We start from the raw sequence: 72,089 nt of genomic DNA, 5'->3' as shown, positions 1-72,089 counted from the left end.
AAATATTTAGGTGCTAACATTTGTTCACTCACTAGGGACAGAAAATAAGACAATATGATATCAACCATTTAAAATAGCAATTTTGTATTGCTTTCATATTTTCTTTTTATCACCAATTATTACAAAACTTGTATCCACTCATATTCAGCTTTGCCAAAGTCATGATATAGTTAATTAATTGTTACTAATAGTATCCTTCTTCCTAGAACTGGGAATGTAATATTTTTGGTATCTTATTATCAAGATTTATTTCTGTGCAGAAAAGATCATTCTGTTTTATTTTATTTAAAAATTACTATATAATTTATTTAAGTTGTACATGCAAAAACTTCTTTAAAGTTTTTATTTCTGGTTACTAATCTTGCTATTATACTTACACATTAGCAAATTCCAACACTTGTAAGAGGCCATTGATTAAATTTGCTCCCATTTAGAAGCTTAATTAATTATATGCCATTAACAATTAAATCTCATTTATAAATGTAATATATTCACTTTAGTTTTAAAGTACTTCAATAGTCTGAGTGATAAAACTACCCAAGTACTTAAGTCATTCTTTTAGTTCTATGAAATTAAACTTATAAGTATGGAGAACCAATGATTAAATGTTCAACCATGTATTTCAACTTAATAAGATTTTTACTTAAATTCACAAATCCAGATCAATTATTTTCTAACAACTTTAAATTGGAATCACAAGGCTCCCCTTAACTCTAGCAAGCTGAAGTGTCTTAAATAATACAAGTAAATAAAATATCAAATAAGCACTTAGTTTTATATTTAAATATGCATTAACAACATGGATTTAGTTCTAAATATTGCTATACTGAATTATAAATCTTCCTGAGGTCGAGGGATCTTAAATCTCTAGGAGGGCAATTTCTTCTCACTTAATAGGGGTTACTTAATAAGCAGAATTTTTGATGAGCACTATGACTGAGGTGGCTTCCTTTAACTTAGTAGGGCAAATTAAGCTGCTGTTGCACTCTACTGCAGGAACTTCATAACTCACGAAAAAGGTTACTCTTGAGGATTCTGAAACACATAATCCAGGTCCCTGGTCTGGTCACGTACATTCACAAACTATTCAGGCTATTACTGTACTTCATCTTGTTGGAACTTCCTTGGCAATCAAAATATTTAAATATTTAATGATATATGAACTTGGTGTAATCCTGCATCTTTTCCATATTCTTCATGACTGATAGGCTAACACATCTCCTACAGATATTAAGTGACACCTCAACAGATTTTGAAAAAATCCCAAAGCTATGTGGATCTTAACTTTTATGGTTTTGTTTCTAGGCAAATTTTCTAGCTCTAGCAATTTAGTACTTCGATACAGTGTCAAGAGAGTCTAACGGCTTTCACCTAAGATGTAGGAAGTTGTAAAGACTATCACATCCAATATAAAAACAAGGATAAGCCAGATAATTTAGACGTTACGGAAAAAACCCAAATGAACTTTTTGGCCAACCCAATATTTAAAGTCAAACTGTGATTAATTAAAGATGTATATCATAAATCATACAAAGGACCATGAATGGATTTGGGGGTGTAACAGAACTCTTCTCCATCTTGATTGGAGTGATGATTTTACATTTGTAAAATTGATATAATGGTATATACTAAAGAAAGTATATTTTACTGTATGTAAATAATATCTCAGTAAACCTAAAAAAAGTAAAATTGGGAGAGAGACTCCTGATTCTTACTCTTACAGAAATATTGTGGGGTTCAATATCACTTGAAGGCACAGAACTACCTTGATAAGATTTAAGGTTCTTATCTATGAAAGCTTTCAGAGAATAGAACCTACAACCTGGAATTTTGAGGCCAATATCCCAGGGTCCTTGTCAGATAAGCTTAAAATGAAGAGGTAGTTGATGGGGGTGGGGGAGGGCTTGGAGGAGTTGGGGAACCTTACAGGACACAGGCCAAATGTGTTTTTAAGCTCAGGAAAAAAAATGTTTATTTACATAACTTTAATAACTTTATGGGCCTGCAGAGGCACGATGATATTATCCTTTTTGTTTTTCCATACTGTTTCTCCCAACTCAGTTTAAGACACTGCCAGAAGCCTACTCTCAAAGAAGCTTACAGGAATATGGAAAATGTGAAAGGCATGGGGGTGAGTAGAATAAAAGAAGTTAATGAAAAGAGATGGTTCTTAGTTGTACTTTGACTTCTCTCACAAGCAACATGTCTTATTGGAGAGCTGCTGTAGGGACTCTGGCGTTTAATTTCCTGACATTTCTGAGAATCAAATCTAACGGGTATGGTTCGATTAACATAGTTTAGTAAGGATGTTGGTTTTTTGGTCTCCTCTGACATGTAAGAAAGGCCAATCTAACACGAAAGTCAAAGCAGGTCTTTTGTTAAAACAAATATTCTAAGCTGATCTTCCTGTCTAGGGAACAAATCCCAGTACAGATCACTACTTAGACTTCCTTCTGCTTTCTTTGGTCGGATGTCTGGGCTCGCCTTGGCTAGGGGCTGAGCTGGTCTAAGGGGAGGGATGACTTTTTTTTTTGGACTATTGTTTCCCTAGTAACTAACAGTGTCTGGCACAAAATATACATTGACTATATTTTCATAAATGAGTGAATGAATAAACAGAAGTATGGCCCAAAGCTCCTCTCAATCAGCATACATGAGATTAATATTTAGAGATGGGTGCAAAGGATGTGGTCATCTTCACCACATCCCTCATGTTTGGCTGTAAGTCTTTGGTGGACTCAGTGAAACACCTGCAGAAGGCAGGTGGCAGTTCTAAATGGTTTACTAGAACTCAGTCCACAATCAGCCCCCTGTGAATGTATGTCTCTAGTTTCTAACAATGACATGGTAACTGCCACAAATTGTTTTGAATAACATGCTTATCCCTGCACGGAAGTGTCTACACATTTCTTGAATCTCTTCGAGGGACAGAGGGACGGAGATCTTGGCTTTTGAAGTGGCCAGACCTAAATTCCAATCCTTCTGTTCCTTCCCAACCCAGCCTCTCTGTTCCTTAGTCTGACTCACCTATAAAATGGACCTGATAAAATCTACAACGTGATTAAAAAGATAAGATATAAAGGATTTAGAGTACTTCGAATCTAGCTAATTTAGAATTGAAACATGCCATATACATCTTAATCTTTCAAGCAGTTAGTTCAGGGTCTGGGCTCCAAATATACCCCTTGAGTGTAAAGAGTAAACCTATGGGTCTCCCTTAATGCTTTGTACTCTGAAGCTGAGAATTGTCATGAACTGATGATTCTATTCGGGTATAGAAAAATATGTAATAACTCTGGCCAACATTCTTGGCTCCCTCTGTAGGCAATCAGTTTGCCACTGTAAGCCTAGGATCTTAAGTGGCCATATAATTATTGAATTTTTTTAAAAGTCTTTTCAGTGAAAGTAATCTCAAGGGTTTAAAACCTTAATGACTCTTGAGGTGTTTCTTTTGTCATAGTTTTCTCTTTCTTGTCTTCAAAACATGTATCCAGGAGAAGAACGGATGAATTCTTAAATGTCCTTTCATTATGTGTTCATCATGCTTATTCTATCTATACCAGTCCCCAACCTTTTTGGGAACCAGGGACCAGTTTCATGGAAGACAATTTTTCCACGGATGGGGGAGGACAGTAATGATTCAGGCGGTAATGCAAGCGATGGGGAGCGATGGGGAGCGGCAGATGAAGCTTTGCTTGCTTGCCCGCTGCTCACCTCCTGCTGTGAAGCCCGGTTCCTAACAGGCCACAGGTGGGTACCAGTCTGCAGCCCGAGGGTTGGGGACCCCTGATCTACACAACATATGTATGGGTGACATTTTAATATATATTTTTTCAAAAGCAGCTAAACATAAATAATAATTAATCTGATTTTTTCTTTACTTTTTTGGGATAAGAATCAACTTCTCTAATAAATATTTGTAATTTGTTTAATAATTTAAGAGTAAACCCATACTTTTTGTACTTTTTTTTGATAACATATGATGGAGATAGCAGATAGTATGAAAGATGATGGAAAATGATTTCTGCCATCCCTTGAACACTTTCCTGTTGGTCTGAGTCAATGAAGTGTATTCCAGCATGTCTTGAGTTGACAGTCCCATCTGGTTTCAAGTCAATTAATTTAAATCCAGATCAGCCTCACAATATAGATGGTGATCTAGACAAACTGTCCAACAGAACTTTTTGTGATGATGGAAAGATTCTATATCTGTGCTCTCCAATATGGTACCCCCCAGCCACACATGACTACAGACCACTTGAAATGTGGCTAGTGTGGCTGAGAAACTTTTTAAAATTTCAATTAATTAAAATTTAAACAGTCATGAGTGGCTAGTTGTTTCATATTAGACAGCACAGTACTAGATTAACATTTATTTCGATATTTATTTCAATCTCGTATGAAACCAAATAAGCATCCCAAGAGATGTCTTCCACTGAGCTTTACTATTCACTCAAGTACAGAAAACTGGAGAAGGGATAACAATTAAGATAACAGGGCAGGGATTTCCCTGGCGGTCCAGTGGTTAAGACCCTGCACTTCCACTGCAGGGGGACGGGTTCGATCCCTGGTTGGGGAACTAAGATCCCACATGCTGTGTGGCCAAAAAAAAAGAAAACAATGCAGTTCCTTTGATACTACTGAGAAAAGAAACCCACTATTAGTAAAAACATACATGAAATGAACATTTATTCTTTACCCACTTTGTGTCTGATACTGTGCAAAAAACTTTGGAAACAAACATTAATATAAGGCATAAGCCCTGCCTAAGAACCATACAGACAAGTGAAGAAACAGGCAAATAAACAACTATAATGCAGAATAATAAGTACTGTAGCAAAACCACATGCTCATGACTATGGGAATGTAGAAATGAAATTAGAAGTTAATTTTGCCTAAAATTGGTATAAAAGAGTATTAGGTGGGAAAAGCTTACAAGAAGAACATTTAGGACAGCATAAAATGCCTATGTTTTCATCCATAGCTGGCTATATCATGCTCTAAATTTTTCATTGAGCTTTGGCCATTCAACAACTACATGTACACTTTGTGAATGAAGGAAGTTAGTACGATTTCGGGTAAAATTTTTCAATTTAGGTTTATGTATTAGTGTTACTTGTACCCACCAGGAAGAAAATGTTTTATCATAGAAAACAAACATACAGTTACCAAAGGGAAAAGGGGGAGGGGGAGGGATAAATTAGGAGTTTGGGATTAACATACACAAATGACTCTACATAAAATAAACAACAAGGTCCTACTGTACAGCACAGGGAACTATGTTCAGTATCCTATAATAAACCATAATAGAAAAGAATGTATATATATGTATAACTGAATCACTTTGCTGTACAGCAGAAATTAACACAACATTGTAAACCAACTATCCTTCAATAAAAAAAGAAAATATCTTAACAAATACACAAGGAATATTTTTAAACAATTTGGAAAGATAAGCATTTAAATACACACAATTTTAACAAAGTGAAGAAATCTGCAACCATGCAAATACATGTATATGTATTTTACATATTGAGGTACACTATACATACCATAAACTTCTACCATTGCCAGGCTACAATGCAATGTTTCTTAGTAAATGTATAGAATTAAGAAACCATTACCATACACACATTTAGAACTTTTCAATGAGCACAAACACTTCCCTTGAACCTCTGTACAGTCCATCCCTACCCCCACTACCCCAAACTAGCAATCACTAATCTGGCCTCTATAAATTTGGAGCATTTGGTCTCTTTTGGGAGCATTTTATATAATGGAACTTTAGGACTGTTTTGGAACTATACCTTCCTACCTTACTAATAACTCTGCTTTAGTTGATTCAGAAAAATTTGAAATCGCTAACATCCTTATGAGGCCATGGGAGAAATGCAGTGACTTGAGGAAAGAATCTTGAATTGGGCTCAGAGTTGCTGCATCTTGCCCTTCCTGCTTGAGGGAGGGCAGTAAACTCAACTTTAAAGCTTGTCTTTTATAACTGTGAGTGATGACTAATTGCTGCAGATAGAAGGCTCCTAGTCGGTGCCTGCTAACCTGAGTCTCAAACAAATGCCTATGTATTTGAGATGCAGTCCTCCTCTTCTCTGTTGGAAGACTTAGCAATCGCATGATGCTGGAGTAGTAAATTGAACCAGGAGAAAAAGGTGGGAAACAGTAGTTTCCCAGAGGTTGTGCAGTTTCCTCAGAATGTACTTACTTTATGCTAGAGACCACTTTCTTTGATAGAGTCTTTTTAAAAGCATTGATTACTCACACTCCCATACACGCACACACAGACATAAAAGTCAACTGCCACTTATGTAAGAATAGGGGCTTGAAGTTCACTTGGGATTAAATTTTCTTCTTTTCTTCCCTTCACTGCTAAATAAAAGCATGTGAGATATGTCAAACAAGTGTGTCCTACTGTGAGTTTCTTTGCATTCTTTTTTAAAATCTTTTTGGGAATGAGGAGAAAGTCATGATTAGTGATTTGTGATTTACTTCCATTCTGATTAACGTGGATTTAAGCTGCAATCTCTGCCATTATGAATTGATGTCACAGTTCATTAGACTAGAGCCAATTCAGTCCATTCCAAGTTTATATTCATGTTTCCGATATTAAGTCCTTTCCTCAGGATTTATTAACTTGGCATCAAGATGCCCCAAGTGTATCTTTTTTCAATTAAAGAAGAAAATATCAGAGCATAACTTTTTCAGTTACATTAATGTTCAAGAGACAGGTGTGAGCTAGAAAAGCAAAATGATCTCAGTCTAATTCTAATGATTTTAGAAATAAGTTGAAATATAAGATGTTAATATATAAATATAAATGTAAGATGTTAAGATGTTATATAAAAATATAATTTGCAGACATAAGCCAGCTTTTGCTTGGGCCTATGAATGTAGGACATGGAGACTAATTTTCTGCCCCCTCCAAACAGTTGCTAATTTTATGGGGCTCTCACATATCCCCAAATTAAAATGTAAATATAAGTCCTAAAAATCATTTTAAAATATTTGATAATATGGTTAGGTGATTACTTAAAATTGCATATTTTTTCATGTACTTTAAAAATTTTATGTATAGGAAGAAAACTTTCAACATTTTAATATGGCTGGCTCATATGAGGTGCTTAATATAGGTTAGTTGAATAAATTAGAAATTGTTAAGGATATAACAAAATTCAGACCTATAATTTGAAGCTATTTCTTAAAATTATGTAATTATTCTTCACATATTACAATTTATTATACTAAATTATCACAATAGATAATACATTACTAACTTAAAATGTGACTTTCAGACAAAATAGGAATCTGGGTGAATATATAGGAATATAAAATATTTAATGACCTGGAAAAAAAATAAAAATTAAATCATCTGATTTGGAGACATAATTAGTATATCCATAGAGATATTATTTAGGAAGAACTGATAAATGACTGATTCCTATAACTGTGCTCTTCTCTTAAAGAAAACTCCTCCAAAGAGTTTTTCTATATTTACTTTCTTCAACATTTCATCTCATTTTCTCTCTTAAACTCTTTTCAACCAGACTTTCACCTCAAACACTTTTATCTATCTCACCAAAGCCCTCACTCCTGGTAAATCCAATAGGCAATTCTCAATCCCCATCTTATTCATATGGTATTTCTTAAAATTTATCACTCCCTTGTACTTGAAACACTTTATTCAGTTGGTTTCTGGACAAAATTCTTATCTTTCTTCTAATTTTGTGGTGGTTTCTTTCACATGAACTTCATGCCAGTTTGTCCATCTATTTCTGATTTTTCCATACCTGCACTACACATCGTGGTCTACCCGATGGCTTCATTCTAAAACCCACCTCTGCCATATTTTATATCATTACCCAGGTAACTTATCAAGTTCCATTGACTCAAATGTAATCCACGTTAATGTTGTATATTATTATGGGTTGAATTTTATCCCTCTCAAGTTTATATTTTGAATATATCATTTCAGGTCAAATTTATGTTTGTTTCCTAGGGATGCCATATACTGGCTGGCTTAGACCACAGAAAAATCTTGTCTTACAATTCTGGAGGCCAGAATGTGACTTTATCTGGAAATAATTTTTGCACCCCCCCTCAAATGAGTTGCTAATGTTATGGAGATACATATTGTTTTTAAATGTGTTGCTTTAACTTTGTAGGGTCATTACAGGTATACTTAAGTTACAATGGGATCATACTGAAGTAGGCTGAGCCCTTAATCCAAATACTGGTGTCCTTATAAAAAGAGAAAATTTAGGTACAAACATGAACACAGGGAGAAAACCAGGTGAAGGTGAAAGCAAAGACTCGGGGGTTGTTTCTTTAAGTCAAGGGAGACCAAAGATTGCCAGCAAACCACCAGAAGCTAGGGGGAGGCATGAAACAGATTCTTTTCCACAACGCTCAGAAGGAACCAATCCTGTCCAAACTTTGATTTTGGACTTCTGTTTTCCAAAACTAGGAGACAATATATTTCTGTTGTTTAAGCCACTCAGCTGTAATACAGTTGACCCTTGAACAACACAGGTGTTAGGGGTGCCAACCCTCTCAGTAGAAAATTCACATGCTGCTATCTCTGCCTCAAAAATATAGGAATTGATAAATGACTCACCCAAGGGGTGGAAGCTAAAACAGTTTGAATAGAATCAGGACTCAAACCCTAGTTGTTTTGATTTCACATATCATACTGTGATCTCTTAAGTGAACACAAACTTTTCCCTACACTTAATTTAAATGAAAATATGGGTATTTTATTTATCGAAAAAAATTTGTGTATAAGTAGACTCATGCAGTTCAAACCTGTGTTGCTCAAGGGTCAACTGTCCTGCATCATGGCTGCCCTAGAAAACAAATACAGATTTGATCTGAAATGATATACTAAGATTTCATATCTCCAGCTCCATTATTCCCCTGAAATGTATATGCAGTTATCTTCTTAGGTTTCTCACTGGCATCTTAAACAGATTCTCTTGATTCCTCCATCCCTACCCCAATCTTGACCCTCCCCAGTCATTCACACCTTAGAAAATGATACTCAACTGTTTTGGTAAAAAACCTTGGAGTCATGCTTTCCGTCAGTACTCACAGGCAAAGACGTTAGAAGCCTTGCTGGCCGGAACTTCAAAAGACCTGCTCACCTCAACCGTTTCTCACTGTTGCACCGCTGCCATCACCTCAATGCCACTCGGCACCATCCTCATCCACATGCCATTTCGCCCACCTGGATTACCAAAGCAAAAAGCAAGTAAAACACTCTCTTAAATGTCATACTTGTTTCCACTGTTTACCCCCTATGATTAATTTCCCACACAGCAATTGGAGTCATCTTTTAAAAATTTAAATGAGATTTTTTTTTTTTCTTTCTGTGTACAAAACCCATCAATGGTTTCCCCTTAAACTCTATGACACAGATTATAACACACTAAAGCAGTGGTTCTCAACTTGGGGGGGGCAATTTTGATCCCCCCACCTCCCTCCTAGGGGTATTTCACGTCTGGAGACATCTCTGGTTGTCACAAATTGAGGATGGGGTGCTAAGGGCATCTAGTGTGTAGAGGCCAGGGATGTAGCTAAATATCCTACAATGCACAGGACAGCCCAAAATGTCCATTGTGTTGAAACTGGGAAATTCTGAGCTACAGAATCTGACTCTTCTCCTACTCACAGCCTATCACTCTGTCCATGGTCACCCACACTAGCCATGTTTCATTCACTGCATACTCACATTTTCAAACACACCAAACATATTGCTGCCATAGTGTTTTGCACTCAACTGTTTCTTCTGCTACAAGGCTCTTGTCCTAGATTTCACACAGCTCACCCTCTCACTTCATTCCATTTTCAGTTAAAAGTCACCTCTCTAGAAAGGCCTTCTGTGATGCCCCATCTAAAACAGCACCTCCCCAACAGTCTATTAATTACCCTCCTTTAGTTTTATGCCTATCATTATCTGATATTTTCTTTTTATTTGAGTGTTTAATTAATTTATCTCCACTATCACCACCACTACTACCCTAGCTAAAATGTAAGTTCCATAATTAATAGCAAGAATTTTTAAATTTTGCTTACTACTCTACCCTTAGCACATAGAACACTCAGAAAAACAAAACAAAAAGCAAACAACAACAACTTTTGTGAAATAAATAAATGATTTTGTTGGTCTGGCTAATATTCCATGGCTAGAATTCAATAGGGAACTGGTGTTTGGAATAGAAGAGCCTTATTGTCAATATGTAAACCCCCGCAGAAGTCGAACAGGAGAACCAGAGCTTTGTGTGCAACTGACAAGACCTCCCACCCTCCTTTTCCCTAAAAACACACAGCCTCAGACAACTATACACCAAGAGGCCATTCGAACTAATCTCAGCACAGTCACTCCAAGAAGCCACAGTCTTACAGAAGGTCTCTCATCACTGTACATTCAAAAACTATATTCAACCTATGTTGAAAATCTCGGTTTGTTACAGCAGGCAGGTAGCACCTTGCCTCCCCCGGAGCAGGTCCAACCCTTCTGCAGACCTCATCCTCCAAAGCTTCTGATACTCTTCCACTGCACCTTGTGGACCTCATGGCCAGTGGCCAGCAAAATGCAACCTGTCCTATCCTCTTTTCTGAAATCCATTCACTTTCTCAAGTACTTTGCTTGTCTAGAGTACTTTCTCACCATGAATATTTTCTTTTTGCAACACCCCTCTTACCTCAGACCTGGAGGGGACTGGATGTCCTCCTTCCTCCATTTTGCCTCTTATCCTGCCTTCCTCCTCCCAATAAATCCAGCTTTGAATTTTATGTCATCTAATTATATTACACACTGTGCCACCTTGTTGCAATGGTCTTCCAGGCTTTAGGGAATTTCCTCTCCTTTAAAGAACTTAGCTCTTAGTGCACTGTCACTCTCTTGAAAATTATTCCTTTCATAATTCTTTTTTTGTTGAGGTATAGTTGCTGTACAATATTATATAAATTACAGGCATGCAATATAGTGATTCACAATTTTTAAAGGTTATACTCCATTTATAGTTATTATAAAATATTGGTCATATTCCCTGTGTTGTACAATATATCCTTGTAGCTTATTTTATACATAGTAGTTAGTAGTTCTCACTCTCCTATCCTTATCTTGCCCCTTTCCTCTCCCCAGTGGTAACCACTAGTTTGTTCTCTGTATCTGTAAGTCTGCTTCTTTTTTGTTATATTCACTAGTTTGTCGTATTTTTTAGATTCCATATAAGTGATATCATACAGTATTTGTCTTTCTCTGACTTATTTCACTTAGCATAATGCCCTCCAAGTCAATCCATGATGTTGCAAGAGGCAAAATTTCATTCTTTTTATGGCTGAGTGATATTCCATTGTGTGTATATGTATGTATGTATGTATATGTGTGTGTGTGTGTGTATACCACATCTTTATCCATTCATCTGTTGATGGATAGTTAGGCTTCTTCCATATCTCGGCTATTGTAAATAACCTTTCATAATTTTTGATACTTTCTTAACGTAGATTTTCCTTCCAATAACCAAGTCCTTTAGCTCCTTAACTTACTTTCCCTCAATATAATATCATTCTCTATCCCAGCTAGGGCACTCACTGCTGAGGTCTAATGTAAACCCTATAATTGTGAAAATATGCAATTTTTTTGTAACCTCAATTTCAAGCATTCTACTCTCCGAACATCTATTTTTGTCTTCACTCCAACTAAATAATTCTGGCAATTGGCAAACAAACTTGGAGTTCATCTTGATTTTTTTTAACAATACCTTATAGTTACACTCAGGATCCAACTGCTATTCACCACCTTTTACTATAATCCACTGCTCACTTTTTAAATAGTTTTTATAAATACCACTGAAAATAAAATCATCATTTAATATGAATGGGTAATCCAATTTTTAATATTAATGAGGGGAAAATACTTCCCATGCCATTCTTTTAACAAGAAATAATGGATATATCCTTTTATATGATGCATATATAAAAGATATAGGAATTGGAACACATAAGGTGAATCTATGGAGTAGGTCCATGAGTCCATAATGAAATAAGTCTTGTTGGATAAACAGAGTATGCTGAGGTCAGTGCCAGAAGCTGAAAGGAGAAATATTTGTTGTGTTCAGAATTTGGGTTAGCTTTGAATGTAAGGGAAAGTGATAGGACTCATTTCTAAAGCAGGGGATCATTTATGAAGTTTACTTTTATTGTGTAACAGGACCTGACAGAGGTGTTATCAGAGTTTGTTCATTTTATATTAGTGTACTGAAAAACATTTCTTTATGGTTAATTTAACAGAAACCTGCTGACAGTCACAATCCTACATGACAAAGTTTTTCATTAACTAATGGATATAAATGATCACATGATACAAATAATCTTCTGAGAGTTTTGCTGGGGGACAACTAGTTATTTGCAAAAAAAAAAAAGATGCACATTATTGATTTCTCCTGGTCAATAGAGTAAAACAAATGGTGACCTTTTCTTCATTTAACAGCTGAAAATTATTGGTTGTACACTAAAAGAAACTGACTGGGAGTGTGGCTCTATATTAATCTTACTTATAGTCTCTATTTTAGAGTTTCAAAGCAATCATTAAAGGGTCAAAATATTTGAAAATCACTGGTAATTTTAAAATCAGATGAGATGCTTGGTATACCTTTCATTGCATCTATAAATTAATACTGGTGATTAATCTACATCTTTGGTCTTCTTTGTGTTGATGGAACATATCGCAATGATGAGGTATTAAAATGTAAGAATCTAATTAATACAATGACTTTACCTTCTGTGTCTGTGTAATCATTTTTTCTAGTTATTTTTAAATGCACAGCTCAACAAATTAGAAATAGAATCCCAGAAACCCCTTTCATACTTCTTCCCAATTACTTAATGTTCCCTGCCATTTAAAGATAACCACCATGTGAATCACTTCTTAAATCTTCTTTACAGTCTTAACCATGTCAACTTTCAGGCCAAAATACTATACTCTAGTTTTGCATGTTTAAAACTTCACAGAAATTGAATTATACAGAATGTAATCTATAATACGGCTTGATATTTTGTTTATGGAAATCATTGTTCTGTTCATTTTAATCACTGTGTACTATTCTAGTATATGATTATAACATAATTTAATTGTCTTTTTTACTGATGATACACATTTGGATTTGTGGCAACCAAGAGTGGCTGGATTATGACAAGGTGTCAAAATTCCCAAAATCTCAATGGTCTAAATCAACAAAGGATTATTTCTCACTCATGCTTCATGTCCACTACAGATTGACTGGTGACTCACAACCTGAGTTGTCATCCTTATTCCAAGATACAGTCTAACAGAGCAGCTACTATCTAGACTGCTGCCTAATGCAGTGGTGGAGAGGTGTGGGGTGGAAATTGGCAAAGCTCACACTAGCTCTTAAAGCTTCTGCACGGAAATGACACAGTCACTTCTAATGTCATTTCATTGACCAAGAAATGTTACATAGCCTTGTGTAACTTCCAAATGCAAGGAAAATGAAATCTTCCAGAGAAGAGTTGAATTGGATATTGGAGAAGAGTAATACAGTCTATGAGGTGCTGTCTTTGACTTCTGCAAATACTTGTTTTATTCAACCTCACATAATCAGAACACACTAACACTCACCTTAATGGAGATAATCCAAAGGTTCCAAACAGTCCCTACTTTGAACTCAAAGGTCAGGATCTCTGTATAATGTCAGCTAATTCCTATGTCAGGTCTGGATGTGGTTCTGCTTGACACAGATAACTAAAAAGAAGTGTGTCCATTGAATAGCAGCAAAATTCACTTTTTTTTCCAAGTGCACATGGAAAATACTCCAGGATAGATCACATGATAGGTCACAAAATAAGTCTTAACATATTTAAGAAGACAAATCATATCAAGTATTTCTTCCAACCACCATGGTATAAACTAGAAATGAATAACAGGAGGAAAACTGGAAAATTCACAAATATGTGGAAATTAAACAACACACTCCTGAACAACCAATGGGTCAAAGAAGAAATCAAAAGGGAAATTAAAAAAATGTCTTGAAACAAATGAAAATGAAAACACAACATACAGAAACCTACGGGATGCAGCAAGAGCAGTTCTAAGAGGGAAATGGACAGCAAAAAATGCCTACATTATAAAAAGAAAGGTCTCAAACAAACAACCTAACTTTGCACCTCAGGGAACTAGAAGAAGAACAAACTAAGCCCAAAGTTAGTATATGGAGGAAAAATGACAAAGATCAGAGCAGAAATAAACAAAATGGAGACCAGAAAACAATAGAAAAGATTTAAAAAAAAAACGCTAAGAGCCATTTTTTTGCAAAGAAAATGAAGTTGACAAACATTTAGCTATACTGAGAGAAAAAAAGACAAATAAAATGAAAAATGAAAATGAGACATTACACCTGGTACCACAGAAATACAAAGGATCATAAGAGATTACTATGAACAATTTAATGCCAGTAAATAGGAAAAACTAGAATAGAGGAATTCCTAGAAACATAATAAACCTAGCAAGACTGACACATGAAGAAATAGAAAATCTGAACAGATAAATAATGAAAAAGGAGACTGAATCATTAAAAAAAATCTCCCAAGAAACAAAAGTCCAGGACCAGAGGGTTTCCCTGGTGAATTCTACCAAACATTTAAAGAAAGATTAATGCCAACCCTTCCCAAACTAGACACCTGGTTTACAGCATACAGACACACACAAAAATCAATGGAGGGAACACCCTCAAGCTTATTTTATGAGATCCGCATTACCCTGATAACAAAGCTAGATAAAAACACTACTAGAGAATAAAATTACAGACCAATATCTTTGATGAATGTAGATGCAAAAATTGTCAACAAAATCTTAGCAAACTGAATTCAACAGCACATTAAAAGAATAATACACCATATCAAGTGGGACTTAACCCTGGGATGCAAGGATAGCTCAATATACAAGTCAATGAGTGTGATAAACCACATTAACAGAAGAGAAAAAATATCATATGATTATCTCAGTATGTGCAGAGGTATTGTTAAATAAAAATCATTTAACAAAATACAACATCCTTTGTAGAGGAGAAGAAAGAGGAAGAGGGAGAAGGAAGGGGAGGGGAGGGGGAGTAGGAGGAGGAGGAAGAAGAGGAGGAGAATTAACTCCATTTACCACCACCCTGTTCCTCACATTCTGACTTTATACATTTGAAGTCCTATATTTTAAATACCAAAAGAAATTAGTAGTATTTTCATTCGTATTCATTAAGATATATGCACATATTTACCATTTTTGTTGTTCTCTGTTCTTTCCTGCATTTCCTGAAATGCCATGTAGGTCCATTTATTCTATACTTAAAAACTCTTTTGCACTACCTTTACTGCATGTCTGTTGGCTATGAGTTCTCTAATTTTTGTCTTAAAATGTCTATTTCACCTTCATTCTTACAGAAATTAGTAATGAGAATTGTATTTTGTAAGTAATTTGTTTTATGTTTATTATTATGCCTTTCATTACCTCTGCAGAAACATCAACTGTTAACACAAATTGTTACTCATTTGAAAGTAATACATCTTTTTCTGGCTGTTTTAAGGTATTTTCCTTGTCTTTAGCTTTGGGAAATTTTACAATGATATGCTTAGTTGAAAAGTTTGATCTTCCTTCTTCCCCTTCTCTCTGTCCTTCTATCCTTCCTTCCTTCCTTCCTTCTGTAAAGTTCCTGATGATTATAGGAGATCTTAAATTCGTAACGTAGTGTCTTTTATCAGGTTTGGAAAGTTGATAGTCTTTGTCTTGGTAAATATTATTTTTATCCCATTTTTTCCTCATCTTTTTCTAGTTATTTTTAAAGTTTTACTTTTCCCCTGAAAAAATTTGTCATGTCTTTTATCCTTTTGACCATTATAACAATTTCAAGTCTAAGACTATAATTTCATTAGCTAGAACTCAGAAAGATCTATTTCTATTTTGTATTGTTTTTGCTATTTTTTGTTCATGTTGTTTTCTTGGATGCCTGGTTACATTATAAAAAAAAAAGTGTCACATATTATAGAACTGTACTTAGCAATAACTTGAAAACTAGGATGATTTTTATCTTACCCCAGAGAGTAAATAAATTGGGAAACTTCAGGTAGTTGGGAGCTAAAGAAATATAGGTAACTTCCATTGTAGCTTAGAGAATGAATGATTCACAGCAAAGCTAAACCTACTCCAACGTGTTACATTTTAAAATGTAAATTGTAATCAGGTTGATGCAGGTTCTTAAACCCTCCTGAGAGAGTTAGTGGTAGAGATTATCTGATAATTCACCCTCATCCCCAACAGAAGTAGGATTAATGACTACACATCCTAGTTCTTCACTCTGGTTTTAGTTTCTGTTGCTCTTAAAAGCATGGTTCTTTAAACAAAACATAACAAAGCAAAAAAACATTCACTGTGGGAGTCCAGCAGGGATGCCTCTACAAGATTGCATCCTCCCTGCCAGAAAGATATTTGCTGTTTCATTGGTTCCATGTGAGGTTCATTTAACACTGTGTAGCAAATCTCTTTATATCCAGAAAAAAGACATGCACAGTCTTAGGCATGTTCTTTCAATAGAAAGATTTATAATAGTTTAGGATTTGCAAGTTAATGGAGTAAAACTTCTCCCACAATACACTTAACTGAGAACCAAGTCTACATCAAAATGGTTTTCTTAAGGGGTTCTTCATATGTTAACAAGCTTCATTACTTCTGAAATTTGATTTAGGAAACTCAGAGAAGAAAACAAAAGACCACAAGCTACAGTTAGGACTCCACTACTCAGAAAAACGAGGAGCAATGCCTGACTGAGGAATGTCCTTGTGACCAAAGACCAATTCATTCATGAGTGTCTATTTCAGAGAATTATAAGCACTTCAGGACCCAGGAGAGCAATAGTCATTTCTATTTTGTCCCTTTGGTGTCTTCAGCAGCTGGCACATAGCAGATTCTCAACAAATTTCAGTGACTGGCAGAAATGCCTTATTACTATCTTCTATCCATCAGGCAGAAGAGTAGCCTTCCCAACTCAGGCAGAAGGGTGTCCATCTGATTTTTAAAGGCCTCCAGGAAAGGCATGTCATCGCCACCCTCAGAATGCTTTTCCATATCTCCCGGAGTCCAACTGGGCCCCTGAATGCAGTCTGTTCACCAGCTGCTACTGCTTCCCACTGATCTGGCCAGAAATACACTGGCTATTTTCCATTTCAGCAAGCTCACTCCTTAATCATTTCTACAACAGCAAAGGAGATGTTAGAAATATCCTAACTAAGCTCTGTTGCAATATTTAAATGTATCTAATCTGGAAGCATTGAAAAGGTTAAAAAAACAAACCATCCATAAAATGACCCTTAAATAAATTTCACCTGATGTATTTGGGCAAATCTTTTCACAATGAATATAAGGAGATGAAAACAAGATTCTCATTTAGTTTCTACCAGGACATCAGGTTTCACACTAGGATGAGCTTATTTCTGGCTTCAGATCTACTTACCATGATTATGTTCCTCAACATTTTCTTTATTCTATTAAGGCAAAAGAAGTTTGTGGCTTGCATTTTAGGATTGAATATATTTATTAAGTTGATCTAGGTTCCTAAAACTATGGTTTTGCTGTGGAAAATATGAGATCCTCTGTCTATGAAATTCTGAAAGACAACTCCAGGGATTTTCAGATAAATGAATAATGCATGTCACATCTCAAAGGGAGGAGTGTTAAAACTCTGGGTTACAGATTTTCACATTTGTGAAATTTTAGTTTTTACTGCTAATGTAACTTCTTTTTTTTTTTTTAACCCAAAAGGTGGTGAGAGATGAGAAAGTTTTACTGAGGAACAAAATGATTCATTTTAACATCTTTTTCAGCTTATTTTCCTTTTATTACTATATAGGCTCTATGAGCATAGGGTCTTTATTTTGTTCATTGATGTATCTAAAACTCCTAGGACAATGCTGGGCACACAGGCAGCACTTAATGTATATAGAATTCTGATTGTGTTTGTCCATTTATTTCTCAAAAAAAAGTGGTTAATTGATACAGAAGATGGTAACCAGCCTCAGGAAGCTAGGTTATTTCCCTACAAGAAGGATCTGAGGCATATATCTAAGTTTAGTTCCATATAGATCACAAACCTTAAAATGTTCTTAAACGTCATTCTACCAGTAGCACAAGGACTTTTTGCACGTGGGGATGCTGCTAAGCCCCATCGAGCATTGTGCTTTCAAAGGCAATGGGCCTTTGAATTGGTGGTTCATCCATCAATGAATGCCCTCTTGTCTTAGATAATAAACTCTTAATGGGAAAACATTATGTCTTTATAACTGGTATGTTGAGTGCATAACCTGTGGAATATGATGAACAAAATTTTATTACCTTTTTCTCCCACTACTCCTTTTACATAGACTGTGGCAACAACTTCTTTTGTCTTGGAATGCAAAAGTGGCCAAAATCCTTAGTTTTTCTGTTTACTATTAAATAGATATCATATGGTAATTTTGTGTCACAAAATATAACTTGATCTACTAAGTGGAATAAGATCAATCAAGGCATTAACAAACACTTCAATCTTCATTCAAAGTTAAGACTTCTTCCTCTCCTTTCCTAGTACCACCTTTCGATCCAGACAAGAGAGACCCCTGCCCTGTATCCCATGCTTTACTTTTCACAAAAAATATTAACTAAAACATTTATTAAAGAAAATATGAGTGCCTCTGTCGCTTGGAGTCTGGCACTCAGGGCTGGCAAAGCAGGATCCATAACCCTAAACACCCACTCTTCTGATTAATATCATCCAGGCCACAGTGAAACTCTTACTCAAATCTCTTGTCCCATGTTCTTCAAACAAAAGAACACCGTCTCTGAATGCCAAGATTTAAGGGCTGTGCCATTGCTGATGTCAAAGACAGACAGTGGGTGGGACTGCTGGAATATTTAAGCAGTAGAAATGCTTGAATAAATTAACTAATCATATAGATTAGGATCATCCTGCTGAAAGCATTGCATAGACAAGGGCTCCCCTACTAGCAAATACTACTAGTATTAGTTTGTTAACCACAAGTCTGTTATTGTCATGTTTACTGGAGATTTTATTTGGGTGATCTGCCTTCTCTACCTCTCAGCTCACCCCAGCTCTGAAAATGGGAGAGAAATAAATTGGTTAACCACCTAACCCTTTCCTTAGCAGTAAGAGAAAAAAAATCAATTTGTCAAATCCTTCTCAAGAAATCATTAGCTCAACAGAGTTTTATATAACGAGGTCTTACTTTCTCGTAGTGCTAAATGTGCATTTTCTTGCCTTTGTGTTCCAATTGATGGTTCTGGAAGTATTCATGAATTAAAGTGGCATTTGCAATGGTTAGTTATATATGGTGACTGAGAAATATTCTGCAATTATAAATAGTTCAGAATAATATAAAATAGAAAGATGGATATATATAGATACATGAATAAATTATAAATATAGATGCATTATCTTTCACAATATTATACATATCTAGATATTACTTTGAGAGAAAACTGATAATTTATATGCTATATTACATTATTTAAAATATTTTAATAATATTTTATTACATTAAGTTATATCATAATAATTTATTACATTAGATCTATCTCAATACTTGACCTTGACATGTATTATAATTTCATTCTTATATAAATATTGCTTTAATAACTTTATTACCTTAAGTTGCTACAATCAGCCAAGTCAAGTTGCCCTGAATGGAAGTAATAACTTAAAAACAAAATCTATCTACAATAGCTCAAGACAGGTTGTCTAACTTGGCATTATTATCAATAGATAACTTTGTGTGAAAAACATTAAATATGATAAAACAGTGATTTTACTGAAATAAATGCAATAAAAATATATTACATGGAAAAATGTATACTTTGTAGATCATTATTTTTTAATTACTCATCCTAACATTGCCAGCCTAGCATCTGAACACCCAGTCACAACACTGGCAGTTAATTATATGGTCTTTGATACTTGCCAACTCCCAGGAAAATAAAATCATGAATTTAAAACAAATTTGTTTTATACTGTCATTATCAGGGGTTTGTCAAGGTAAGACAAGAGAACATATTTTGCCTCACAGTTGACTTAGTATATAACTTTGAATACTTTGACCTGGAGCATATGGGCCTGCATCTGTACTCTTGCCTTGGTTCCACAAATGTTGGGGGTGTCCTCCCTCTCCAGGCGAAGGTGGTACTTGGTGGCTGCCTACCTTTGAGAAGGGGCATCTTGGGCTTTGGCTCCTTTTCTGAGACAGCCCCCTCCCCAATGAGAGAACTGCTCTATCAGCCTTTGTTTGGGGTCCAGGCAGGAAGAGAATGAGAGAAGGTGCTTTTTACTTGACCTAGTGGCTTCCTGTTCTCAGGGCCTGACATATTTTTCTCTCCTGGGGTGCTCTGACCTCTAATTCTCACACAGGAGCCAGACAGGCTAGTCTGCACTCACGTTCTCCAGAGATTCCTCCACACAGGGTCCTGCTGTTGAAATCCCTTTACTTTACAGACAGGGTTCTTAAGTGGCCTCTGCCTACACTATGGTCTATTCTTTGCTCTGACTTATTCTGGAATGCAAGCTGATTCAAGGCAGCAGAACTTGCTGATGTAGTCATCACAACACCTATTTCTCACCCTCACACCGCAGGGAATGGTGGCTCTGAGCAAGAGGTCTTGCTGAAGCCTATTCTTTCCCAGTTAAGGAGCTCAGCTCATTCATTCCCTGTGAGTGAGAGAAAAGGGAATATTGCATGTAAGGCTGCTTTCTCTTAAAAAAAAAAAGTCTGCACAAGCACTATTCAAAACAGCCAAGACATTGAAGCAACTTAAATGTCCATCGACAGATAAATGGATAAAAAAGATGTGGTATATATATATATATATATATATATATATATATATATATATATATACACACACACACACACACACACACACACACACACACAATGGAATATTACTCAGCCATAAAAAAGAATGAAATAATGCCATTTGCTGCAACATGGCTGGACCTAAAGATTATCATACTAAGTGAAGTCAGACAGAGGAAGACAAATATCATATGGTATCACTTATTTGTGGAATCTAAAATATGATACAAATGAACTTATTTACAAAACAGAAACAGACTCACAGACATAGAAAACAAACTTATGGTTACCAGGGGGGAAAGGAGGGGAGGGATAAATTAGGAGTTTGGGATTAACAGATACACACTACTATATATAAAATAGATAAACAACAAGGTCCTACTATATAGCCCAGGGAACTGTATTCAATATCTTGTAATAATCTAATATAGAAAAGAATATGAAAAAGAATATGAAAAAAATATATATATATAAACTGAATCACTTTGCTGTACGCCAGAATCTAACACAACATTGTAAATCAGCTATACTTCAATGAAAAAATTTGCACAAATTTTCCCACCTTTCCACACTCCACATCATCCCTTCTACATCTTTCATCTGGCTGAAGGGTCTATGCTACACTTGTTCTGGTAGCTGATATTTATCATATTAATGATAACATATTATTGAGACACAACTGGATTTTAAAATCCTCGTACATCTGTTAAAGTGAATTGTTATATTCACTTGCTACCTTCTTTATTATTCTAATGCTAATGTAAAATATATAGAATCATAAAATAATAATGACAGAAAAATCCTTTGAAAATAATTAGTTTTCTTAGCTACCAGTGTATATCAGCAGAACCCAGGACACTTTATAAAAATAAGTATGACTGGCCCCCACCACTAAAGACTCTGACCCTAAAGCTGAGGCTTCCTACTCACTTGTTTTCTGAAAGCTGCACAGCTGATTTTGATGCCATCCCAGTTTAGAATGGACAATCTAGTTTCATTTCACTTTACAAGTGAACAAACAGAAACTCAGAGAGACAGAGAGACTGAACTGATTCAGTAAGGAGACAAGTTGGGGCTAGAAACAGATTGCAACTCCTCATCCCATGTTCTTTCCACTTTACCAAATGGTGATTAGCTATTATCTAAGTCTTTTTGATGGTACTTTTTCTGTTCAGTGTAATCATTCCCCATCAGGAAGGGATTCCACAAATAGGAAAACACTCCCCAAAGAGTTTTAGAGGAAATCATGGGAGCAGGATAGAAATTTACTGCATTGTTTGAAGACAGAAAACCAGGCATGTCCCGAAGAAACACAGGTAATTCTTCCAGTCTACAAGGAAGTCATTTAGTACTATGCGCTGTCAGCATTTGCAGTATCACCAGGTGAGGAATGCTTCTAGCTCATGGCTCACAAAACAAATTAACTTGTTACATTCTACTAGTAAAATAGTACCTTAATGCTACTCTGGAGAATTTGACTTGGCAATTAGGTTGCATCATCCTTTTTTTTTTTTTTGCCTCATAATAGTAACATTACAGGTGAAGGCAAAGTTTTCAGGCTGATGAATTTGTACATGCCTCCTTTACTGCAAGGACTTAAAATGCAATCACTAACATCCTTCAAATAAATAGATCCTTAAAGTTGAAGTATGTTCTTTCTCTTCCTATGGCATTCCCTCAGTAAACTCATCAGTTTTTTTCAGAGAATTATCAGAACTATTCTTAATGTCTTACAGGGCAACCCAAATATTTGAGACCAATACTAGAAGGACTAACAGCTGTTTGACAGCCTAAAATCATAGAGATGAGTCTAGATTGTTTGGTAATGTTTGTTTTTTAAAGAAAGCTGACAGATTCTTTCATTAATGGTCTTAATAATAAAATTTATGAAATTTCACATTAGTCTATGCTTAAATATTAAAATTAACTTTCAGATTTTAGGAAATGAAAAACAATTAATATTAGTCATCCGGATATCTCTGGCCTTCATGAATTAACGTTTATTCAATCTGGTTAGGTAGGCACCTCTTCAATCATGGAACCACCATATTTGAGAGAACTCTAGGGTCCATCTCTTCAACCTCCTTCCCAGTGCTATAACTGATACGTGTGTTCCTCAAAGAATCCTGATGTTCTGCAAAAGCATGCTTTAAAATAGTATTAGGGGAAACTGGGTTAGAGGCAGACTGCTTGAACACTAAGAAAGGCCAAGTTTGCGGAGTTATGGAAACAAGGGGAAAATGTACAAAGCACTGTGCAGTGATCTCTTCAAGGGCCAAGCACAAAACCAAAGGTAGCAGAGGGGGAAATGGAGAGGAAACGGACAACTTTTCAACATTGTATTCTCCTGTGCTCTATGTGTTCACTGTCTCAGTTTACTTTGTTAACAGCAGAAACCATTCATTCTTAGAACAATCATAAGTGAACTAATGTAACTTCCATGTTACAATGACACCATTCCCCTCAACATAAGGGGGAATTTTGCATTTACCACCCTATTTTGCTTTACAGAAATGTGTTATACTGAAAGAGATTGCATAGACTCTTCTGTTATGCATTAAAAGTACTATTTGGCCTCTGTTTAAACATGTCATAACTTATTTAGTCAGCTCTTGCCAATGATGATCAGCTCTAGTTATTGGAATATTCTTTCTTTTTTGAGCCAAAGTGATCCCCATCTAAACGCTGGTTTGAAATACATCCTCTGTGGTACCATAAACTGCTTCTCCCTAGAGGAGGACTTTCAATTATTTAGTAGAGCTTGTTTCTCACATGTATTACCTTTTCCATGTGTTTGTAAGTGTGTGTAGTTTTTGAATGTGTTTAATAGCTTTAGGTTGGGTATAAAGCAGCATTAAATGAAATTATTACCTATCCTGTTGTAATTTATACAAATCTGCAATTAGTATAACTTCTTTTTTATAAATCTAGGCTAAAATTTGTCCCATACATCTCTCTTGAACAATGGAAAAAAACATCCTAAGTTAGAAGCTTAGGGCTTCTAACAGGAATTCTAAATGATTAAGGTATGTTATATACCACACTCCTTACCTGGGTACCCACCCCTTTCATGTTACTTTCCTGAGATGTTGTCTCTTCTTTGTTCCCATACAGACCTTCACTATACAGGAAACCTCTTGCTTCCTAAATTCCTGACCTCTGTCCAAAGCTATCAGCATTTAGTTCTTTCCACTTTCCTACATATGTCTAATCTTTCCTTCTTCAAAAACACCCACTTCCTTAGTTTCAACTAATGGAAATTGTCTGAGTCACTTATTTATTCAACAGATACTTATTAAGCACCTACTATGTCCCAGACACTGTTCAAGAGTAAACAGAAGGTTTATAGTACAGTTGAGTCCCCCAGAAGAAAGTGTTTTGCTATTTCTGTTTAAATTTTAAAGTTTTGAGGGACTGATAGCCTACATATCTATGAATAATATGCCTATATGTACTCTTTGAATCAGTTAGTGATTACACTTGAATACTAAGAATGAAACTACAAAATAACAGTAGCTTGAACAAATTAGGAGTGTGTATGTACTGTTATAGACTGAATTGTGCCCCCCCCCCCCTTCCAAATGTACTATTGATCCTAACTCTATCTCAGAATGTGACCATATTTGGAGACAGGGCCTTTAAAGAGGTGATTAAGTTAAATGAGGCTGTTAGGATAGGCCCTAATCCAATGTGGCCTGTGTCCTTATTAGAAGAGATTAGGAAACACAGAGAGACACCAGGAATGCATGCAGACAGAGCAAAGACCCCATGAAGAGGTAGCAAGAAGATGGTCATCTGCAAGCCAAGGAGACAGGCTTTGGGAGGAGAAAAATCTGCTGATACCATGACCTTGGTCATCCATCCTCCAAAACCATGAGAAAATAAATGTCTGTTGTTTAAGCCACCCACTCTGTGGTATTTTTATGGTAGCTATCTTAGTTTTTCTAGGCTACCAATATAAAAATACTAGAGACTGGGTGATTTAAGTAACAGACATTCATTTCTCACAGTTCTGGAGAGTGGAAGTCTATAGATCAAGGTGCTGACCAATTTGGTTCCTGGTGAGGACCCTCTACCTGGTTTGATGAACATCTTGTTGTTATATCCTCATGTGGCAGAGAGAGAGAGAGAGAGAGAGAGAGAGAGAAGTAAATCAAGTTCTCTGCAAGCTCTCTCATGTCTCTTCTTATAAGGGCACTAATCTCACCATAAGGGTACCACCCTCATGATCTAACCTCCTAATGCCATCACATTGGGAGTTAGGATTCAACATATGAATTTTGGTGGGACACAAACATTCAGTCCTTAGTAGCAGTTCTAGAACACTCATATACACACATACACACACACTCTCCCCCACCTCCCCAACTTGAAGTCTAGAAGCTGACAGGGTAGTTTGGGGCTGGTATGTTTGTTCTGAAACCAAACTCTTTCTGCTTTCCTGCTCAACCATCCACTATTGGCTCCACTTTCTTACTCAAGGTTGACTCAAGGTGGCTATCGGAACTGCAGCCAGCAAGCCACATCCCAGGCAGGAAAAAAAGAAGAAAGCTTAATAACTTGAAAGTTATTATAAAGCCTTCCTACCAATCTTTTTCTAGTTTGAAAGATAATTCTTCCTCTCATGTGCATCTACTCTGTTCATGTTACAGTATGAAACAATTTGGGAAGAGAAACAGTTTAGTATATTGTCATCTAGACACCCAATAAATATAAAATAATTATAATATTTAGTCCCATAACTTTAAAAATTATGGAATGTAGGTATACATTACAAAAAATAGGTGTAAGGGAAGTGTTTTCCTCTTTTCTTTCTTTTTTTTAAAATAAACTTATTTAGTTTTGGCTGTGTTGGGTCTTCATTGCTGCACACGGGCTTTCTCTAGTTGCGGTGAGTGGGGGCTACTCTTCGCTGTGGTGTGCGGGCTTCTCATTGCGGTGGCTTCTCTTGTTGCAGAGCATGGGCTCTAGGTGCGTGGGCTTCAGTAGTTGTGGCATTTGGGCTCAGTAGTTGTGGCTCACGGGCTCAGTTGCTCTGTGGCATGTGGGATCTTCCTGGCAGGGCTCGAACCCGTGTCCCCTGCATTGGCAGGCGGATTCTTAACCACTGCGCCACCAGGGAAGTCCAGGGGCAGTGTTTTCAATTTTAGAAATAAAGCCACTTGGCATTTCCTTCAAAACTGATGCTGCGAATACTCAAGACCTTTTGCAAGACTCTTTAAATAGATGTCTCTTCCTTTTTCAGACCTAACCAAAGCCCTTGCAGTGCCCGTAGTTCAATTATTCTCCTTCTCCTCTGTGGATCCTCAGATCCTTCACCAGGCCATTTTTCACCAGGACATCCAAGAGCTATTCTGGTACAAATATTTCAAAAAAGCTTGGGCTATTTCTAATCTTATTCATGAATTACGAAAGTCTAGTTGGCCAATGTTACTATGCTAGTCTCTTAGCAATACAGTTGCCTCCTATCATAATACCTGAAATGTTCCCTAAGGATAATAGTGAAATGAATGGATAAAGAGAAAAAAAAATCAAATATTTCCTGCAAAGAGATAGAAAATAGTACGTGTCTAATTTACTATGCACCACATGGGGAAGACTATTAAAACATATATTCCCTTAGCTTTCAGAAAATTGGTTTAAATATTCCATATCACAATAGAATTGCAAAATAACTTTAAAAAATAAATATCTTACTAAAAGTATTATACCATGTCTCAGTATTTTCTCCAAATGGCACTATATATTATTTAAATTCTAAGACAAACTCTTAGAAATACTAATTTTTTATTTCCAAGTAGTTTTAAACCACAGTGACAGAGATTGTCTGAGATTTTTTACTATTTAATGCTTACCATTCTGAAAGATATATTTCTTCCCTCTCTGTCTCTCTTTAAAGATTGAAAGAGGACAGTAGAAAGGAATGGTTTGAAACTTGCCCGGAGGGCATAAAACTAATGATCCAGTATCTTTTTAATTCTTTGGGATTTCTGTGTATATGATATTTCTCCATGAAAAATAATAACATTACTAACAGTTCTGTTTCTTGCCTCTTTTTATCTATGAAATGTGAAATGTGTTTGGTCTTTTTTGCTGCTAAAGAAAAGAACTTAATATTTCTAATATTTTAGATTATCACTCAAATATAAGACAAATTAAATTATTCACTAAATTTGAATTCAAACTTCAAGATACTGGCCAACAGGATAGCATGCATTATGAATGTGTATGTTCATATATATAAACTTCATGACAGTTCAGATAATGAAAACAATAAAACTAGTAATGATGCAATATAATTTGTACTCAAATGTTTGCTTGAAACATGAAAAAAACTGGACTATCTTTGAAACTGCATCTCCTTTATTAACTCCTAGACACATTCTTAACTTCTTTATCTAATAGGACATTAATACTTCTCCCAAAAGACAAATAAACAGATGTGGCTTAATAACCATGGTAGGATTTCTAGAATGATGGTACATCATTCTTATTTCTTATTGAGTAGACATCAGGTTTTTACATCCACATTATTCTCATAGCATCTCTAGAAAATTGACCATCTATGATAATTTTACCACTAAAAATATATGTATATTGGGCTTTCCTGGCGGCCCAGTGGTTAAGACTCTGAGCTTCCAATGCAGGGGGCGCAGTTTCGATCCTTGGTTGGGGAACTAAGATCCCACATGCTGTGCAGCACAGCCAAAAAAGGAAAAAAATGTATATTAACAATATACTTATCAAAAATAAACTATTCATTGAAAATATTACTTATTAGAATCTCAAAGAGAAAAATTGCTTTTCAAATTAGAAAATGCATGCACAAAAATAAAATAAACAAGGTCCACTTGGTACATGACAGGGAGCATCAATAACTGTTTCCTTGCCTCAGATGTAGAGATTTCCATCTGTGAGGTATGTCTGCTTTCACATTAGATGTATTCATAAGTTCATATATTCTTTTTTTAAAGGTTATTTATTTTTATTTATTTTTTTGGGTGTGTTGGGTCTTCGTTTCTGTGCGAGGGCTTTCTCTAGTTGCGGCGAGCGGGGGCCACTCTTCATCGCGGTGCGCCGGCCTCTCACTGTCGCGGCCTCTCTTGTTGCGGAGCACGGGCTCCAGACGCGCAGGCTCAGCAGTTGTGGAGCACGGGCCCAGTTGCTCCGCAGCATGTGGGATCTTCCCAGACCAGGGCTCGAACCCGTGTCCCCTGAACTGGCAGGCAGACTCCCAATCACTGCGCCACCAGGGAAGCCCTCATATATTCTTTTATTTAACAAATACCTGGTGTAAACCTATCACTTTGCAGCCATGGTGCTTGGTGCCAGGAACACAGTGATTAGCAGTGCTGCGATTTCATGGTGCTTACAATCTATTGCATGAGATAGATAGGAATCCAGTAATCAGAGATCGTATGTAGTATGTGAGTTATGTGACATGATGGAAGAAAATCTGATGCTTTGAGATTATACAACAAAAGAAACTAATCTAGACTAGGGATCAATCAAGAAAAGAAAAAAAAAATCAATCTGAGCTCTGAAGTATGAGTGATTGTTAAATAGAGAAAAAAGAGATCATATTTCAGATAGAAGTGCAACAAGAGTAAAGAGATTAGCTGAGGAGAGAACTTAGTGAATTTGAGAAAAGTCAGAAAGAAATCCATCATAGCTGGGCACAGAGAACCATGGGAAGAAAGGAGGCAGATTAAGGGAAGGTTGCAGAGCTCTGTAACCATTAGGAGGATTTTGTTCCATTCCTCAAGCAAAGAGAAGCCATTGAACAGTTTAAGTCAGATTTGGGCTTCAAAAATATCAGAATATAGTAAGCAAACTTTTGTTGTAGTCCAGTGAGAAATGATGATAGCTTTAGATATGGAGGTAGCTGGGAAGATGGCAAAGAGGGATAAATTTGAAATAGCAGAAGGAAACATTGGAAGGACTTGTTGATGGATTGTATGTAAGGATGTGATGAGGGAAAGGGAGAAGGTCAAGAGTGAATTCTACATCCATGCTTGCACAACTGACTGAGTGATGATGCCATTCCCTAAGATGAGAGCGCTGAAAGAGGGCCAGGCTTTTGAGGACAGATCATGCATTAGAAAGATTGGGACTGAAGGACTTTAAGTATCGTACCAGTTAAAGCCCATTCAGGAGACAGAAATCATACCAGTAGTTTTAACAGAGAGAATTTACTATAAAGAAGGTTAAACTAGGTATAAAATTATTAACTAATGAAAGCATAAAGAGAAAAAATTAAGATGTCACAGATGTGTAAACTTCAGGAACAACTATCATCCTTCTAGCTGAGAGAATAGAGGGAACACCAAGAAAAATGTAGGATCGTAGAGGAGAGTCTTGGCAAATCTGAAAGTCAGATCTTTGAGGAGGCACCTCAACTGGCCTGGAGTGAGTGTCTTGGAAAAGATGGGGCCCCCGTGGGTCCAGGACACACAGCTCTGAGAAGCAGGCACTGGCAGGTGGTTCTGGTATCTCTGAGTTAAAGCTTTCTGCAAGTGATGGAAAATACGCAAACTGGATTCAGTTGCTGTTTCAGGAAAGAACTGCTGCTGCAGGAGTGAAGAAGCCACAGCACTGAGAGAAACCTCAAGCAAGAAGTAAGTCACCCATCAGAAGGAAGCACGTGTGCACACATACACACAGACACCAAGAAAGATAAAAAGACGGAACTTCTTCCAGCCTTCAGTCTTCCCCTTATGCCCGTATTAGCAGAGGCTAAGAGGAATGCAGTTGCCCAGGAAGAAATGTAGTTTTCAGGCTCCTAGTCGTACCATCACAAAGTAGAACAAGAAAGAGTTTAGAGCTGAGAGGCAATAATATAATACTTGACAGAACAGCCAAGTGAAAATGACAATCAGGCCAGTGGATATATGATCCTGGGACTCAAGTGATGTATGATGTGTACAGTAGAGAGTCTTCAGCACATTGAAATGATGATGACTGCCTGGAGGGAGAAAAGAATGACTGGGGCAGGGTCTTGAGGAAATGGATGTCTGAACAGCTGAGGAAGACAGTCCAGTGAAAACCGGGAAAGAGAAACCATAGTGTGCAGAGAAAATAAGGCAGAAGAATTTGTATTAAAGTTTAAAATGATGGAAATGACATTTAAAAATATAGAGAGTGCTCAACATTTTAAAATGCTGCTGAAAAATCAAGTCACATGATGAGTGAAAAACAAAACAACAACCTTGAGGTGTTTTTTGTTTTGTTTTGTTTTGTTTAAACCTCCACTGGGCAGGGAGGAACTGGCCTGAGGGTGTGCGTGAGTGCCTTGGGTTTTCTGGTTTATGTATTTGTGAGTGAGTGGGTGTGTATGTGTATGTGTTTGCACGTCTTTCATGTCTTTTTTTTAATTCCTCGTAGTACTGCATGAAGTGCAATAATCTCAGTCTCTTGCTCGTTCTGGAGAACAGTGCTCAGCTTGGGAAGCCAAGGATGCCTTAGGACCAGCCATTCACTAAACTCTTTAGGATACCTTGGGTTTCTGGAGTAAGGGCCGTTGTTTTTTTTTTCCCTTGGGCTCAACTTGCCCAGGGAAGGCCATTTCATTCAATGGAACACTCACCCCAGTCTAGTTGTGGGACCGGCCACACCACCATGGTTCAGGGCATCAGTCCCTTGTTCTGGAAGGTTGGTGCGTGCCAATGAAATGTAGGAGCTCTGTGCACTGTCAAGACCAGATTCGGAAGCCTTTCTCTAGGGTATCCCTGTCAGCCCTACATCTGCGTGTCCGCAGGCAGTGTCAGAGGTGCAGTGCCCCGCTCCTTCAGCTATCCAAGGCCCTAGGCTTCTGAGGGGTCACGTCTGTGATTTGTGTGGACACAGAGGCAAGTGGTCTTCGAAGGGCACTATACTCATGTCTGCAGGAAGAGGAGGAGGATGGCTGCAGACCGGACGGGTGAAGACAGCCAAAGAAGATAGTACCTGGTGACATCAGGCCAGCTCCCACTCAGGCCCTCTGCAGGCACGACACACCTTACTTTCTAATTTCAGGATGGAACGGCCCATTGGGGATCGCTGGGACCTTGCCCCTTGGCAGACAAGCGATTGCGCAGCAGAAGCCGGACAACCGCGGCCTTCCGGGATCCTGGTGGGACGCAGTGCGGGGGCGGCACATGCGCACTTCACTCCCCCACTCCGGCTGGGGGCACAGCGTTTGGGGGAGAGAGACTCCCAGCACCTGCAGGAGCTCTGGGGCAAGGAGCCTCAACCCTGTGACTCTGATTAGGGCGACGAGGAGTCCATGAGCTCCGGGAACTGCAGGACAGGTGGTGTGAGCGAAACCCCTGAGGACGAGCCTGAAGGAGGAGCCTTTGCACCAGGGCACCCACCTGTTTCTCAGTCCCAGGACTCCCGTACTAGGGCCTGCATCTCCCGAGATCCCGCGACATCTGGCTTCCGGGGAAGTGTAGTCTCGGCCGTGGTGCCTGAGGTGATTCTGCTTTTCTCTGGGGGGTCTCTGGTGCTCTGCGCATCCCAGCCCATCCTCTCCCAGCCCATCACTGGCAACTTTAAAAAACTGTTTTGGTGGTGATGTGAAAAAAAGCTAACTGAAGTGGACAGAGAGGTGAGTAGAGTTGAGAAAGCGGGAAGAGACTAAACTTGTACTAACTCCAGTCTCCGTGAACGAAGTCTGAGAGGTAAGTGGTAGAAATATGGAATCAAGAGAGGTTTCTTGGTCTGATTTTAAAAAGGTGATAAACTTGACTAAGTTAATCCATTCCATGAAATTATCCAAATGAGAGGACGTTACATATAGAAAAGAAAGAAGAGATAATTGGTGGTGAAAGGCACCTGAGAAGGCAGGTGACCCTAGACGTGTAAGACATTAGGAAGGAGGGATTTTAAAAAATACCTATGCTGATCTATTATTAAACAATTGTTTTAAAATCAGTTTAGAGAAGAAAGATGAAGAAATATGTATCAGTACTGTATTTTGCAATCACATAATTACCTTTACCTGTGCTCTGTGTTTTTTCACCTAGATAAAAATTACCACCTGAGGTCACTTGCTTTCAGCCTAAGAACTGCCTTCAGAATTTTTTTAAAGGGGTATCTGCTAGCATCATTATTCTTTCAGTTTTGTTTATCTGGGAATGTCTTTATTTTGCCTTTATTTTTGAAATATAGCTTTGATGGATATAGGAGTCTTAGTTGACAGCTGTTTTCTCTGAGCACGTTTCTTTTTTCTTTTAACATCTTTATTGGAGTATAATTGCTTTACAATGTTGTGTTAGTTTCTGCTGTATAACAAAGTGAGTCAGCTATATGCATACGTATATCCCCATATCCCCTCCCTCTTGCGTCTCCCTCCTACCCTCCCTATCCCACCCCTCTAGGTGGTCACAAAGCACCGAGCTGATTTCCCTGTGCAATGCAGCTGCTTCCCACTAGCTATCTATTTTACGTTTGGTACTTTCTTACTTCGTCCCAGCTTACCCTTCCACCTCCCTGTGTCCTCAAGTCCATTCTCTACATCTGTGTCTTTATTCCTGTCCTGCCCCTAGGTTCATGAGAAACTTTTTTTTCTTTTTAGATTCCATATATATGTGTTAGCATATGGTATTTGTTTTTCTCTTTCTGACTCACTTCACTCTGTATGACAGACTGACAGACTCTAGGTCCATCCACCTCACTGCAAATAACTCAATTTCGTTTCTTTTTATGGCTGAGTAATATTCCATTGTATATATGTGCCACATCTTCTTTATCCATTCATCTGTCGATGGACACTTAGGTTTCTTCCATGTCCTGGCTATTGTAAATAGTGCTGCAGTGAACATTGTGGTACATGACCCCTTTTGAATTATGGTTTTCTCAGGGTATATGCCCAGTAGTGGGTTTGCTGGGTCATATGGTAGTTCTATTTTTAGTTTAAATATGCTTTTCAACTGCCTTCTAGGCTGTATGGTGTTTGATGAGAGAAGTCAGCTGTTGAAATCAAATATTTTGAACCTTATTAAAAGACTCCACACCAACTTTCATGTTAATTTTTAAATTGATGCTGAAAATACAAAGCACTGTTTTTCTTTTTACATTTTGTACAAACTGGAAGGCAAGCTACAGATTGAGCAAAAGAGTATTAATTGTTTAAAAACTATATATTTACTAAGACTTCTCCCATCAACCAGAAGATACAAATTCCTCTTTCTAGACCCTTCGCAAGTCATGATTTTCCTTGAGAAACAAACATAAAAAAGGTCCTCACAAAATTGAAAATACTGTATAAAATTGCTGAGAACAGTTCAGCAATATGGATCCATAAACATATGTCAGTACTGTATTTCCTAAAATTTGTTTCATGGAAGATTAGCCCTGTAAGAAGCACATGGAGAAAATTTCTGGTCAAATAAATTTGGGAAATTCTACTTCCTCAGTTTCTTTGAAGTGTTTCTATATTAAAGGTTTTTCAAAGTGTTACACTAATAATTCTATTTAACTTTGTCTATCCTAAAAATTTTTAAATGTATTTGGGCAAAGGACCCTTTATACATGGGTGTATTAACATCCTGTGAGCTAGTGTTCTGTAGACCACACTTTGGAAACTGTGACCTGAGGGAAGGGTCAGTTAACAAGCTATAGATTGGATAGCCTACCACCCACATCATCTGAAAAATAACTTAAGAGTCTTTCACTGTGCCTGATATCATGAATTTTTCTTCTAGGTTATATGCAAATTTTTATTTACATCACTCCTAAACTTAAAATGCAAATATGCTCAAAAATTTAAGTAGATTATTTGTTCTTTTAATGTGAGTGCCAGATATTAGACTTCTTGTCATCCACTCTCCTTTTTCTTCACACTCCTCATTTGCCTTCATGATTCCTGAGTAAAACAGGATAAATGAAGGCAATTCCATTAAAAAAATAAAACTACTGTCTTCTGTGTATTACCTTATCCTGTGTACTTATGTATTCCACAAGCAGTAATTATTCTTTCATGTAAAAGATCCTCCCTCTTCCTTGCAAATAAAGGCAGTAGATTTTACTTACACAAAGTCACAGGATCATCCTTCCCCTAACATCCTATAGTCCCAATGATCAGTGACAATTCTTTACCATCTTATTTGGTCCACTTGTACTAAAGCTTGTCATAGTGATTTGTTCTCTCTGTTTCTTTATGTTTAAGTTGTTGTCTTCTAAAGTCATCAATTAATAATAAAACTAATAACAAAAAAGTGGTATTTTCACCTTTATCTCAAATTGAAACATGCCATAGAGATGCATGAAATTTGCAGTATTTCAAATACAGTGTTGCCTTTTTATTAGCAAAATGGAGTTACACAACTAATTGGCTGTTACACTGAGTGTGATACAGTTTTGGCCCACACCTCTTCTCCTGCTGGCAGTGCAGGAGTTCTACTTTTTCACCCCTTTTCAATATGTTTTATTATTTAAGCCAAGAGAATGGTCACTCAGTGGATGTCCTTGGCAACTCCAAGACACAGAGGCTGGACTCTCACATTTATCTTTTTCCCAACAGGAGCAATATGGAAATAAGTGCCTAATTTCTTGGCTAGGAGCCAGTTAAGCTTTTTACTAGGCCTACTTGGCTAGATTTTGTGACAGCCACAAATTTACCTTTGTGCTAGTTACATGTTAAATGGCTGATTATCACTTCTGATTATTTTTGATGATGGGCTTCTTGCAGAGTGATTTTAATTTAAATGATTTATTTCATTGACTAATCCCAGCTCTTCATCGATTTTATACTCTAGCCTACAATTTATGGCACTTATGCCTCTAAATTTCTGCCACCCTTAAGAAGTAATAAATTAAATATAAATTAGAGAACTAAATTTAGAAAATTTTATGTGTAACATAATAAAACAGATATTTGTAATTAATTTATTCAAAGTTCATTGTTGTATCTAAACTTTCATATTCTTTTTGGTATAAAGATAAGACATGGTCTTTGACATTAAAGATCATCCAGGCCAATTTAAAAAAAAAAAAAAGGGAGATGCATGAGCAAATTATTACTGAAATATCAAATTGTCATAACTGATCCTAGTATTAGAATAAATACCTAAATAAAATCTGAAATAAACACTTAAGGAAAAAGCAACTAATTTGGAGGTTTTACCATTTGGGCTGTGAAAAAAGTATACCAGCTAGAGAAGATGGTGAAGATAGATTCACTGGGAGGAGGAATTGCAGTGGGGGAGTTTGAGATATTTTTATGATAGGCGACCCAGGTTTGAAAGGGGCTTGTATGGGATCCTGAGGAATTTGGACTTATGATGCTCTCGTAAACAGTGGAAGCCACTGACAGTTGTGGCAAGACAGTTCATGTATGTGTTTTAAAAGACTACTTTGGGAGTATGGGAGATAGCTTGGTTTCATGTGGATACAAGCCAGAGACACTCCATTGAGAAATAATCTCAGCAGTACAAGACAGAACTAATAAGGGTTTCAGTTAAGACAACAGTAGTGGAAGGGTGATAATTAGCAGGGTTTCCAAAAATATTTTAGGAGAAAAACTGTATTACTGGGGAAAGCACACTGAATGCATCTCATGACAGCTTTTCCCTCCCAACTCCATGCTAGAATAACATGAGGAGTAAAATAAACATAATGTTACACCCAGACATAAATCAGAGAATTTCTGAGGCCTTGAATTATCTAGAGAGAATAGGAAACATGGTTTTTTTTTTTGTCTAGGAAGCCTGTTAGAGAACAGGGAGGCTGCTTGAGAAGGCTGACACCAGTGTTCTCAGAGCAAGGATGCACTGACAGCCCCCTGAAAGAAGTGTGTCCTCACCCCCCACTTCCTACCCTCATCCCTACCCCATATACCCCAGGAAACCCTGAGATTGGGAGCCAAAACTGGAGGGGAGATTTCAATTTTGATAACATCTTTCAGCTGGCTTACTAAAACAAATCTTAAAGTAATATTAACCTTTGTGGCTTTAGTGTGGTCCCAAAAGCCACCAGCAGCTTCACCTCCTAAATAATTCTTATATCAAAATGAAAATTAAAATGAAACTATAAATCATTCAAAAGTTAACTAAAAACATAAACCATATTAAAATACATGGTAAAGAAGTAAAGCTGTGTTAAAAGGAACTTTAGAGACATACATTATTTTATTGTTAAAAATAAAGACTGACAATGATTTAAATATATAAAAGAACAATGTTATTATGTAAAGATAAATAAAAGAAGACAGGGAAAATTAGTAAAGTATTATCAGATGACATAAAGGAGGATAAGGAAAAAGTAGTAAAAGACTTAAAAAAAGCAAATTTTAGCTTTTTGAAGATACAATATGAAAACACTTAGAGAAACTAATAAAGCCAAAATAAGACACCAAAATAAACAGGTTGAGGAACATAAATTGATATATAATCACAGATACAGAAAGGGTTAAAAATACCATAAAATTGTAAAAATATAATAAAGAATATTATATGCAACTTGATGGTGGTAAGTTTGAAAATCTAGAGGAAATGCAATTTTTTCTGGTAAAATATAATTAACAAAATTAACCCAAGAGGAGTGAGAAAATCTGACAAATCAATTATAGTAAAAATTGGAAAGATTAATAAAAATCTAATAAAAATTGTATGGTCATTCAGATTTGTAAGCCGATTTCTATTTTAATTTTAACAAATATATCTATGTGTTTTAAACTGTTTGAAGACACAGAAATTATGATGGCTTTCCAACTCATTTTTTTACATTTGAAATATAGTTGATTTACAATGTTCTGTTAATTTCTGCTGTACAGCAAAGTGATTCAGTTATACATATATATACATTCTTTTTTTAATATTCTTTTCCATTATGGTTTATCATAGGATACTGAATATAGTTTTCTGCACTATACAGTAGGACCTTGTTGTTTGTCCATTCCTTATATAATAGCTTACATCTGCTAACCCCAACCTCCCACTCCATCCCCTCTCCTAACCCCCTCCCCCTTGGCAACCACCAGTTTGTTCTCTATGTCCGTAATTCTGTTTCTGTCTTGTAGATACGTTCATTTGTGTCATATTTTAGATTCCACATATAAGTGATAGCATATGGTATTTGTCTTTCTCTTTATGACTTACTTCACTTAGTATGATAATCTCTAGTTGCATCCATGTTGCTGCAGTTGGCATTATTTCATTCTTTTTTTATGGCTGAGTAATATTCCGTTGTATGTATGTACCACATCTTCTTTATCCATTCATCTGTCAATGGACATTCAGGTTGTTTCCATGTCTTGGCTATTGTAAATGGTGCTGCTATGAACGTAGGGGTGCATGTATCTTTTTGGATTAGAGTTTTGTCTGGATATATGCCTGTAATAAGGAAGAACTTTTTGTATTCTGCTACAAGTTAATCACTAAAGGGATATTGCCTATAAGCTTAAATTATACGTAATGGCCCATCTTTGGGAACCCTGCCTCCCAGGTAGTGAGCATTAAGCTAAAATACCTTTGTTTAGCTCACAAGAAACATCCTGACCAGGCTCACCTGTGAATGACTGCAGGGAGGAAGAAATTAACACCTCCCCTCAGGAGGCTGATAGGAACCAGGAAGTGTTCGACTTTACTTCCTCCCCTTTTAGTATAAAACGAGCCTGAATTCTAACTCAGGCTAGATGGTTCTCTGGGGCATGAGCCCACCATCTTCTCGGTTTGCTGGCTTTCCAAATAAAGTCGTTATTCCTTGCCCCAACAACTCATCTCTCAGTTATTGGCCTGTCATGCGGCAAGCATTACGAGCTTAGACTCAGTAACATGCCCAGGAGTGGGATTGAGTTATCATATGGGAATTCTATTTTTAGTTTTCTGAGGATCTTCCATAGTGTTTTGCATAGTGGCTGCACCAATTTACATTCCCACCAACAGTGTAGAAGGGTTCCTTTTTCTCCTCATTCTCTCCAGCATTTGTTATTTGTAGACTTTTTGATGATGGCCATTCTGACTGGTGTGAGGTGGTACCTCATTGTAGTTTTGATTTGCATTTCTCTAATAATTAGTGATGTTGAGCATCTTTTCATGTGCCTATTGGCCATTTGTATTTTTTTTGGAGAAATGTCTATTTAGGTCTTCTGCCCATTTTCAATTAGGTTGTTTGTTTTTTTGTTGTTAAGTTGGGTGAGCTGTTAGTATATTTTGGAAATTAAGCCCTTGTTGGTCACATCATTTGCAAATATTTTCCCCCATTCTGTAGGTTGTCTTTTTGGGTTTTTTTATGGTTTCCTTTGCTGTGCAAAAGCTTGTAGGTTTGATTAGGCCTCATTTGTTTATTTTTGTTTTTATTTCTATTGCCTTGTGAGACTGACCTAAGAAAACATTGGTATGATTTATGTCAGAGTATGTTTTGCCTATGATCTCTTCTAGGAGTTCTATAGTGTCATGTCTTATGTTTAAGTCTTTAAGCCATTTTGAGTTTATTTTTTGTGTATGGTGAGAGGGTGTGTTCTAACTGCATCAATTTACATGCAACTGTCCAGCTTTCCCAACACCACTTGCTGAAGAGACTTGTTTTTTCTCCGTTGTATGTTTTTGCCTCCTTTGTGGAAAACTAATTGACCGTTAAGTGTGTGGGTTTATTTCTGGGTTCTCTATTCTGTTCCATTGATACATATGTCTGTTTCTGTGCCAATACCACACTGTTTTGATTACTGTAGTTTTGTAGTATTATCTGAAGTTTGGGAGGGTTATGCCTCCTGCTTTGTTCCTTTTTCTACAGGATTGCTTTGTCAATTCTAGGTCTGTCATGGTTCCATATAAATTTTAGGATTATTTGTTCTAATTCTGTGAAAAATGTCATGGATTTCCCAACTCACTTTTAAACCCATACATCTCTAAATTCTAGCCAAGTTAAAGATACACAAAAATATTTAATTTCATTTGTAAATATAAAAATAAAACTTCAAAATAAAATTAGAACAAGTCAAGTTCAATAAATACAGCAGTATACCATGATCAAGTAGAATATTATAGAAATGGAAGATGTTTCAACATTAAGGAACATAGATTTTTTAGGTTTGTTAATGTAGTAAAATTTATTAAATTATTACACTAAGAAGTTAAAACATAAAACGTACAAGTTCAAAATACTTAGATATGTCCTAAAACTCAGCTATCATTCTTAATATGTTTTTCAAGTAAATTAGGAAGAGATGCCTAATTATAAGGATATGTTCTCAAAATGTCTGAAATACCATATAAATTTGCAAATATTCCACTGTTTCTGTTCAAATTTAATGAGAAAGAGAAGCCTACATATGATTATAGACACAGAAAACTCAAGGTACATAATTAAAAACTAACAGTCACTTTTTAGAATTAGTAAGACTTCGATAAAGCACCTACATATACATAATAAATATGTAAAAGTCTATAGACTTTCTATGTTAACAATAAACACTTTGAAATGGAAATGGGGGGATAAAATGAGACCTTAGCTCAATAACATCAAAACCAAAAAAAAAAAAAAACATAATAAATTTTAAAAAAAAGAAAGGTATGGGATATAATATGAAGATAATCATCAGACTTTATTGAAGAGTAAAATAGGGCTGAGTGATTAGAGACAAATATCTTTCTGGAAAGAACTAGTGTCACTAAAAATGCTAATCATACACAAATTAATTTCAGTCAGAATCCTAAATTGTGGTTTAACTGAATGCAATGACTTTAAAGTCCACATGGGAGAATATGACTAAGAATTTCACAGAATAATTTGGAAAAATGAATGATAGTAAATGGAGATTCTCCTTGAGAGATTATTAAATGTATTGATTTCAATCAGATTTTGTAGTTGCAGCCACAATAGCCACCTCTGGCAAATATAAGTGGGAAAATAATTCATTAATGATACTGGGGTAGCACATACAATCTTAGACAAGAGAATAGGTTTGGAGGCTATGCAACCAGGATCATCTCCCAAGACCATATAAATAGAGGTCCCATTGAAGAAACCACTGCTAACTGTAACAGGAACACACACCGTAGCCAAGAGAGAAATAGGGGAACAGAAATTTGAGTCCAGAACCTGCTGAGATCTGGACTGGGATACCAAAAGCCTATGTAATAAGAACAAAAATGATCCAGAAATAGACACACCCTCAAGAAATAATGAAGCCTTTGAATCATTTTAGTCCCTAAATTGAATGAAGTTGATACAGGATAGCCAATGTCCTCAAACGCCTGCTGGTGTTATAAATATGTATTTCTCTATCTTCCTAGGACCCAACATATTTTTTTCAGTTACTTGTGTGTTATGTCTAATCCCAATCAAAACTAATACTGTACATGAAAAGACAATATGGCTGAAATCCAAGAGAAACTAACAATAAGAACAGTTCCACAAGGGGATAATACTTTGAAATAACTATGTGATACATATTCAGGAAATTGAGGCACAAAATTAAACTTTTGGCAGGGAACTGAAAACTAGGAAAAAATAACAGAATGTAAATTTTGAAACATATGTGAAATCTTAAAAGATGAATATGTTCTGGGGGTCTACAATACAGCATGGAGATTATGGTTAATACTGTATTATATACTTAAAGTTGTTTAAAGTGTTGATCTTAAATGTTCTCACCACAAAAAGAAATGGTAATTATATGATGTGATGGGGGTATTAGCTATGAGTTAAGTATGTGTTAGCTAACTGTTAGTTACTATGGTAGTAATCATTTTGCAATATATATAAGTGTATCAAATCAACATTTTGTACACCTTAAACACAGTGTTATATGTCAGTTATATCACAATAAAGCTGGAAAAATACAATAACCAAAATCAACAATTTGAGTGGATTTAGTAGCATTTAGAAACAACTGAATAGAAAATTAATGAAAGAAAAGTAAGTCAGAATAAAATATCTAAAAACAAGTCACAGGGAAAGTTAGGGATTGAAAACAAAGAAATAAGGATCAAAGATATAGGGGCAGAGAATATTTAGCAACTGTGTACTTGGAATTCCCAGGAAAGAGGGAGAATGAGGCAAAAGCAGTTTATAAAGAAGTAAGGCTTTTGTTTTCTCCAAAATGACAAAAGATATCAATTCACAGATTCAAGAAATGCCTATGAATAGCAAATAGGATTTTAAAAATTCTATAGATGCTACTTGAACCACTGAAAATGAGATAAAGGGACAATCTTAGCACAGCCAGAAATATGAAGACATGTTATCTTCAAAGAGCAACATAAACACTGATGACTAATATTTCAAATTAGAAAGCAGAAGTCAAAAGGCAAAAGAACAGTAACCCTGAAAGAAAATAGCTGCCCAACAAGAATTATATGTAATTTTAAGATACCCAAAAATAAATTAAAATAAATACTTAGCCAAATCAAAACCAAATTTTCCACCAGCCAACCTACATTAAGGGAAATATAGAAGAGTGTTTTTCAAAGAGAAAGAAATGATTCCAGACAGAAGTTTGAAGATTTAAGAAGAAATAAAGAGCAACCCCACTACTGGGCATATACCCTGAGAAAACCATAATTCAAAAAGAGACATGTACCACAATGTTCATTGCAGCACCGTTTACAATAGCCAGAACATGGAAGTAACCTAAGTATCTGTCAACAGATGAATGGATAAAGAAGATGTGGCACATATATACAATGAAATATTACTCAGCCATAAAAAAGAACGAAATTGAGTTATTTGTAGTGAGGTGGATTGACCTAGAGTCTGTCACACAGAGTGAAGTAAGTCAGAAAGAGAAAAACAAATACCATATGCTAACGCAAATATATGGGATCTTAAGAAAAATGGTATCGATGAACCTAGTGGCAGGGCAGGAATAAAGATGTAGACGTAGAGAATGGACTTGAGGACATGGGGGAAAGGGGAAGCTGGGACGAAGTGAGAGAGTAGCATTGACATATATACACTGCCAAATGTAAAAGGGATGGCTAGTGGGAAGCTGCTGCATAACACAGGGAGATCAGCTTTGTGACAACTTAGAGGGGTGGGAGGGAGGCTCAAGACGGAGGAGATATGGGGATATATGTATGCATATAGGTGATTCACTTCGTTGTACAGCAGAAACTAACACAACATTGTAAAGCAATTATACTCCAATAAAGATATGGGGGGAAAAAAAAAGAAATAAAGAGCAGCAATAACAAAATGGATATGTAGGTTCATCTAAGTAAATATTGACTATGTAAAGCAATAATAGTAATGTTTTTGGAGTATACTATAATATGGAATTAAAATAGAAAAACATTAATAGCACATAATTTGTTAGGGTTGGAATGTGTAGTTATTGTGTTCTATTTGTGCATTACTTGACAAGAGACAAAATAACTAGTTTATATCAGACTTTGATAAGCCAATGATGAATGATTATTCCTTTACTTTAACCACTAAAAGAAAAGTAAAATATAAACCTACCAACCAAAAAACCGGGGTAAAAAAATCAAAATATATCATGTGTTTCTTGGAACAAAGGCATCTAAAACTAAAAACTCAGAAATAATGTGCAAGTGTAGAAAATTATACTTTGTAAACGTTAAGCAAGGACATTGGTTTAACTATATTAATACCAGGTGAAGAAGAGTCAAGGCAAAAAAATCATTACTTGAGATAAAGATGGACATTTCATAAGCATGAAAATTTCATTTTGCCAACAAGACATAAAAATTTCATCTTTTTATGTGCCTAAAAGTATAGTATAAAACTCATAAAGATTAATAACTAAGAGAAACAGACTAACTTACAATAATAATGAGAGGTTTTAGCACAACTCCTCTCCATACAAACAGAACAAACAGACAAAATAAATCAGTACTGAAATATAAGCTTTAAACAACACAATAAGCTTTATCTATTGGAAATATATAAACAACTTAATCCAGCAACCATAATATATACATTTTATTCAAAGGCACATAATCATTTTTAGTTAATTAACCATATGCTGAGTCACAAAGCAAATCTGAACAGATTTTGAATGACTTAAAACATTCATAGTATGTTGTTAACCATAGCATAGTTAAGCTAGAATTTAAACAGAAAAAGATAGCTTTAAAAAACCTACGTACATTTGGAAATTCAAAAACAAAATTAAATTTCTAAGTTACCTGTGGTTCAAGGAAGAAATAAAATAAAAATAATAAAATATTTCTAAATAAATGATATAACTGATATTAAAAGTTCTTTAATGCAACTAAAGATTTCCTGTGAGGAAAATTTATAGCTTTAAATGTACACATTAGGAAAAAAGGAATGCTGAACTTTAATTATCCAAAAATGTAGTTAAGAAGGTAGAGATAAATTAAAATCAAATTGTACAAGTAATAAAATAATATAAAAAGCAGAAATGAATGAAATTAAACACACAATAAAGACAATGGGCAAAGTTAAAATTGGTTTATAGAAAAGCTTGCTAAAATTGATAATTTCTGAAAGACAAATTAAAATATGAGAAGTTATAGAAAAATGGAATAAAAAGGGTTACCCACTAGATTATAGAGAAATTAAAATAATATAAATGGATTTGATGAACAAATTTTGCAATAAACTTCAAAGCTAATTGAAATAGTAAGATTCCTAGAAAATACTACTTATTAAAATTGACAAAAGAAGGAATTGAAAATATGGACACTGCTATAAATACTAAATAAGTGTGATTTCTGATAAAACATTTCATAAAAGAAAGCTTCAACTTAGATGGCTTAGTCAGTAAATTCTTAAGGAAAAATTACAAATATAAAAGCTCAAGAAAAGATGGCAGAGTAGAAGGACGTGTGCTCACTCCCTCTTGCGAGAACACCGGAATCACAACTAACTGCTGAACAGTCACCAACAGGAAGACACTGGAACTCACCAAAAAAGATACCCCACATCCAAAGACAAAGGAGAAGCTGCAATGAGATGGTAGGAGGTGCTCAATCACAATAAAATAAAATCCCATAATTGCTGGGTGGGTGACTCACAAACTGGAGAACAATTATACCACAGAAGTCCACCCAATGGAGTGAAGATTCTGAGCCCCATGTCAGGCTACCCAACCTTGCGGTCCTGCAGCATGAGGGGCAGTTCCCAGAGAATGACTTGTAAGGCTAGCAGGATTTGATTGCAGGACTTTGACAGGACTGGGGGAAACAGAGACTCTACTCTTGGAGGGCACACACAAAGTATGGTGTGCATCGGGACCCAGGGGAAGGGAGCAGTGACCCCATAGGAGAATGAACCAGACCTACCTGCTAGTGTTGGAGGGTCTCCTGCAGAGGCGGGGGTGGCTGTGGCTCACCGTGGGGACAAGGACACTGGCAGAAGAAGTTCTGGGAAGTACTCCTTGGCGTGAGCCCTCCTGGAGTCTGGCATTAGCCCCACCAAAGAGCCTGTAACCTCCAGTGCTGGGTCGCCTCAGGCCAAACAACCAGGAGGGAGGGAACTCAGCCACACCCATCAGCAGACAAGCAGATTAAAGTTTTACTGAGCTCTGCCCATCTGAGCAACACCCAGCTCTACCCACCACCAGTCCCTCCCATCAGGAAGCTTGCAGAAGAATCTTAGATAGCCTCATCCACCAGAGTGCAGACAGCAGAAGCAAGAAGAACTACAGTCCTGCAGCCTGTGGAACAAAAACCACATTCACAGAAAGATAGACAAGATGAAACAGCAGAGGACTATGTACCAGATGAAGGAACAAGATAAAATCCCAGAAAAACAACTAAATGAAGTGGAGATAGGCAACCTTACAGAAAAAGAATTCAGAATGATAGTGAAGATGATCCAGGACCTCGGAAAAAGAATGGAGGCAAAGATCGAGAAGATGCAAGAAATGTTTGACAAAGAACTAGAAGAATTAAAGAACAGACACCTAGAAGAATTAAACAACAAATGAACACAGACAAACAATACAATAACTGAAGTGAAAAATACACTAGAAGGAATCAATAGCAGAATAACTGAGGGAGAAGAACAGATAAGTGACCTGGAAGACAGAATGGTGGAATTCACTGCCACAGAACAGAATAAAGAAAAAAGAATGAAAAGAAATAAAGACAGCCTAAGAGACCTCTGGGACAACATTAAACTCACCAACATTTGCTTTTATAGGGGTCCAGGAAGGAGAAGAGAGAGAAAGGACCCGAGAAAATATTTGAAGAGATTATAGTTGAAAATTTCCCTAACGTGGGAAAGGAAATAGCCACCCAAGTCCAGGAAGCACAGCGAGTCCCATACAGGATAAACCCCAGGAGAAACATGCTGAGACACATAGTAATCAAATTGACAAAAATTAAAGAAAAAGAAGAATTAAGAGCAACAAGGGAAAAACGACAAATAACATACAAGGGAACTCCCATAAGATTAACAGCTGATTTCTCAGCAGAAACTCCACAAGCCAGAAGGGAGTGACAGGATATATTTAAAGTGATAAAAGGAAAGAACCTACAACCAAGATTACCCGGCAAGGATCTCATTCAGATTCAACGGAGAATTCAAAAGCTTTACAGACAAGCAAAAGCTAAGAGAATTTAGCAACACCAAACCAGCTCTAAAACAAATGCTAAAGGAACTTCTCTAAGTGGGAAACACAAGAGAAGAAAAGAACCTACGAAAACAAACCAAAAATAATTAAGAAAATGGTAATAGGAACATACATACCGATAATCACCTTAAACGTGAATGGATTAAATGCTCCAACCAAAAGACACAGGCTTGCTGAATGGATACAAAAACAAGACCCATATATATGCTGTCTACAAGAGACCCACCTCAGACCTAGGGACACATACAGACTGAAAGTGAGGGGATGGAAAAAGATATTCCATGCAAATGGAAATCAAAAGAAAGCTGGAGTAGCTATACTCATATCAGATAAAATAGACTTTAAAATAAAGAATGTTACAAGAGACAAGGAAGAACACTACATAATGATCAAGGGATCAATCCAAGAAGAAGATACAACAATTATAAATATATATGCATCCAACATAGGGCACCTCAATACATAGGGCAAATGCTAACAGCTATAAAAGACGAAATCAACAGTAACATAATAATAGTGGGGGACTTTGCACCTCACACCAATGGACAGATCATCCAGACAGAAAATTAATAAGAAAACACAAGATTTAAACAACACAATAGGCCAAATAGATTTAATTGATATTTATAGGGCATTTCATCCAAAAACAGCAGATTACACTTTCTGCTCAACTGCACGTGGAACATTCTCCAGGATAGATCACATCTTGGGTCACAAATCAAGCCGTGGTAAATTTTAGAAAATTGAAATCATATAAAGCATCTTTTCCGACCACAATGCTATGAGATTAGAAATCATTTACAGAGGAAAAAATGTAAAAAACACAAACACATGGAGGCTAAACAATACATTACTAAATAACCAAGAGATCACTGAGGAAATCAGAAAATACCTAGACACAAATGACAATGAAAACACGACGATCCAAAACCTATGGGATGCAGCAAAAGCAGTTCTAAGAGGGAAGTTTATAGCAATACAATCCTACCTCAAGAAACAAGAAAAATCTCAAACAATCTTACCTTACATCTAAAGGAACTAGTGAAAGAAGAACAAACAAAACCCAAAGTTAGTAGAAGGAAAGAACTTGTAAAGATCAGAGCAGAAATAAATGAAATAAAAACAAAGAAAACAATAGCAAAGATCAATAGAACTAAAAGTTTGTTCTTTGAGAAGATAAACAAAATTGATAAACCTTTAGCTAGACTCATCAAGAAAAAGAGGAAGAGGACTCAAATCAATAAAATGAGAAATGAAAAAGTAGAAGTTACAATGGACACCGCAGAAATACAAAGCATCATAAGAGACTGCTACAAGTAACTCTATGCCAATAAAATGGACAACCTGGAAGAAATGGACAAATTATTAGAAAGGTATAACCTTCCAAGACTGAACCAGGAAGAAATAGAAAATATGAACAGACCAATCACAAGTAATGAAATTGAAACTGTGATTAAAAATCTCCCAACAAAAGTCCAGGAGCAGATGGCTTCACAGGTGAATTCTATCAAACATTTAGAGAAGAGCTAACACCCATCGTTCTCAAACTCTTCCAAAAATTGCAGAGGAAGGAACACTCCCAAACTCATTCTATGAGGCCACCATCACCCTGATACCAAAACCAGACAAAGATACTATAAAAAAAGAAAATTACAGACCAATATCACTGATGAATATAGATGCAAAAATCCTCAACAAAATACTAACAAACAGAATCCAACAGCACATTTAAAGGATCATACACCATGATCAAGTGGGATTTATCCCAGGGCTGCAGGGATTCTTCAGTATACATAAGTCAATCAATGTGTTACATCATATTAATGAATTGAAGAACAACAACCATATGATCACCTCAATAGATGCAGAAAATTTTTTTACAAAATTCAACACCTAGTTATGATAAAAACTCTCTGGAAAGTGGGCATAGAGGGAACCTACCACAACATAATAAAGGCCATATACGACAAACCCACAGCAAACATCATTCTCAATGGGGAAGAACTGAAAGCATTTCCTCGAAGATCAGGAACAAGACTACGATGTCCACTCTCACCCCTGTTATTCAACATAGTTCTGGAAGTGCTAGCCATGGCAATCAGAGAAGAAAAAGAAATAAGAGGAATACAAATTGGAAAAGAAAAAGTAAAACTGTCACTGTTTGCGTATGACATGATACTATACATAGAGAATCCTAAAGATGCTACCAGAAAATGACTAGAGCTAATCAATGAATTTTGTAAAGTTGCAAGATACAAAATTAATGCACAGAAATCTCTTGCATTCTTATACACTAACAATGAAAAATCAGAAAGAGACAGTAAGGAATCAATCCCATTCACCACTGCAACAAAAAGAATAAAATACCTAGGAATAAACCTACCTAAGGAGGTAAAAGACCTGTACTCAGAAAACTAAAACACTGGTGAAAGAAATCAAAGATGACACAAACAGATGGAGAGATATACCATGTTCTTGGATTGGAAGAATCAATATTGTGAAAATGACTGTACTACCCAAAGCAATGTACAGATTCAGTGCAATCCCTATCAAACTACCAATGGCATTTTTCACAGAACTAGAACAAAAAATTTCACAATTTGTATGGAAACACAAAAGACCGCAAATAGCCAAAGCAATCTTGAGAAAGAAAAACGGGGCTGGAGGAATCAGACTCCCTGACTTCAGACTACACTACAAAGCTACAGTAATCAAGACAGTATGGTACTGGCACAAAAACAGAAATATAGATCAATGGAACAGGATAGAAAGCCCAGAGGTAAACCCACACACATATGGTCACCTTATCTTTGATAAAGGAAGCAAGGATATACAATGGAGAAAAGACAGCCTCTTCAATAAGTGGTGCTGGGACAACTGGACAGCTACATGTAAAAGAATGAAATTAGAACACTCCCTAACACCATACACAAAAATAAGCTCAAAATGAATTAAAGACCTAAACGTAAGGCCAGACACTATCAAACTCTTAGAGGAAAACATAGGGAGAACATTCTTTGTCATAAATCACAGCAAGATCTTTTTGACCCACCTCCTAGAGAAAAGGAAAGAAAAACAAAAATAAACAAATGGGACCTAATCAAACCTACAAGTTTTTGCACAGCAAAGGAAACTATAAACAAGATGAAAACACAATCCTCAGAATAGGAGAAAATATTTGCAAACGAATCAACAAAGGATTAATCTACAAAATATATACACAGCTCATGCAGCTCAATATTAAAAAAAACAAACGACCCAACCAAAAAATTGGCAGAAGACCTGAATAGACATTTCTCCAAAGAAGACATACAGATGGCCAAGAGGCACATGAAAAGTGCTCACCATCACTAATTATTAGAGAAATGCAGATCAAAACTGCAGTGAGTTATCACCTCACACCGGTTAGAATGGGCATCATCTTAAAATGTACAAAAAGTAGATGCTGGAGAGGGTGTGGAGAAAAGGGAACCCTCTTGCACTGTTGGTGGGAATGTAAATTGATACAGCCACTATGGAGAACAGTATGGAGGTTCCCTAAAAAACTAGAAATAGAATTACCATATGACCCAGCAATCCCACTACAGGGCATATGTCCAGAGGATACCATAATTCGAAAAGATATGCACCGCAATGTCCATTGCAGCACTATTTACAATAGCCAGGTCATGGAAGCAGTCTAAATGCCCACTGACAGAAGAAAGGATACAGAAGGTGTGGTACATATATACAGTGGAATATTAGCCATAAAAAAGAATGAAACTAGGTCATTTGTAGAGACGTGGATGGAACTAGACTGTCATACAGAGTGAAGTAAGTCAGAAAGAGAAAAATAAATATAGTATAAAAGCTCAAGAGAAAATGAAATTATGGCTATGATATTTTAAAAAGCATGATAAGCATATAATGGGAAAAGTATAGTTAATCTCAGATTAAGTTAGATTTAAATATCTAAACAAAATATTGCCAGAATAAACTAAGAAATATAAAATATCATATAATTAGCACCTTTATCCAAGAAATGAAATTTTTTTCCAAAATTCTAAACTCAACGTAATTCCCTACATTCAAAAATAAGGAGGAAAAATAATTTGACCCTCTCAAATGGTGAAAAGCGTTTGGTAAAATTCAACATTATTTCTTGATTTAAAAAAAAAAAGGCAAACTGCAATTAGGAGTAAATATCCACCATCATAGAGTATGTAGAAAAGCACATAAAGCAAGCAACCTACTGGAGATTAATCGCTACTTCTTTTCAACATTTATGACCATTCAGTCACTGCAGTAGCCAAGAAAAGGAAATTAAAGTTATAGAGACTTGAATGTATGATATTATAATATTCATATTGCAAATTGAATGTGATTTTGTTATGAAAAAATAAACGATTGACCACTTATTAAAAACAGTAAGTTAGTTTAGCAGTTTTGCTAAACAAAATGGTAGCATAAAAAACCACTTGTATTTCCTATTTCAGAAATGCGTAGAATGTACAAAAAATACAAAGATACCATTTATTATTGCAGCCAAAATATCAAATATGTAAGATAAAATACAACAAAATATTTAGAAGACTTTGACACAGAAATTTACATAACATATTGAGAAAAATAAGAGAAGACTTAATCAATCATGGAATATACCATATTCATATATTGGAGAACTCAATAATGCAAAATACGTTTATTTTCCCAAATAAATATATATTGAATGTGACTCTTGTCAAAACCCAAGTGTATGTATCAATGTGTTTGTTTAAATTTATGAAATGATTCTAAAAAATTTAAAACGCCAAAAATTCTTAAGACACTCTAGAAGACAAAGTAAAATATAGGAAGAAATACATAAACACCTATGTAAGTTTGTTGTAAAATAAAACTAAGGCAGTACAGTATTTGAAAAATATATGTTTTAATAAGCCTATGTGAAATAAAACAAAATATCCTTGATGACATTATGGCTATTTACTAGATTTTTTGGATACCCTAAAAACATCGTGTTATAATACAACTGCTACTAAACAGGTATTAGGACAGGAACAGAGAAATTGACCAGTGGATCAAATGGAGTCTACAATATAGACCAACATGTGTTCATATTCTGTGTGTGTGTGATAATTTAGTATGTGAAACAGCCAGCATTTTCAAATCAGTGGTGATAGGACAGATTATTGAAATAATAGCATTAGCACAAGTGGCCGTACCTTTCGAAAAATAAAATGGAGTTAAGTTATTGTTTCAAAATACTCAAAATATTCTAGTTAATGTATATTTCTAAGCAGAATAATGGACATATAAACTTTAAAAATACTCTAAAACTATTAAAATTGTATGCACAAAATTATGTTTGCAAACTTGGGATAGGAAAACATAAAATATGACCCAAAACATGAAAGTCATAAAGGAATACTTTGACATGATCAGCTAATTCACAGGAAATGAAACAAATATAGCCAAAAAAACATATGCCAACATTTTTAGTAATTAAGAAAGTACACATCAAAACCATGAGATGAGAATTTTATCCGATCAGATTTTAAAAATGTAAATGTTTAATAATTCAAGCATAGATGAGAATGTACATAAATGTATTATTTCATATATTAGTATAAATTTAGAATTATCAATTAAATTTTAAATGTGCTAATTTCATAATCCAGCAATTCCACTTTGAGGTACGTACACTAAAAAATTATATGTTAATGCACAGGCATAATGAAGGAAATTCATTTTACATTGTATTGGTGAAAATTTGAAAGCAATCTAAATGACTATCACTAATAAATAAGCTATGGAACACCCATTGTATAGAGTATTATTTAGTTATAGGATTTCATTGAATTCTACAAACATATTCTTATATTCAAAACACAAGTTAAGTGCAGTATAATGAACATGCTTTTAGACTCCACAAAACGACATCTTTTTACACATACATGCATTTGTCATTGTATATAAAACTGCTCTAAAGCTATACAAAGCTGACAACCTTGATAACCTCTGGGTAGTAGATGAAGCTGGATGAGTGGCATTACAAAAGTCTCCACAAGAGGTATGAATTCATATATTTCAATGATTAAAAGTAGATTTTTACAATGTAACACCACTTTATTGTATAGCTAAGGGAAGATTGCTCTCTCTAATTATGCCATGTCAGCTGCTTACCTCTCATTTTTTATTATGCATAAATTGTTTTTCTCAGTGTGTGGCTGGCTCTGTAGTTCCTCCATTCTCACTGCACCCTTATTTAGAATGATTTGTGTTCTACATCTCTGCTCCGCAGTATCTTCAGTTGAAATCAGAGCATGGTCTTCTCCTGTTGATAGGATGAGAGGGATATTTTCCACTTTCCCATCTTTTACTAGAAGAGTTAACTAAGCAAAATTATTTAAGCCAAAACCCTGTCCTTGTAAAAGTAGTAAACATCCTTTCTGGGAAACACAGGGCCCGTGTGATATGTTAACCCTTTGATACTCAAGATACATTGGATATAGATAGCCAAGGCAGTAGAGTGTACTGCATAAGAACATGGGTTTGTAATATAACATCTCATTTTCAGATTAAAGGGGAAAATACATAATCATCTTAATAAATATAAATAATCACTGATAAAATCCAACACCTAATAATGATAAAATTAGAAATGAAAAGAAATTTCTTAATCTGATAAAACATCCATCAAAACCCACAGCCTATGTACTTGTAATAGTAAATTGAGGGTTTCATCCCTTTTAATACAATAAAAAAGAAAATAATACTTCTGTGCAGTCCTTTACTGGCAACCTCAGAAAACTCAATAAGGCAAAAAGAAATACAGCTGTCCCTCAGTATCTGTGGGGAATTGGTTCCAGGACCTGCCATGGATACCAAAACCCACAGATGCTTAAGTCCCATAGTTGACCCTATATGTCTGCAGTTTCACATCTGTGGATTCAACCAACTATGAATCCTGTAATAATGTAGTATTTATTGAAAAAAGTCTGTGTATAAGTGGACCTGTGCACTTCCAGCCCATGTTGTTCAAGGGTGAACTGTAGTTGTGTGAGGATTTGAAAGGAAGAAATATGTCTACTATTATTCAAAGATAATACTGTGTATCTGGAAAATTTAAAATAATATACAAAAATTTTTAGGATTAATAGCTTTTAGAAAGTAGTTGGAGTAAGATTAATATACAGGAGAAAAGTATATTAAATTTGTATTAAACAGCAACTAACAGAAAATATATTTTAATGACTTTTATGTGTAATTTGAGTTGTCAGGAAATATTAGATTCCTCCAGAGAGGATTGTTATTTCTTCCTGCCAGGACCAAGGCTGGAATGTTTTCTATGTCACCAAAACAGTTGTGAGAGTACAGTCTGTGGAGACTTTTGGGTGCCAGTACAGAGCCAGGGTTGTATGCTATAGTCTTTGCCTTTAGAATGTGGCAAGCTCTAACACTGGTTCATTCAGCATCCAATGTCCATCAGGTAGGTCTACCTTTTGGGAGCCTCCTGAGTTGGGTCAATGTAAAACCTGTAGCTCTAGATTATACTCTAAGGTGAATGAAGCATACCAGTGAGAGAAGAGCCATATACAAGTTCTTAGCACCTAACAGCCTAACCCTGCTCCATTGCACCAAGCCATTAGTAACAAGGGGCTAAGACTCTTGCTGCTTTTCCTGGACTTTGTTCTCTATAACAAGCTAATTAGTTACTATTACTTAATAATCTTTTATCAAGAAACTGGAAATGCTTTTTATATCTTTATAGTTTCTGCTGTTCAGGTACTCGTATCCTTCCTTTTCATCCCTAATACTGTCTGCTTGCATCCTTTTTTTTCCTTATCAATCTCATGAGAGGCTTGTCTATTATATTAGACTTCTGTTTACTCTATTGATCAATGCTATTGTACATTTGTTTTCTATTATTTTTCTGTTCTTATTTTTTATTTTCTCCCTCTTTCCATTTTCTTTGTATTTATTCCATTGAAATACTAATTTCATTACCAATTCATTTTTTCCCTTTATATCTTTCTATTGTAGATATTTAAAACCCTAAATGTCCTTTGAAATCTTGTTTTGACTTCATTAGTTTGAGCTGAACTGTTGTATTATAAAGTTGAAAGTATTTTAAATTTTATATTAAGATTATTTCTTTTGCCCATAAGTTATTTATTTATGCAGTCTAATTCTCAACTGTATTTTTTAATGTTAATTTTGTTACTTATTTCTAGCTTAATTGCAGTGTGGTCATTGCACATACCTATTCTTTTGAAATTTATTGACTTACTCTATGGCCATGTTATTGGTCATTTAGAAAACTGATCATTTGAAGAATATATATAATTGAAAACAGGGTTATAGATAAATACATGAGGTCAATCATGTTAGTTGTTCAAATATTCCTTCTGCAGAGTCACTGTTTCTTTGCTGTAACTACCAATAATTGTCCAAAGGATATTGAAATCTCTCACTATGGTAATGGTTTTGTTCCTTTCTTCTTCTACACAGTCACCTCTTTCTTAAGCAAGTCTTCATTATATCAATATTTTACTCTTTTATATGAAGAACCTTAACATAATCAGTTTAGACTATGGTAAGACAAATGTAAAATAAATTAATTAAAAGAAAAATACAAATTTTCCAGATTGAGAATTACAGGAAAAAGTGTCCCTCCACATTGTGTAGAATTCACCTATTTGTAGGTTAATGTATGATGTACTTGAATGTAGCATGTTATCCTGTTTAACCATTTTAAGCCTTTTATGTCAGGGCTATAAATATCAAGAATCTGGCAAGGATGGAACTCAGGGAGACATTAGTGCTTAAATAGAAGACAAAGGAGGAGCATTCAGTGCAGCAGGCTTGAGAGGAAAAAATAGCTATAGCCTTACTCTAAGAGCCAAGAGATCTTCCAGAAAATATCCTTTGGATATGAGGGAGATCTGGCCAAAATATCCATAATTCCATTAACACTGATCTAGATGGCAAAGCAATTCCCTTTTTTCTACCAGTTTTCCATGTAGGTCCCTTCTAAAAACATGCCTTCTTGATGAGTGTGGTAAGTTTTGATTAAGAGCACAGTATATGGAATGTACATGGTCACCGTTTCTGATCTTTACTCCCTTCCTTCTCCCTTAAAAAGAGACTCACATAAATCAGGGTTCTGTTAAGTTCCCAAAATCAGATTGGTTATTATTTTAAGTTCCACTGCAGTAAGGATTATTATACTTACGGCTGGAACTTACAATATACGGTCTTCTTCTTTAATATAAATAATAGAAAAAATATACTGGTGAACAAAAGGGAAGAAGAGTGTTTGTATATGTTGGCTTTGGCTGCCATAACAAAATACCATAGACGGGGCAGCTTGAACAACAGAAATTTATTTCTCACAGTTCTGGAGGCTAGAAGTCCAAGATCAAGATGCCAGACAGCTAGGTTTTTGGTGAGAACTCCCTATCTTGCAGATGGCTACATTTTAGCTGTGTTCTCAGGTGGTGGAGAGAGAGCAAGAGAGAAGGGCACTAATCCCATCATGAAGGCTCTACTCTCATGACCTCATCTAACCCTAATTATCTCTCAAAGGCCCTATCTCCAAGTGCCATCACATTGGGGGTTAGAATTCCAACATATGAATTTGGGGAGGTATGCAAATATTCAGGCCATAACAGTGTTTAAATAATGTTTGATAAAGAACTCCAGACTTATTTAAATGTGAGTAGAGGCAGAGATTTATAGATATTTTGACCTAAGAGGCTCTGATCTGGCCTCTTAGACTATCATGAGATAAATCTCTAAATCACCATAGGTATTTGAGTGATTCTGATGCTTAATGGAATGAAATAGTTGTTTTTGGAGTCTGTGCCTGAGTTATTGGGTTCCCAGTCCCACTTGTTCAAATTCTTTTTAGCTTTTTTGTTTCTTTCCAATCCATAGAGTTCCAGAGAGTATATCTGGCTGGCAGCCTAATTTTCTAAGTATCTTGAGCTACGCAGGTGATAAGCTCCAAGCATGGATAAGGAAACTGGGACAATCATTTTTACCAAAACCTTTCAAATATTTATCCCATGATTGGCTCTCATAATTATTCATCAACAACTTCAAAAAACCAGAAGTTTAAGGGAAATGATACCCCTATATTTCATTTAGACATTCTTTGCATTTTGATTCCTGAATTGTTTGAAGTCCAGATGAGAGGAAGTTTTAGGATTTTATCAGCTTTTAAAATATGCTCTTTCTCTCTTTCAAAAAAAATTGCAAATGCTTTATGATCTACACACACTAGCCCATCTTGCTCCCTTGAACAACCAACGTGAACAAGGCTGCTTCACAGAGCAAGTAATGAGCACACTGGAATCAGGGAGGTCGATGATAGGAATGGGGGAAAGAGAGACTGTTCTCATTATATTATTCTCTACCTCATGTTTTTTTCCTCTTTAACTCTATTAAACTTCAAGTAATTTATCGTTTACTAGCATGTAGAAAAAAAGCTAATTTTTAATAAAATGCAATGGAAAGAAGAAAAACACATGTAATATTTTTTTCTCTCATAGTAGTATCAGTAAAAGATCTGAAGATAAAATTTGCTTTTATCCAGGCACTTTACTAAAATTTTTAACTTATGCTTCAACAGGCATTGAAAGAATACCTGTCCTTTTTAGATCTTTTGGCATTTAAAAGGTGTAAAATAACACGAAATGATTCTTCTTCCTGTTTTTAAAAAGGACGGTGTTCAGAAAGTATATTTCCTAATCAACATATGGGCTACATTTTTCTGATTAAGACTAATAGAATTTCCCAGGCTCAAAGCATGCCCGTTGAGTCAAGAATACTAGAAAATCCTTAAGAAATTTAGGTGTCAAAAAAGGCTGCTTCTGCCTAATATACTCTTTCATTGCAAAATCAAACTTTATAAAAATTGCTTTAATCCTGAAAATTTGACTGGACTTTCATGTGCCAAGTTAAAGAGGAAAAGGTAAATGGGACATTTTGAAAGAAAATAATGGCAAGATTTGGTATGTACTTAGAAAGATATATTAAATCATTACATTGATATAAAAATTTACTTTTAAATATGTCATCAAAATTGATTCTCACATCTATTGTCAAGTCATAGAAATATTTTAAATTAGGCTTAAAGTAAACTTCACTCTAAAATACAGAAATAAATATCATATGGAATTATATCTAAAGTCCCTCCCCAAATATCCCATTTGGAACTACATGTTTGGTCTGGTTTCAGAAATTTCAACGTAATGTAGTTACAAAATCATGGAGTTTTAATCAAAAGGTGGATAGTCATCAACAGGCCATCAGATAAAATTTACTGAAAATGTTATGACTAGCCTGAAATCTATCAATGCTCAAGGCAAATGCATTGAAACATTCTTAAAGTAATTTGATAAATGTAGTAAACTTCAATTGGGGTGAACATAAATATCATTCTTATTCTAGGGTAGGCTTAGTCCTTGGTAACATCCTTATAAAAGATTATTCATAGAAGATTGAATCCTTATAATACCAATAGATACCAGTTAAAACTGAAAAATGAATATATTCAATGAATTCCTACCTGCTAGAACAAAACCCAGGCTTTTTAATATAGTAGAGTAGATACACTGGTCATTTAGACTACAGTTTTGAGTTTAGTTTTGGGTTAACCTTTCTTAATATAAACAATCATGCCAATGATAAATATCATGCTGTACCCTCTAACACATATATAAGGATGCTTTCTTGCTTATTGGTAAGAATCTTTATCAAGGTAGTGAAAGAAAAGTCAGATTTTCTTTAATGTACTCTTAGCATGTCTGTGTGAGAAGGTCAGTTCAATTTTTGAAATGTAGGCTGCTGGTTAAACAAGTGTGTTTGTGTGTGTGCGTGTGCATCTGTATACTACATCCATACACATAAATGTATGTAAATGCGTAGTATATATCAATACTTGCATTTTTGTTTGTATCCATGAATTGATGTATACATGTAAATACACACACATACTGCATTAATTCTGGTCCTCTGGGAAACCTATGCTGAAATGGAATTAATACTGTAAGAAAGTCATTGGGGTAAACATTTGTGAAGGATAAAGGAGAGAAAGAGCAGGAGTGGACCAGGGAGAACCTTCAGGTGCCAGTGTTGGTCTGACATCTGTGAGAGAAGAGAGGGAAGGGTGAAGGATGGAGTAAGAAGAGCCTTCGACTCTAGGAAACTCAGAGAAATTCTTAGCCAGGCTGATGGTAGCTCCAGAGTAAAGATTGCCCATTGGAAGAGTTCTGCATGGCTGACCCCAGGACTCCTACCAAGCCCAGTCATTGGCTAGGAACAGCCTAGGGAGATGGAGACCTCGACCTCAACCCTGTGGTGGATGCTGAAGATGCAGCAACTCGGAGCTGTCAGCCAACTCCTCCTCTTAGAGCAGACTCTCCCTGGAAGGCGATCTGAGTAGGGCAAGCCCAAGGCTGCCACACACATCCATATCTTAATGTATATTAGATTAGTCTTTCTTCAGTCTTTCTGAACCGAAGATTGATTATTTATAACCTTCCCAACTTTTTATCTCTTCCCCAGGATTCTATAATGATTCAGTGGATTTTTGAAGAGAGATATGCATGTTGAAGGGAGAAGTTATAGATAGCCCAAAATATTTCACATCATTTGGCCATTTATATAAGATAGAAATCATTTTATTTAAAATACTGTTATATTTCCAAGTTGGCTGGTATTTCCATTGCCAGAAAGATGAATTATCCTTGGAATCTTATCTTGTATTGTTGAATATCACTAATAGTCCCTTAACTATTAGAAAAACAAAGGAGTGTTGTTGATGCTTGTGGTCAGAAATGCTTAGACCGGAATTACAGATTTCAAAAATCCAAGAGGCTTACTTGTGATTTAAAGCCCCCTTCAACTACTAGGTCCAAACAGAGACAAAGGGTGGGGTGTCAGATCCAGCAGATGAATGTGGCTAGTGTCAGAACTAAAATATGCCAATTCCCTGTGAGACAGCTCTAGATGTGGGGTCAGAGGAAGCAGAACAAAAACAGCCCTTGTTATGGACTGATTGTTAGTGACCCCAACTCATATGTTGAAGCCCTAACACCCAAAGTGAAAGGATTTGGAAGTGGGACCTTTGGGAGGTGATTAGGTTTGGAAGAAGTCATGAGGGTGGGACCCCCATGATGGGAATAGAGTCCTTACGTGAAGAGGAAGAAAACAGAGCTGGCTTTCTCTCTGCCACATGAGGACACACCATGAAAGCAGCCGTCTGCATGCTAAGAAGAGAGTTCTCATCAGAACCTGACCATGCTGTTGCCTTGATCTTGGACTTCCAGCCTCCAGAAATGTGAGAAATAAATTTCTGTTGTTTAAGCCACTCCATCTGTGGTATTTTGTGGAAGCTCGAGCTAAGACAGCCCTTTATCAGAGAAGTGAGGGAGAGAAAGTTGAATCAGCCAGTTCTGTTGTGGGTGACTCACATCATCCCCTGTGACATGGAGATGCAGAAAATTCCTGGGTGATAGGATGCCAGGAGGGGGAAGAAGCCCAGAGCAGAACAATGGACTGAACACCAACCTTCTGTTGACCAACACCTCTGCCACCATCTACGGCAATGGAAGAGGAACAAACAGTGTAGCAAGTGGGTGCGGGTCATTGACATTCACTGCAGCCAGGGAACTTGAGGACGGCACTGATCCACATGCTGAGAGCCCAGGCAATGTGTGTTTGAGAATATCTTCCTTTTTCACCCACTCTCCTGGCAAGTAGAAGAACCTGAGAAAGAACCAGGGTTGCAGCAAGCGTACCGGGGAGAGGAAACACTTAGTTGATGTTTTCCTTGCCCAGTTTATGTTATTCACACCCTCTCCATTGTCCTTCCCCTGGCTGGTGCCGCATGTGTTTAAAGCTCAAACTTCCCAGAGCATTGAGATTCTTTCTCCTATCAAAGTGAACTGCTCAGATTTCTCCTTCAATATTATCAGAATCCCCTGAGTGAAAGACAAACTAATCATATGAAATATTGTTAAAGGCAAAGGGGGCCTTTCAGCATATAATAATTTCATTTTGCCGACACTTCATGGGTTTTAAATGTACTTCCTTATATATTTAAAGCTAAATATGGTCTTGGAAAAAAAATGAAAAATGATGATATTAGGGGCTTTGAAGCACCCTTTTGCTTTTGAATAGCAAATTTGCCAAAAATAAAAAATGAGATGATAGTTTATTAAATACATATATCTGACAATTAAGATTTTTAAATATATTTTTCTGTAGAACAATATATTGATTGATGTTATTTCACTCTAAATTGAAGTAGGTATTTCTAAAACCTCATACAACAGTGCTTCAAGATCCTCAGGGGAAAAAAAAAAATCCCTAGCTTTGTATTGCGGAACTAAGAAATCTGAATTGTTCAGATAAAGTTTAGATAAGAATCTGAATGTCAAGTGCTTATTCCACTGAACCTGTTGCAATTCACCAATCTCTTCTGCATGTGTGATGCATTGTGATGGTGTGCCGGGGTGAATTTCTTTGAGCAACTGAATAATTTCTTTGCACTCTGGTCTTCAGTACTGATTAGTTCTTTCTTGTCTGGCTTGTTCATACAAAGGCTGCCTTGACATAAAGAAAGCCTGGAAACATCTAGAAAAAAACAGAATTACACAGAAAAAAAAAAAAAACAGAGATTTTCATTAGCACATTCTGTCTATACATAAATCCATATATAGTCCCAGGGAACGGATGATATATTTAACTATGTGAGTTGGTTCATTTTAATTAAAGCGAATGTAGCCTTTTGATCTACGGAATAAACAATCTAACAATAGGAAAAATGCAATCTGTTGAGACATATTTGAGTTATTTTGCAGTAATTGGCTTGGCAACAGCTTCAGTCACAGATTTCTGTTTCACAGATTGTCCCCAAATGAATAAAGGTTTGCTTTGAAATGTAATTAATATTATGTTCAGCTGCAAGACATTCTCAGGTTGTCAAAGGAATTTGAAGGAGGTAGCTACAGAAAGTGAACAAAATAAAAGTGAAACTGAAAAGTAAATTAAGTCAAATTAATGCACACAAAGTACACTGGACCAATAAAAAAAATGTCAGTGTCATGAGCTAGATTTTACCTTCAGCTCAATATCCCATGAACATTAAAATTATGAATATGGACAACTATTTCACAGCGTATATATTTATTGACAATGATTGCCTCATTTTATCATTCAAACATGAACAAGTGTGGGGAATGTAAGAAGCTATTCTGTCCTCTAATGAGATGGAACGGATCTGAAGGCATAGGGCTGCACTTGGGGAGTCAGGTCCCCTGAATTCAACTTGCATTGATCAGTACTGCTTCCTTACTGTAATTATTAATCATCTCCTTGCTGCAGGCCTTTAAATAAGTATTGAGTTCTATTGGTGAAGGGCATAAATACTATTTACAGTATTCAATTATGAATGCTTTAATTACAGTATATTTTCATATTTCCCATAAGCCCACATGTTCAATTTTAGTGGGGATATGGACCTATGCAAAACACCCAGAACAAATAGAAATGTAGTTGCAGTTATTCATCCTCAGAGATTTCCTACTACCCAGTATATTTAAAACACCAAGGCCCATGATACACCAACAATTATATATGTGACACTAATTGCACACACTAGTGGAATCTTAAATATCTTTTCTCCCCCTTTTGACTAAGGAATTTGTAAATACATTTGTATTTATTAGCTTTAAGAGTTGATTGTGGTAGTTAATATAAAGTCAGAAAAAAAAAGTTGTGATTTACAAATAAGGACATACGGTTTATAAAAGGATAAGTGTAATGATTTTTTTTTTTTTCAGTCTGGTCTACTGGCATTAGGGAGTTGCCTTACAATATATCTTAAAAAGGTACAATTGCTTCACAAATCAGCAGAAACTTGGTGTTTTTGCAGAATAGTTTGTATTGGAAAATTATTTTATTCTATGATCAAACTCTAGATTGTTTCCTGTACACGATTAACCCAGTTTTGTCGTGACACATTCATCACTATCATTATGTGACCTACAATTAGCTTTGACCTGTGATACCTGGAATATTTGATAACCTAAAGAAGTTTGGGAAGGATATTTTAAAAGGAAAGGGAAGGGGAGAGATTAGAAAAGTGGTTTACCGTATATCCTAACTCTGGCTGGAAGACCAGCTTTTGAACAAGCTGTTATTTTCCACATGGGAGTAGCATTGCTCCAGTAAAATGCCAGATTTCATCCATCATAATGTCATGGCTCATATTAAAATGTCTTCAGGGACCGAAGGGAGGGATGGGCAAAAGACATCAAATCAATTTTCAGGCAATTGCTATGGTTTTTAGAAACTAAGCCCTATATGATAGAGTTATGGCTGCACAAAGGGAGGTTATAAATAAGGTCCATACATCAAGGGAGGAAATAATTTAGAAAAAGAAAGCTGATTTGACTTTTGTGTGAATCTGAACATATGGTTAGGGTACAGCTGGGTTATGCTATACATTCTTACAAGAGAAAAGAACCAAATCAACACTGCAGAGAAATTGGCCCATCAACAGAGTCTTGAAACTGACAGCTCTGAAACCATACATCCTTCTTGGTCAGTTGATAAGGACTTCAGGTTATTTTGCATTTGTTATTATTTGATCACAAGAAAATCTAGTTAAGCATTACTATTTGGTGACCTTGTTAGCCAAGAACTAACTTCTATTTGGAGGTGTCTTTTCCTTGGAGGATGGGGAAAAAGGATTGGCCCAATTAAGAGACCTGCAATGTAGATGGTCTTTCATACATAAAATTCCTTTTTCTTGACTGACAGTTCATTGTTAAACTAGAGGTAAAGCACTGCAGCCTATATTTGTCAATATTGCCTCTTCTATGTAAACAGCCTGTCTTCTAAGAACTTAATCATCAGTAAATAAGCCTTGCATGGAAAAATTGGAAAAGGATGGATAGGGGGAGAACCTTGTGGTATTTCCATGCATTAATATCACTGAAAAAAAGATGTGAATAATGTGACATGATTTTTCCAGGAGAATAAAAATTAAAATCTAAACGTTTGTGATATTCTAATCTCCTATTGAGACTTTAATTATGACAATATAGATGATATCTTCCTTTTAAACTGTAGAATCACAGTAAGTCAGCATATACAACAAAAATACTTCTATCAATGTTCCTAATATATAATTTTTGTCATCTAGTTTGAAGAAATATAGCTTTGTAAAAGTACTAATCTTCAAATGCTTCGTTCCCCAAATTATCACATGTTGAAAGAAGCTGTGTTTCAGTTTCCTGATCATCAAAGTAAGTTAGTACATCTCCCTGCCCTCACAAAGGAGATCTTGTGTGACATACTGATGACATATTAGAGGGTATGCAACCCCATATACAATTATGTAAGATGGAGTATAAAAGCACAGTATGCTTTTTAAAACTATAATATGTGCAGAGATGATTAATAAGGAACCTAATTTGGAGGAGTGACATGCTACACGAAGACTGAGAAAATAAACTGCCTCAAAATTTTGCAATAAGCAGCTCAGTTGGAAATAGTTCTAATATGTCCTGGGAAAAAAGAAGAAAAAAGATGTTTCTTTTGAATATTCAGTTATGCTTTATTTACATCCAGATCAGGGATTTCATAAACTCTAAGAGGTCAAAATCAGTCAAGAAAGTCCAAACAGTTTTAGGTCAATATAGATGTCTTGTTGAACTGGATATAAACAAGGTTCTATTATTTACAAAAAATAAATATTTGATGCAACATTAACATTAAAGTAGATTTTGCTGTGTTTAATTATGTAGTCATTTGTGATTTGATTTCCAGTTTCAGTACATTGATACAATATAATTTTAGTCTGTGTTCAACAGAAAAGGTTTGTTCTAAGTGCATTTACTCCATATGTTTATTAGCAGTACAACACAGTGAGTTAGCTTATTTAAGCTAGTCATTGATTTATGAAAAACAGGTATAGAAAAGAAAAGAGCTGTTTTGTAGAAGGATCTTGATAAAATTCTCTGGCCAGAGTGAAAATAAGTCAACCAAGTACCTGGTTATTGGTGTATAATTTTATTAAAATATACATTCTAAGTTTTCCATAGATAACAGGAAACTTATAGATTACTAGAGCTACCACCATCTTACACATTCATTTAATGCCTTAGTTTTAAAACAATGAAAGAAGCATTAAACCAGGAATCATTAGAGGGTAATGTTTTATAGGTACTGACTTTCCAAAAATGATGAAACCTTCTGTAAGTTGAAACATTATTTGTTTTAATATTTTATCATCATTTTGTTTTTAGTTAATAAAGTGAGTGTACATATAATAATATAACACTTATTCTCAAATCAGATGATTCATTCATTTAACAAAATTATTGAGAGACTGCTATTATGCAAGATGTTGTAGCAAGTCCTGGGACTACCAATAGGAATAATGAGTATTATTGTTGTTATTGCTAAAGCCTATTTAGTACTTTACATGCCAAATTCAGTTAATGCTCATAACAACATGATGGGTTAGTAGCTATTATTATCCCCATTTTCCAAATACAGAAAGTGAGCCTTTGAGAGCTTAAAAAACCTTGCCTAAGGGTACAAAGATAGTAACTGGGAAGTAAATCCAAGACTTCCTGGCTGAATGTTTGGCTGGCCCAGCTCTCAAGGAGCCATATGTAATGAGATAAGGGTTATAAAAAGAATGTGTAATAAAAATTGGAGCATCTTATAAGACAGAGAAAAGAAATCACATTGTTGGTGGGTCATGAACTTTTGAGGAAGTTTTCCTAACACTGCCACTGGCATATCTTTGAGAAAACTCCACAATTCTGTGTTTCTCTTTTTTTCACCTGGTATATAGAAATGTTTCTTCCATCACATCTTTGTTGAAAAGAATGTTGAATGATTGGCTAGAATTTCTCAAGTGCCTTTCTTTATGATAAATAACAACTGCAATTGCTGGAATAAGATTTACTGTCCTACCATAGTCTCACTTCAGCTTCAGGACTCTGCAATCTTTACACTCATGAGATAGCCTGTAAGAGATACTCACCTGTGTGGAGACATTCTGGGTCTTGCACAAATTTAAATACAGGACTTCTCTCTGGGAGTATAAAGTAGTACCTCCTAATCCCAAACATAGTTTGCTGACCATGATTTGTTTTAATAAGCATGTGTTCCATTGATTGGCAATATAACCATTAGAATAGGGAACTTTGAATTGGGAATCAAAACTGAAAGAAACTATAACAATTGCCCAAACCAAGGACTGAACCAAACATTATATAACACTTTGAAATAGTAAATTAAAGGTAGGTAAGTGGGTTATTTATATTCATGGTTTAGGTATGTGAGAGAAGGTAGGTAACAGCTAAGAAGGCAGAGAATGTAGAGTTAGATATAAATGAGATAATGCACTTAAGTCCTTTTTTAGATCAGTGTCTGGAATTCAGTTAACACTAAAAGTAGGGGGAAAGTAGTTAGTATTATGGAGCAGCAATTTAAAAGTTGTAGTGTCTGGACTCACCCAGCTGTGTACACTTAAAAAGGATGGCTGCAAAGATGAGAAGCAAGAAACACACTATGGGGCAGAAGGAATGGGGAGAATGGATTCAGGCTGCCATGTTAGATGGTTTGTGCCAGTTAGGAATTTGAAAATTAAATGTTTTTCCCCTTTGAAAAGTTTGTTTTTCTTTTTGTTTTGTCTCTTCTGCACTTTTTTCATTGGGGTTTCCTTTTCCTATTCTTCTCTCCTCTCTTGCTTCTTTTGTGTGTGTGTGCTTCCATCTCTCTTGTATCTTCCCTCCCTTCTTCTTTTCCATCTTTTTTTTTTTGCTTCCCCTTTTCTACTGTGTCTTATTACCACTATACTTTTTTCTCTTTTTTATTGTCATTCTCTATTTTTCCTTGTCACCATATTGCCTTTGTTGTTTTTCTTTTTCCTCTTCTCCCCATTCTTGCTTCATTCTACTTGAATCTTCTTCATCTGAGCATTTTACTGTTTCCATGTATTCACAAATGTAGTCAACTGTAAGAAATACTATGCTGCTCTGGGCAAAGCGTCACACTTATGAAGGATTAACTATGCATTAACCTCAGCTTGTCTTTTCGCTCACTTGTATCCTGAGGGCTTTCTTCCCCTCTTGGGCAACGTGGAATAAGAGACAAAAAAAAAAAGACAAATTTTGTACTTTTAGGTCTAAAAATTGAAATTTAGCAGTAAAAGGGGGATGAATTAAAAAATATAGCCTTTGAGTTCTACACAAGAAGCTCCACCCGGGCGAGAAAAGTAATAGCTAGAGAAGAAGCAAGGAAGTTGGAAGCTGGTGTGGGTGATAAAGGGAACTTTGGCATCCCCACAGAGTTATTTAGTTTAGGATGATGGATATTCCTTAAAATATGCAGAGCCAAGAGTGGGGGAGAATATATTTGCTTTTCATTTGGAAATCTGGGAGGCAGCAGCTTTTCCCATGTGCCTTACACGATAGCATGGCTGCTAGTAGGAAATTAATCACTACCTTGGATACATAGAAAGGCATTGTGGGGCCCCATTATATCAGGGGGCTATTGATAAGCAGCTAGACATTTCTAGTGTCCAGGAGGACAAGAAAGGAAGGGAGGAAGGGAGGGAGAGAGGGAGAAAGGGAGAAAGAAAAAAAGAAAAAGCACAAGAGAGCCATGGGTCCAGATTGTTGTCTAATCTGTGAAGAGAGGATGTTAAAGGGTAGGCTACCCATTCAGTAGGCATAGCAAGATTTGAGAATCTTGGAAACTGTGGATATTGTGCTAATAAAAAAAGACCATAAGGGAACAGTTATGCGTCTAAGTGAAAGCTAATACAGGATGGATCAAAGACAAGCAGTGTTGTTTTACTCCATGAATGTTCTTGCACTGCATAAACCCTTGAGGTTAGAATTAATCCCAATGAGAAATAGATGTGAGAGGAGCATTGCTGGATCTGATAGAGTATACCTGGAAGTGCCTAAAGTTTTAGCTGTGATGCTGAAATGGACACTCTGAATGGAAATTAATGCAGTTGGAGTCACACCAAGATTTGTGACTTTAGAAAAGCAAAACAGCTACATGACATTCTCCTATGCCTAGGTTCATTTACACTATTACTAGCATAAATATTATAATGGATGTTTACCACATTCATCAACTTAACATGGGCTTTGGGATCAGATAGACCTGTCTTCAATTTCCCATTCTACTCCTTGATACCTACATGACCTTGGGACAGTCACTTACCACTTTCAAGTTTCATTTTCCTTCTTTATAACTTAGGGACAATAGTATATAGCTTAAAGATGTAATATGGGCAAAGCACAACAGCTTATAAGTTGTAGCACTCAGTAAATACTAGCTCATAAGAATAGTTAGTATAAACATGTAATTGGCTGTTTTCCAGACTGAGAAACACAAAACATAATTCTAATTTCTTTTGTAAAAGTTTATCAGTATCCCAAAATTCAGTGCTATTTAGGTTGAGTGACCACATAATTTTTCATGCAAGTCTGCTATTTGAGAAGGGGGAAGCAATTAATAATTATAGTAGGACTAGACCATTCCAGGCACAACAGAATATGTGTTCATCCTATGTTTTGGAAACATTTACACCATGGAGAATGTATAATGATGTATAGACACAAAAAGAATGAGTTCTTGGAATCAAGGAATAAAAGTCAAACTTTTGATAGAAAATTTTAAAATTTCTGAATGTTATTTGTACAAAAACAATATTTTTTCTGCATCCTGCTTTTTATTATTTTAAGCCTGCAATATTTGAATTAAAATATTTTAAAGAAGTTAACACCCTTATTAATACAGAAACATATTTATTTAATTGTCCAAAATAACGTGTCTGTTTTCCTATATTTTATTTGTTCTGTGTAATTTGTTGTAGTTTTAAAATACAAAACTGTTTTTTTCTGTTAGAGATCTTTGAGATTCATTACATTTTTTAAGGTTTTGAATCTTAATTTTTTCCTAAGAGAAAAATTCATTTCAGCTTTAAATCAAATTACTAGTTGAAACTACTGGAATAGTAAAGCATTTAAATCTTCTCTCTGCTGAATAGAGTTTTCATCTACATAGTTTTCATCTACACATTGTAAAACTATCTTATCTTTAAGATCTTGACTTACATAATCCCCATTCATATCTATGTTCCAGTCATAGGAAAGATGGATTTGTGCAGCATCTGAATGCAGTTTTCATTATTAGCAAGATATTGGTTGCTGTGATAATAAGCATTTTAAGGAGGAAGGTGTTTGTCACTGAGGATGTGACAGTTTTTCTCACTGTACTGAAAGTCCCACTTACAAGCACACAAATATTTTATACTAAACTTTCTTAATCTACAGAGAAACAAGAAAATGCATGTATCACTGCCGTTCTCCCCAGGAAACTCAAAAGAGTCTATGTTATATAGAAAATATACAGAAAGTATAGAAAATTTACAGATGGCCCTTTCTAGGCATTGTGTTAACATAAGGAGTGGTAAATCACACATGGCTTCCAAACAACGGGTGATGGTTTCTCTTGGCCTGTTGGTCATTGTCTTAAAAGCTGATATTTGTAGGTGGGAGCAAATTTGAAGTATTGAAATTGAATTGCATTGGGAAATCTCATTAGGATTTGCATTTAATAGTCATAGCCTCCCTCCCTCAGAATCACACAAGGCCGTTGTATTCTCTTCAGCTTGATGGCTCTAGCTTCTTCTAGCCCCTGCACCTTGGCCTGCCTCTTGCCAGCAGTTAGCTCTTACCCTTCTTGTTATGAGGCAAGTTACTTCAGTTAGTCTCTGATTGTACTGTTTTCTCTCTGCATGCTCCTTCCCACCTAATTTTCCATTTATTTACCCTTCAAAGCCTTCTTTATACTCACTGTTTAAGCCTATACTTGGCTGTCAAGTTTGGGAAGAGTTACTCTCCTCATCCTATTATGATCGTGACTTAGTGTGCAAGGCAGAGTGTAGTATTGTGGTTTCTACCATAGACCTCTTTAAAGCATGCATATGGATTAATACTGAGTAAATGCACTTTTAAAAAAAAGGGTCACCTTTCAATATTTTAAATTTTGAGCAGACAAGTCTCATCCTGTAACTCGTGGGATTAGAGAGTTTTGTGGAGTGAGAATGGTTTCTTAGCCCATTGATTTTCTACTCCCTCTAACCTCCCAATCCTATGAAATTCTCTGTTTTCATTAACCAAACCCTTTACTCTCTACTTCATTCTTTCCATATCTAAAGAAGAAAGAAGACAAATTGAATTCGGATGAATGTTGATTTGAAGTTTAGTTCAAGAAACAAACTTTGGACCTAGTTTTTCCAGAGCATCATTATATGTTTCAAGACTGTAAATTCCCACTAGTTTTTAAGTTCCACGAAAGCATGGATTTTTGACTCATTGTTTCCTGGTCTGTCCTCAGTGCTTAGTATCCTGCCTGGCACAAATTAGTTGTTCAGTAGAAATTTTTCAACAAAAAAAATCATTCTTCTTCCTAATCTGCCTAACTGAAACCAAATAAACTTCACCAAAAGCACATACATTTCAGTTTATTATGTTCTTCAAAATAGCACTAACTATACAAAGCTGTGTTTTAGGGATAACAAAAGTTAGACCTAGTTGTTTTCTGTTTACTATCTGTTTACCATTTAAAACATACAGTCACATTAAGAATGAACTCAAGACCAGAGGGCAGAGAGCAGAAGCAAGAAGAACTACAATCCTGCAGCCTGTGGAACAAAAACCACATTCACAGAAAGATAGACAAGATGAAAAGGCAGAGGGCTATGTACCAGATGAAGGAACAAGATAAAACCCCAGAGAAACAACTAAATGAAGTGGAGATAGGCAACCTTCCAGAAAAAGAATTCAGAATAATGATAGTGAAGATGATCCAGGACCTCGGAAAAAGAATGGAGACAAAGATTGAGAAGATACAAGAAATGTTTAACAAAGACCTAGAAGAATTAAAGAACAAACAAACAGAGATGAACAATACAATAACTGAAATGAAAACTACACTAGAAGGAATCAATAGCAGAATAACTGAGGCAGAAGAATGGATAAGTGACCTGGAAGACAGAATGGTGGAATTCACTGCTGCAGAACAGACTAAAGAAAAAGGAATGAAATGGAATGAAGACAGCCTAAGAGACCTCTGGGACAACATTAAACACAGCAACATTTGCATTATAGGAGTCCCAGAAGGAGAAGAGAGAGAGAAAGGACCAGAGAAAATATTTGAAGAGATTATATTCGAAGACATCCCTCACATGGGAAAGGAAATAGCCACCCAAGTCCAGGAAGCACAGCGAGTCCCATACAGGATAAACCCAAGGAGAAACACGCCGAGACACATAGTAATCAAATTGGCAAAAATTAAAGACAAAGAGAAATTATTGAAAGCAGCAAGGGAAAAACGACAAATAACATACAAGGGAACTCCCATAAGATTAACAGCTGATTTCTCAGCAGAAACTCTACCAGCCAGAAGGGAGTGGCACGATATATTTAAAGTGATGAAAGGGAAGAACCTACAACCAAGATTACTCTACCCGGCAAGGATCTCATTCAGATTCGAGGGAGAAATCAAAAGCTTTACAGACAAGCAGAAGCTAAGAGAATTCAGCACCACCAAACCAGCTCTGCAACAGATGCTAAAGGAACTTCTCTAAGTGGGAAACACAAGAGAAGAAAAGGACCTACAAATACAAACCCAAAACAATTAAGAAAATGGTCATAGGAACATACATATCGATAATCACCTTAAACGTGAATGGATTAAATGCTCCAACCAAAGACACAGGCTTGCTGAATGGATACAAAAACAAGACCCATATATATGCTGTCTACAAGAGACCCACTTCAGACCTAGGGACACATACAGACTGAAAGTGAGGGGATGGAAAAAGAGAGTCCATGCAAATGGAAATCAAAAGAAAGCTGGAGTAGCTATACTCATATCAGGTAAAATAGACTTTAAAATAAAGAATGTTACAAGAGACAAGGAAGGACACTACATAATGATCAAGGGATCAATCCAAGAAGAAGATATAACAATTATAAATACATATGCACCCAACATAGGAGCACCTCAATACATAAGGCAACTGCTAACAGCTATAAAAGAGGAAATCGACAGCAACACAATAATAGTGGGGGACTTTAACACCTCACTTACACCAATGGAAAAATCATCCAAAATGAAAATAAATAAGGAAAGAGAAGCTTTAAATGACACAATAGACCAGATAAATTTAATTGATATTTATAGGACATTCCATCCCAAAACAGCAGATTACACCTCTCCAGGATAGATCACATCTTGGGTCACAAATCAAGCCTCAGTAAATTTAAGAAAATTGAAATCATATCAAGCATCTTTTCTGACCACAACGCTATGAGATAAGAAATGAATTACAGGGAAAAAAACGTAAAAAACACAAACACATGGAGGCTAAACAATACGTTACTAAATAACCAAGAGATCACTGAAGAAATCAAAGAGGAAATCAGAAAATACCTAGAGACAAATGACAATGAAAACATGACGATCCAAAACCTATAAGATGCAGCAAAACCAGTTCTAAGAGGGAGGTTTATAGCTATACAAGCCTACCTCAAGAAACAAGAAAAATCTCAAGTAAAAAATCTAACCTTACCCCTAAAGGAACTAGAGAAAGAAGAACAAACAAAACCCAAAGCAGAAGGAAAGAAATCATAAAGATCAGAGCAGAAATAAATGAAATAGAATCAAAGAAAACAATAGCAAAGATCAATAAAACTAACAGCTGGTTCTTTGAGAAGATAAACAAAATTGATAAACCATTAGCCAGACTCATCAAGAAAAAGAGGGAGAGGACTCAAATCAATAAAATTAGAAATGAAAAACGGGAAGTTACAACAGACACCGCAGAAATACAAAGCATCCTAAGAGACTACTACAAGCAACTCTATGCCAATAAAATGGACAACCTGGAAGAAATGGACAAATTCTTAGAAAGGTATAACCTTCCAAGACTGAACCAGGAAGAAACAGAAAATATGAACAGACCAATCACAAGTAATGAAATTGAAACTGGGATTAAAAATCTTCCAACAAACAGAAGTCCAGGACCAGATGGCTTCACAGGTGAATTCTATCAAACATTTAGATAAGAGCTAACACCCATCCTTCTCAAACTCTTCCAAAAAATTGCAGAGGAAGGAACACTCCCAAACTCATTCTATGAGGCCACCATCACCCTGATACCAAAACCAGACAAAGATACTACAAAAAAAGAAAACTACAGACCAATATCACTGATGAATATAGATGCAAAAATCCTCAACAAAATACTAGCAAACAGAATCCAACAACACATTAAAAGGATCATACACCACGATCAAGTGGGATTTATCCCAGGGATGCAAGGATTCTTCAATATACACAAATCAATCAATGTGATACACCATATTAACAAATTGAAGAATAAAAACCATATGATCCTCTCAATAGACGCAGAAAAAGCTTTTGACAAAATTCAACACCCATTTATGATAAAAACTCTCCAGAAAGTGGGCATAGAGGGAACCTACCTCAACATAATAAAGGCCATATATGACAAACCCACAGCAAACATCTTTGTCAGTGGTGAAAAACTGAAAGCATTTCCTCTAAGATCAGGAACAAGACAAGG

Source organism: Balaenoptera ricei, chromosome 2 (genome assembly GCF_028023285.1).
Source record: "Balaenoptera ricei isolate mBalRic1 chromosome 2, mBalRic1.hap2, whole genome shotgun sequence".
In the NCBI taxonomy this organism is placed as follows: domain Eukaryota; kingdom Metazoa; phylum Chordata; class Mammalia; order Artiodactyla; family Balaenopteridae; genus Balaenoptera; species Balaenoptera ricei.
This window is presented reverse-complemented; position numbering follows the sequence as displayed.